Below are 72089 nucleotides of genomic sequence, written 5' to 3'. Positions count from 1 at the left end.
GGATATCGTCAGGGACCGATATTTGAGATATCGGTTATCACGGTGAGATATCGGTGGGATATGGTAATTTTAATATCATGTAAAATTTATATATATAGCAATTAACACTAATAATTCAGTATACTCTCCTACCACTAACAAATTAACCTTTTGCAACTTGCAAAACACTAACAATCGTAGCAAGTAGGAACTAATTAAGACTTAAAAACACCAAAATTGAACATTAAAACTTAACAGTTTTAATAGATTATGCATATTGCAGCTACAACAGAAGTCAACTCTGGCAGTCTGGCCTTATCCCAAAACTTAACAGGTTGCATACATCCCTACGTGTTTGTTCATATAACTAGATGGACAACAAGTTTTGCTCATGTTCGTTCACTTATTAAATAAACAAACGTTCATGAACATAACTAAACGAACGAGACATGTGTTCATGATCGTTCATTTAACTAAATGGACAAAAACCTATGTTCATGTTCATTCATTTATCATATAAACGAACAGCTCAGTTCACTAAACATTCAGCTCGTTAACAATCCTACCTGTATTCTTCGAGAAACCGATTGTCATCAAGATCGTCTTCAAGATCTTCAAGTTGTTCTTCGGTCTTGCTATCAATCCAGTTCGTGTCTTTCGGTTTGGGATCTTCATCTTCAGCGGGAGTAAACGGGTCGGGCTTGAACGCAGGCGGCTTTGGTGGCAAATTTCCAAGCTTTCTTTGAATATCGTCCCATTGAGTTGTTGATCCTTCAACATCTTTGTACACAAAGTGATAGTCTGCCATTATTGTGTACTATTGATCTTTGATTCACTATCAAAAGAGAAAATATGTATATAAGATATATACATTTTATTCATATTTTCATTCATGATATAAACCATTAAAATGCTTCCTTTAATAGTTTTACTAACACCCTACTTGCAGTGTGCGCATATAATGTATATATATAATATGTGTGGGCCCTCAGGGGCAAACGTGAAATTGCACTAGTTTTGATATTACTTTACTAATATCTTGAAAATAACGCTAAAAGTGGCGGAAGGTTAATCATGCATCATGTGATGCCGTTAATCGGCCAGTGTCCTTATGGTTGAGTGCCTTATGTCCAAAGCTTGATACAAAACTAATATCGAGGCCGGGAGGTCTCACCCGAAGCAGCATCTCTATTCCCCGTAGAGGTAAAAGGCTGTCTACATTTTACCCTCCTCAGACCCTACCATAGCTTCGCTATTGGTGTGATTTACTGAGTACGATGTCAATGATGAATTAATAGTTTTTCTACTAATTATTATGCTCAATTGCAAAAAAAAAAAACAAAATATAAAATAAAATAAACAAATAAATCTGATTTTATTTTTTTGTTTAAAAACCTTCCGGTTGCTATTTCTCAAAACGATTACAATAAAGTACCAGGCAAACAAGCAACAAGCTGAGCCGCGACCCCCTTTTGAATAGCAAAGCCAATCTGAATTGAACCCTAATATTAACCTCCAAGACAAAATAAAATCAAAAAGTACATGGATTAAGTGAAGATTTTAGATTTGATCGCAAACAATTGAATTAAACCTAAACCTAAAGCGTAGATAATATATCAATTTCAATTATGATGGATGTTGTCGCCTGAATCAGATCGAGTAAAATGAAACTTACCAGATCAAATCCGAATCGAGAGCTACAAATGGGAATCGGTAGGACAGGAAATATGTTTTGGGGCTTGGGCTCAAGGGTGGTATTTCGTTTTATTATGGGTTCGGTTCGTTTCGGTTCAGTTTGATTCGGTTCATTTTACCCTCGATTGAATCAATTTATCGGTTTCTGTTTAATCGGTTTTGTTAATCCGGTTAGTTTTTTTTATTTTAGGTTTAGTGATGTAAATTTCCATTAAATAACAAAATTAAGCAAGTGAGTTTAGGGTGAAGTGGTAAGGAAGGGACTTGATGTTTTACGTGACCCAGGTTCGATTGATTAACGCAGGAACTGAAATTTAGCTTCGGTGGCACCGGGTGATGATGAGAGACTAGGCGAGTAGGTGGCGTTCACTTGTTGGATCCTTGAACTGAACGGGTTTTATCTCACCGCATTGTTATGCCTTTGGGCGAGTGTTCACTAGCGTTGGTTTTAAGTGAGGGTTTTCACCTGATCAAAAGGTAAGTTTATCCTGGTGTTGTGAATTTAGTCATTTGAAGGATTCGTCGGCCGTTCAAAAATAATAATCAAAATCAAACTTGGGTTAAAAAAAATTTACTTAGAAGTACATGAATTTGATTATTAATACATGAAATAGATGCATAAATAAATGAAATTGAGGTATTAAACATGAAATACGTTAAATAGGGGTATAGAAGCTAGAAATATATGAAAATATGAATATTCTGGTTCAGTTAATATCGGAGAGAGTACAAAAAAAAAACGAATATTCAGTTAATTCAACTTTCGGTTAATCTCGTCAATTTTTGGTTCGATTATTGCTCACCCCTATTTCATGCTAATGGGCTTCAACCTTCAGGCTGGGGGGTTAAAATTGTCTAACCCTAACACCTGTCGTGTCAAAAACTACCATCCTATTCCCATATCATTCTAAATATACCACTTCTCATATCATATCCTCATATTTATTTAGGATAAGCTAAAGTAAATTCTTACATTCTTTTATCACCCCAAATTCAATCAATGCAATTTCCTCTATAAATGGCTACTTTCTTTTTGTATTTGGACTATCGTACTTTTCAAATTGTAGAGTCTTGTTGTCTCGCTCTGGTCAGACTATGTTATCTTATTCGGTCTCACACTCGCTTCAGAGTTTGGATTGGGCGTTCCTCCGGGAGACCATATCCCCGACTGCCACTTAACAAGCGTAGTGCTGCCACAAGAGCATAACTCTCTGCATAACACACGGTGGATGAAACAATCTATCAAGACGTAATTCAAATCCTTCATTACCGTAATCCACCAAAAATGACACAAATGATGATCAAATTTGTCTTTTCACTAAAGAATTCAACCCTTTTCACTACTAAGCCGTAACTGGTGGATTCAATCAATGCAATTACATGATAACACTTAAGTATCTGTATTACATATAAAAGATTTAAGACGGACAAAATTGTAATTTGTTAATTATAAGACCCCGTTAACCTTCAGTCTGTTTCTTCATGTATATCACAATTATTTTACATATTATTCAAGTAAACTGTTTACATGTAAATTTTATTGTGGTAATATGTTGAGATGTAGGGAATCATTTAACAAAGCTAATCTAGATAACAAGAAAGTTTCAGTGGTAATATTTTATTGCAAGTTGATTACTTTATATTTTCTTGATTTTGAATTTTGCTAATTATTATTACTATTATTTATTTATTTAGGTTGGAAGAGAGGGTGGTGAGAAATGAGGGGCTATGTCAGAGGAAATGAGTTTTAGATTTTTTTTTATTTTCATTTGTTTTTGTTTAATTTGAAAAAGAAAATTGTGAATATACTAATGGACACCAATTTCCCACATTTGGTTACAATTTACATTAAAAGAAACCTTACACTGAAAAGGCTACTAAGCAACAAGAAGCACATATAGAGTATTGGAGAATCCAACCAGATCAGTCACCGACAATAAGAAACAACATTGGTTGTTTTCTTATATCTAATTGGCAGGTTATGGCATTTAGTTTATACTAACTCTTGTGCTGCTTGTAAGAACTGGATATGCTGGTCAAACTCTTGCGACTTTGTTGTTATCGGTATACCTATTTTCCCTCTTGTGTATTGCATTAAAGGCCAAGGTTCTATCTTATATCGGACTCGGTTATGCACTTGAATAATTATAATCATTTTGCTTTTGTAGCATTGCCCAAGATTCTGTTTCTTGCAGCATTTATGATGATTTTATAAACGATGTCGAAGCTGGAGATATACTATTGGTTGATTTCTATGATGTTTCTTCTATGCTGTTTCGTTTGTGAAGAATGCTGAAGTGGTTCGTCACCTGAAAGATTATCTCAAAAGTAAGGCTGTTGTATTTTTTTTTCCCTTCTTTTGTGTTATTTCTCTTTTATTTGTTTAGAGTTGTTTGAGCTTAATCGCTTTTGTAGGCTGCAATGCTGATATCCATGTGATTGCCAAAATTGAAAGTTCATACTCAATAGTTAACCTTCCTTCTATACTTGCTGCATCTGATAGGGTTAGCTTATATCATATTTCCCTTCTAATTCTTAAAAATAATTATTATTATTATAGTTATAATAAGTTAATAACACTAATAATAACAATAAACATCCTCTCTTAAGTTTATTATCATTTTGTTAAGGCTATGGTTGCACGTGATGATGACCTTGGTACAGAGCTTCCAATTGAATAGGTCCCTTTATTGCAGGTAATTAAGTTAAACGCATCACACACAACACACATTATTATCTTGTTTGATATTTTTACATCTTTTAAATATGAATGAACTATAATCTCATAGTTGCCTACTGATTAATCAGGAAGACATTATTAGAAGATTGCATTTCCAATGTATTTGTAAGTTGTCAATATTATTCAAACAGTTAATATTCTTAATTTAGTCATTTTTTTTTCTCTTTTCTATTTTGCAATTATCATCTTTGAATTGATTTTCATATGTACTACAAAAAGATTATGTATTTGTCTCAAAAATGAGTAAAGTGTGATCAGCCGAGAGGACATCTACCAGAATGTGGAAGGTGATTTATTCATGCCTTGAATATGTATATTGATGACGTGGCGTATATTAGAATTCAATTTTTTTTGCAGGTTGCTGGAGTCGCCTCAGTTTCGATTATTTGTTTCACCTCAAGTTCGGTTGTTGCTTTTTTTCACAAATATACCAGTACATATTTTTTTTCTCACTGTATTGTACTTTGTCATTGAATTTATGTTTCTCAAGGTTTCCTTAACGGTCTGATACTTTCATTTTGTGTAGGTGTAGTATTATTGTGATTGGCGGAGCATTAGAGGGATCTATGTATCTCTACTGCTAATTGTATACTTTTTATAGGTAAACATTAACATATTCAAAAGTTAGATTTTAATTATTGTTATTGTAATAATTAGGGGTGTTAAATTGGTCGTGTTCGTGAGTCAAACCTGACAGGAACCCGAACACGACCGGACCCAAAAATCGTGTAAGACATGTGAACCCAAACACGGCGAGTTGACCCGAACACGACCCGTTTGAACTGAAAATTTTAATTTTAATTTTAATTTTAATTTTTATATTTTGATACTTTAAATTCAAACTTTTACAACAAAATAAATACAAATTTGTATAAAGTAATTACATTTTAATTTTAATCATAAAATATTTTGTCAATTTCAAGTTTTTAGATTTTGGCATAATTGATTTAATTTATTACATATAAACACATTTAAAAAAATAAAATAAAAACTAAATGGGCTAATGGGCCAGCCCCTGAACCCGCCAGGTTGACTCAAACCTGACCCGTTTAGCCCCTGAAATTGACCCAAACCCAAACCGCGAATTTGGTGTTAGGTTCGTGTCACATTTTTGTGTCGTTAGAAATTCACACCCCTATATTTAATGCATGTTTGTCCAGCTTCATCTATACCTTCAGCTTTGGTATTATGGATAATAAGATAACTGCCGCAATCGGTTGCAACTAATGTACCCGAAGAATCAAGAACACTTGCATTTGTCAGTGATTATCCACCCGCAACCGAACCGCAGCAGCAGTGACTACTATTGCCACTGCAGAAACTCAGGTTCTTCTAATGCTTCACTTTTGTTTATCCTATTTGTCTTTTCTTATTTATAGAATAATTTTCAAAACTTTTTTCGATTAATTGGCAATATATATATTTTATAACCACATGTATCAAGCGCAAGCCCTATATGACTGCACTTCAGCAAATACAATTAACAACTCAACTGTCTACATATATATTCAATTGCCATTTTATTAATATTCAAAATTTGTTACATGCGTCATAAAGCAATTGAGATTTATGAAGACACAAGAGACAAGCACTTAATACTAGATTTTATTTTATTAATTATGGAGTTATAACGGCATCTTATTCTGAATTGTGTATGTTTCTACAGGATTTAGATCCAACTTTTGCAGGATCATGTGAGTACAGATTGTTGATGGTATGTGTTATTAACGGGTGAAAATGTTTTATTACTTTATCAAACGAATCAATTTTCGTCTAAACCCACTTTTGTTGAAAAGTTTACCGGTGCAATCAAGGAATTTGATAGCATACCTAAGCTGGTAAGTTTTCAACTCCTATAAATTAATCTTTGGCTTTGGCTTTGGCTTTGGCTTTGGCTTTAACTTTAAGAGGGCGTATGCTATTTGGTGACTTAGGATGCATACAACACAACACTTTTGGTGAGAGTGGTAGAAATGCTGAAGGCAAAAGAGATGGGAGGAAGATGATAACTCTTTTGTTGAGTGGGGTAGAAACACTGATAACAAGACACGAAGGACAAGTTGGTGGGAATTAAAAGTAACAGAACGAGGTTCCAGCGACAACACTGCAAACCAATACGAGAAGATAACTTGCATGAACCCGTGGCAACGTGCGGGCACTTTTGCTAGTGGTTCTGAAATTGTTTTATATAATTTTTAGTTTAACGAATACTTATTTTTTCTATTCGTTATATTTAAAAGAAAAACGAAATTCCTAGTTTTACTTTCTTTTTAAACATTATGATATAAATTTTATTCGTATACACACCAAAAAAAAGCACATAACCTCTAAATTGTGAAATCCAACTTGCAAAACATGTATTAATTTATGATATATAAATAGTTTAATGCATGTCTTTTTTTATGTGAGTTGTATTATTTAACTTTTCGTAGAAGGAGAAGAAGATTCATCGAGAGCATTGTAAGCTAAAATTTTGAAATAAATAGCATAATAGATTCCTTTTAATTTATTTTGTAACAAATCTATCTATAAGGTCTCTAAAACATAAATTAGAGTAATCGTACTAGAGTTTCCAAAATACGTACCCTCATATGTTTTCTACATGAGGTGTTTTCCTATTAAATATAGACATATGTTAGATCTATTAAGTGTTACAAAACTGAAATCACATGTTAGGGGTTTGCATAGTTCAGTCTGGGTCGGTTTTTGAGCTAAAACCGAAAAAAATGTTGACAGAAAATAATGAATTTAGGTATAACTAATTGTATTAATTATTAACTAATTGATTATTATACATTTGGTCATATATACTTGAATTACATATTTATTAAGTATTTATAAATTACTTAAAATAAAATCTAGAAATTCGGTTTCGATTTTTTCCTAATTTTATTGCATGGAAAACCAAAACTGAGTGTTTCGGTTATTACAAAACAAAATACCAAACCATCAGTTTTTTTTTGGTATGATTTTTTATTTGGATTTTCCTGTTTCGAATCATTTTGTTTTTTTGCACACCCGTATCACATATTCTAAATTTGTTACTTTTTAAAGTTATACCCCAAAACCTATTAGTGTTGACAAACCATAAGGATTATCAGCGTAATTAGTATTATTTTTTAACTCTCGCAACTATGTGCTACAAACCTTGGGTTGATAATCTTAGAAAATTTTGTGGGAAGTTAAATAAAAGAATTGTCATATATTCGTGTGAGACGAAAATGGGGATTAATTTTCATTATAATCTCCATCAACATTCTAAAAATAACATTTCTTAAAAAAAGAAAAAAGATACTGATATTTCATACACCTTTTCTGTCTCTTATCCTTATATTATCATTTTCATTATTTCTTTCTCTGTTTTTAATGTTTAAGGTACAAACCAAAATGCTTATGATACAATCTTTAAATTTTGGAAATGTAAAAAGTGAATCTCCATATATAGAAATTCACTATAAGAAAATATCTAAAATATAGACGAATTAAGATATAGATTCGGATGGAATGGAGATATAAGATAAATCTTTTAAATTTTGAGATATACGAAGAAGTACGTAGGAATTTCAATGTGAGCGCTCTTACTTCATTGCTAAGTCAAGTCTCGTGTACGTAAGTTTGTTTAATTTTTTTTATGAAAAAAGGACTGGTGCCAATGGTATGTGGTTAGAAACCACGAGTTCACAAAATTGTTAAAGAGTCCACTTTAGGTCAAGAACCAGTGTTGTCACACACACATATATGACACATCATTTTATTCATATCTTTTTTTACTTTCAAAAAGGGGTAACGACGCAGCTTGTTGTCCACTTGCCTTCTGTTTCGATGTAATCCAATAAACAATTAATATGAGAATTAATTCTAATTATTTCAAAAAAAAATTATTTTTTCAAGAGAAATACGGCTTCACAAATGAGTGTAGCGTTATTCGTGGTCCAGTTAATACGTGGTTCTAACATGGACATCCGGATGGTAAAGAGTATTCAGAAAGGATGAAAGGTTTGAATGATAGTTCATATGGTTGATTAGCTGCAAGCATATAAAGTGTATCATATCATATTCTCTGTCATAGCAGAATAAATGATATAATCCATTAACGTTAAACGACATGATATATTTAAGATTTCAACAGTTTATCGGCTCAAATCCGATCCTAGATAAATGTAATGAACTACACACACCATACCGAACTTGACAGCGTAACTGGTTGTGGTTATCAGATGGCTGATTATTCTATATTAGCAATATATCCATTTCAAGAGATTGCGAAAACATAAAGGGGCATGCTTCTAGCTTATGGTTAATCCAAATTATGATAGGTTGTAGAGCTTCACTTCTATATATTAAGTATGCACTTATGTTTGTTTTGATTCTAGCAACTTCTTGTGGTTTACATTGAAATTTCATCATTGTTTAAAAAAACAAGAATCTATGAACTTTAATATGAAGCACAATGTTTTAAAAACATCTTATCGTCGGTTTTTCTAAAAATATGTAGAGCCTGGTATTTTTGACGGTTTTGCTAGAACATCGTACCGTCGGTTTTTCTAAAAATACCGGTTTAAAGCGGTAAACCGGTTTGAAACTCAAGAGATTTTTGATATTTTTTGTGACCCCATATTTTTTAAAAAATGACTTATAACCTAATGGATAAAATTGAAACGAGTAAACATAATAAACAACAATTCTCTAATCAACCGAATTTTGTATCCTGCAATTCTGCAAATCCAAAGTTTGTTTCCTTACATCTTTTGTAATTGATTAACTTCCTATAAAAAGCATAAACTTCCTATTTGACTTGATTATTATTCATGTGTGATGTTTATTAAGGTAGTGTTAGTTTTTTGTCTGAAGATCTTCCTGGCATTTTATGTCTGCGCCGCGCAGACCTTTAGGCTTGTAGACTGTTTGTTTTTCTGAAGACCTTTTATTAAAAAACGCCTTCGCGCCTTCTTATACTGGAAGACATGGACTTTCCTCTTTTCAGATCTTCTGCATCTTCTATCTTATTCCAAACCCTAGCCCCATTTCATTCTACCTTCTCATCCCCTTCATCCCCTCCCTTTCACCACTGCGACCTGCATTTCCGCACCGCACCACCGTGACCTCCACCACCGGCAACCTCCACCTCCGGCGCCACAATAGGCGTCGCCTCCGCTGCTCTTCCACCTAACCCAGCCGACCGCCACTGCTCCACTGCTCCTCCACCTACCCCAGCCGGCCGCCGCTGCCTTCCTTTCTCCCCACATCGCCGCCACCACACGCTGCTCCGCCACCTACAGCCCTAGCTGCCACCTCCACCACCATCTACCTCGGCGTGCTTATTTCTACAAGATTTGATAGTCTATTTACCATTATTGTAATTGTTCTATTGTTACTAGTTTGTTATTGAATAAAGTTTGTAGAAGGTTTAGATTTATGAATGTGTTGTTTGATTTTTTGTTAAAATTATACAATTATTACTAGTTTGTTGTTGATTAAAGTTTGTAGAAGGTTTATGAATGTTTGTTGTTTGATTATTGTTAAAATTGTACAATTATTACTAGTTTGTTGTTGAATAAAGTTTAAAAAAATTGGTTTATTTAATTTTCCGTTTATTATAGCAATTTGCAGACGTTAAAAAACAAACAGTCTTCTTGTTGCAGACCGCAGAAGTTTGGTCCACCTCTTCTGCTGCAGATGCTTGCAGATATGATCCGCAGATATGATCCGCAGACTGCAGACATTTTACCTCTTAAAAAACAAACAGCACATAAATAAAATTGATTTAATTCTTAAGTTGAACTTGCATTTATATAGAATTACGTGGTAAACTATTCAACCCATTTAAACCTCTTCCGTTATAACCAGTCGTACAATTTTTAAACCAAATCCGATACGAATAAAACATCGGTTTTTAAAACATTGATTAACCATCGTCATCTATTTGGTACCTTGAAAGGTCAAAGATGCCTATAAATGGTTACCAGAAACTATTAAATAACACCACCTTAATTAATATGGTATCATCGAAGATTAATTATACACGATACATATAAAACTCAAAAGAATATTCGTCTGTTTTTTCATGCCAAATATGTATATAATAAAATTTAAAAAAAATATTTACCAATTTTTAATTACCGCCCAGAGTGTCTAGACTCTACACATGATTCCTGTAAACTGATTGGTGCTCACAAACCCTAGCGGTCAATCTCACGTGCCCGTACACGCGCGTGACCAGATTCAAATACTTTACAATGGACACGCGTCTCAATAGCTGACAAACAACTGCTTCACCACTTTTATTTAAAATAAAATATTAAATAATAATCAAGTCTATTATAAAATAATAATAGTGATATGAGACTTGAATTCTCCGGTAGAGACTCGCGTTTTAATCTCACTTATGTTACTTTTAGTGGAATATTGACAATGAAGTATTTGAAATAGGTCTTGGGAGGTTGTCAGTTTGAGTCCCGAGCTCACTCAGCTTACGCCAAAGAGTTCTTATCTTGTGGCGGCATAACGATTGTTAAGTAGGTATCAACCGGTATTAATACCGAAAATCCTGAAAAATGCAAATTCTTGACACTGGTTCCTAAATTTTCGGTTGAATACACGGTACCGGTATTTAAGAGTAAATTCAGGAAATACCGGTACCGAAACTTAAAACTTTGGTACCGAATTGGTACCGGCTAGGGATGAGCAAATTCGGTACTGGTACTGTTGATACTGGTACGGCACCGGTACCAAATCGGTACCAAAGTTTTGAGTTTCAGTATCGGTTCTGGTACCGGTATTTCCCGAATTTTTTACCTTCGGTGGTACCGGTACCTAACAGAAGAAAAATTTGCGATACCAATCAGTACTGGTACCGAATTTGCTCATCCCTACTGTTAAGTGGCAGTTGACGGTATGGTTTTTTGAGGAACACTCAAACCAAACTCTAAAACTAACGTGGATCATGTTAAGACAACATAGTTTGAATAGAATAAATAACAAGATGCTTTCTAAACTTGAAGAGTGTGATAGGTCTAAAATATACAAAAATCACCGTTTAAAAAAATATAAAATAATATAATAATCACATACGTGTCCTCTTTATCTCGGAAGTGCTTCCGGAAATTATACGCTGCTTTATGTGTGGGCCCAGTCTAATCTTAAACAGCCAATCAGCATAAATGATACTTTCTACATTTAAATGAATTGTCCTGGACACGTGTCCCATTCACCGGCGACTAGCTTTCTCTCTATAAACCATCATGTTGTTCATCGGCGACTAGTTGGTGTTATAGAGAGAGAGACTGAAGCCGGTATGGGAGGCGGAAAGAGGCGCGATGAAACCGTGGTAGATCCGGAGAACAAGAATGTTATTGATCAGCTGATGCTGAGATTTCGGCCAATCGCTCCGCGGTCTGTGGCCGCGGAGAGCTCGGCCGGTTTGGTACCCGTGAAGGAGAAGAGGGTAAAGCGAAAATATGTTCGCGTGAAGAATAATAATAAGAATAAGAAAAAGAAGAAAATTAATGAAGAGTGTAATTATAATTATAGTAGTTATACTAATTATAATTATACTAGTTTGGATCGAACGGTTGAGATGCTTGAGTTTGTTATGAATCGGTTACGGAGAGTACCAGAGTGGATTAGTTTTGTCGTGTCTGGAAAATACAATAACAGTATCATGCCGTCGATAGGTCTGCATGACGCAGATCTATCGACGGTGTTGAAGCCACGTGGATCACAGTAGAGTCAGTTATCGGCTCGTGTGAGGACGGGTGGAGATGGACAGTTGTCCAGGTTTCATATCTGATGGTTTTGATGAGAATCTGGCTTACCGGAGGATGGTGGATCCGAATCCTGATGCTGGAGCACCACTGCCTGAGGTGTCGGTGTGGTTGGATGTAAAGGTTGAAAAAAATGATTTCGAGTGCTGGCCAGCTTTCTCATGCAGAGTGAGAGTGGTGTATGATCTGTATGAGAAGAAGAAGAAGAAGCAGCAGATGACGGTCCCGTGCGACGTTTGGAAGATGGATTCCGGCGGGTATGCATGGCGGCTTGATGTCAAGGCTGCTTTGAGCTTGGGGAGGTTGGATTAATGGATCAAAATCAGTTATCCAAACAGGTAAATATATTTGCTGTATAAGTATATATGTTTGTATAATTGTATGTATATTTGCATATGTTACTAGTAATTAAGTTGTTAATTACAACACTGATTATGCTTTAATTTGTAAAGTTGATGGATGAATTAGTATCAAAAGAAGTAATGTGTTGGTGGAACAGTAGCTAGAAATGATTTTAAAGATAATATTTGTTATTTAGTTATTTGTAATTTTTTTTTTTGTAGATTAATAATTTGTTTAATCCATTTGAAACTTTTGTTTTGCAGGTATTAAAGATGTGGAGTGAAAATCAAAATGAAGAAAATGATGGTTATTTGATGATGCCATATATAAGAAGAAATAATGCTCTTATTATCTCAATCTATATATTATCACATCAATATATTATAGTTAATACATCATATCAAAACTGTAGTATATAACAAGAAGAAAGCTATGTGAACTAAGCTACATTGTGTTATATGAACAGTTTGTGAATGGAAAATTTGATCGTGGGTAAAGACTTCACAAACGGATATCGATCATCACCAAGGCAAATTCTTGAACGAGCTGCCCACACAAATTTAAATTTCCGTTATTATTTTATGTACTGTTTGATTAAAAAGAAATGAAAGTTTAACTGTATAGACGTCATTCGAAGATCCGTTAGTGATCATGACCTATGTATTACTGTCTGTTTTGTCCTTCTAGTTTTGGGTAAGATGTTTGATAATTTGATGTTAATTCCTCGGTGGTCACCAACTTATCATTAACGATCTTAAAATGTTAGTTTTTCTTTTGAAATTCGTATGATCCATTTGTGATAAGTCGTTGCAATAGACTGATTATTCTACCGGTGACTTTTTATTAGTAAAAACCCTTGATTTAACATAACGTAAAAAAAACTTAAGGATTATGTGTGTGTAGAGAGAGAGAGAGAGGTTAGTGTACAAAGTGAAACAATCGTGTAAAGTGTACGAAACAAGAGAATAGAAAAACAAAGTGATAATTATGCTACACGTGTAACATAATTATAATAGAACCGGCAACCAGCAAAATTAAATTAGGCTACTTGTAAACTAGCAGCATGGTTACCAATTGTATTTTATAGAAACCATATATTATGATAATAAGAAAAGTATTTTTAAAACCATCAAATATATGTATTTTGAACATTTATCAAAATAGTTTCTAGTTATGGTTGAATGAAAGAAAGGCACGTGGAAGAGGAATGTAATTTACTATAAGTGGAGAATGCAGTCTAGTTAGGAACATATCCATGAGTAGAAATAACATACACATCAATAATATAGTTTTTTTTTTACTTTTTATTATATAATAATATTATAGAACTGGATTCTAATATCTAAATGGGCGAGTATCTCCCGTTCGATCGGCAACCTAATTTTTTAAATGAGTGGGCTCACTAGGGTGACACGTTTCCAACTAGAATTAGTGACGAGTGGGGCCCACTTATATATTAACGTTTTCATTCATATGTTTGCTGTCTAGCTACTTGGTTGGTTGGTAGGATGGTCTAAAACGTCATCGTCTTTTGTTGACTGTAATAGCTCACAAATTGGTTAAGACCATCTTAAAACTTGAAAATAAAGTTGGGTTAGGCTATGTGTTATTACTGAAGCCGACGTGTGAATTCATTCAATCATATTGTGTTACATAGTGATGACTGGACCCAATCCATGTCGGTAGCGCCACCGGTAAATTCACCCCGTTCATCTATTCGCGAGCCAATTCATCAATCTTCTTCCTTTAGCCCAAGCAACCACGCTCGCGGCGCCCGCTTGCGGCGAGTGATGAAGCGAGGTGCTGTGGTGTTCATGGCCGACGTGGCTCACACCACTCATTGAAGCCGGCGCTCACTTGGCCACAAGCATAGTCTTATGGCAGAGCTGGCAACCGGCTCAACAATATTTGAGACCTAAATCGAAATGAGATTTTATAGCCTTTTCAAAACCAATGTGAAAAAAAAATGCTTATAAGAAGCCTCAAACTCGTGACCTACAACTTAGCAACAACCAAGTTTACTATCACACCAGTACATAACTTCGAGTGTATTTTGCCTACTGTAATATATCAATATATAAGGCTTTTTAATTTTTTGGATTTGGAGGCCTTAATTAAGTGCTGGCCTGAAGCCCATGTCTGGTTTCGCTGGCCTGGGCTCTAGTATTATGGTTACATGTTCGAAACCTGATTTAAGAAGTTTCTTACAATTATTGGTTAAGTTTCTCCTTGATGGTATTCATGTGTGAGCTAGGCCTGAAGCGCAATAAGTATGCATAGATGATTGTCATCCCGTCTTAAGAAGATTCTCCGAAATATTAGAGGTAGTTCCAAACACTTTAAAAAACGTACAGTGGCTCGGATCTAAACTCAGGGAACACATTCTATGTAATATTTCAGTATAAGCATACGGTTAAAGAGCAAAAGGATTTATAAAAGCATGTTTGTTTCAATAAAAACTCATCATACTTTTTATATATAGTAATTGAAGAAAAAACACACAAATATAACTAACTATGACACAATAATATTATCACTATTTATTTGCGCATTCCACCATTATGTTGGGATGTAGAGGCTTCGCAAAAGGGTCGTCGACCCTGACATGGTTAAATGATAAGTTGGCATGTTTATGATTTATTTGTATGAAAATCTTGAAATCCTAATCCTGGTATTATATATAGATGTTTGTGATAGGTTAAGAGAAGCTAATTGAGAGAGAATTAAGGAAACCAATTTCTGAATACCCAGAAATTAGCGATCATATTGAATTAAACAAACCAATACTTCCAAAGTTACAAAAGACACCCTAACATACTAGAAAAGGCCATAATGGTCCTTCAATACATGCAACACATAAATGAACAAAACATAAAACATAAACGTAACCAGCTCGTTCGTATCAAGACTTCCCCCTCAGCACTTTTTGACCTCAAGAAGTGAGTTCTGCAAAATCAGGGAAACGCAGCCTTAACTCGTCCAAGAACTCCCATGTAGCATCTTGCGTTCCTTGATCCTTCCATTGAACTAAAACCTTCATCGCTGCCCGATTCTTCCTCTTGGCCAGCTTCCTATCCAACACAGCCTGGGGTTGAAGAGTGAATCTAGCTTCAGTAGGGAACGGAATGATCTTAGTTGGTGGCCCTCCAGCATCCTTCAACAACTATACATGAAAAACCGGATGGATTTGTGCCTCTTCCGGTAAGTCCAAACGATACGCCATGTTACCTACTTTCTCCACAATCATAAATGGCCCGAAATACTTAAGAGTGAGCTTCGAATGCTTGTTGACTCTCAACGAATTCTGCATGTATGGTTGTAATTTTAAATACACCCATGCCCCCGGTTCAAAAACCCTCTCCGATATATGTTTATCCACTTATTGCCTCATACGGTTTTGAGCCTTGAGTGGTGACTGCTTCGCTAACCTTATCGCTGTCTCTCGGTCTTGCATCATTTCGTCCACATCTCGATCACCCGTATCACGAGGAATATACGGTATATGCAAGGGTGGACGGTACCCGTATAAAGCTTCGAAAGGAGTTTTTTCCAACGACGAGTGGAATGTGGTGTTATACCACCATTCGGCTAGGGACACCCATTTGACCCATGTATGAGGTCTCTCCATTACCATGCATCTCAAAAAACCCTCTAAACAACGATTAACTACCTCTGTTTTGCCGTCCGACTGTGGATGGTATGCGGTAGACAAGTTCGCTTCTATTCCTTGGAGGTTTAGAAATTTTGTCCAAAAAGCACTCAAAAATATCGGGTCACGGTCCGAGACGATTGACTTTGGACACCCATGGAGTTTGAACACGTTATCGAGAAAGACTTGAGCCACCTCCTTAGCCGAGAACGGCTGTCCCAACGTCATAAAATGGCTATACTTCGTGAGTCGGTCAACCACCACGAATATAGTATCCTTACCCTTGACCTTCGGTAATCCACCTATGAAACCCATGGATATGTCCGTAAAAATAGTGTCGGGAATCGGTAGTGGTTGTAACAAACCCGGGGTGGCAATGTTTTCGTGTTTGGCTCTCATGCATACGTCACATGCACGTAGTATCCGGCGAACCACCTTCGATATCCCCTTCCAAAAAAACATACCCTTGACCCGTTGGACCGTTGCTCGTATTCCGAATGACCCCCCATGGCCTTCTCGTGGCACAACTTTACAATCTCCTCCCTTAACTTCGTATCCGCCCCTATCACCATACGTTCCTCTTTGGTTAGCCACTTTCCATTCCACATGAACCTTGGCACCTGTTCCCCTTTCTTTAACCTTTGCACTATATTTTGCACTTCAATATCCCCATTTTGACTATCCAAGATTCTTTGCAGCAAGAGTGGCTCAAGTTGAGAGATGGCCATCGTAAAAAGAGTACCCCCTTGAACCCGAGACAAGGCATCAGCCGCGATGTTCTCTCGACCCTGTTTATACTCGATACAATAGTCGTAACCCATTAACCTTGCTAACCATTTATGTTGCAGTGGGGTAGTAACCTTTTGAGTTAAGAGGTGCTTTAAGCTTCGTTGATCTGTACGGATAACGAATGGGCCGGTAATGAGGTAATAGTTCCACTGTTTTACAGCCACCATGATCGCTAACAATTCTTTTTCATAAACCGACAGTGCATCTTGTTTGGGTGAAAGCGCTCGACTTAGAAACGAGACCGGGTGATTCTCTTGCATGAGCACCGCCCCGACACCCCCCGTCGATGCGTCCGTCTCTACTAAAAACTGTTTCTTAGGATCCGGGAGAGCCAAGACCGGGGCCGACGACAAGGCCGTTTTGAGACGTTCGAACACGTCTTGAGCATCCTCACTCCATTTGAACGCATCCTTCTTGAGTAGATTAGTGAGAGGTTTTGCAATCATACCAATGGATCGTATAAAGCGTGGTAGTAACCTGCTAACCCCAAAAAACCTCGGAGTTGCTTAAGAGTTTTCGGTACGGGCCATTGTTGGATTGCCTCGATCTTCATCGGGTCCGTCTTCACCCTTCTCCGGAGATTATGTGGCCCAATTATTCTACCGCTCGGCCCCCGAACACGCATTTCGACTCTTTTGCAAACAACTTGTTTTCCTTCATAATGGACAGAACTTGTTTCAAATGTTGCACATGTTGCTGTTCGTCCCTACTATAAACCAATATGTCATCAAAAAATACCAAGACTCCCTTCCGTAACATGGGACAAATCACGTGATTCATAAGTGATTGGAACGTCGTCGGTGCATTTATGAGACCGAACGGCATAACGAGGAATTCGTAATGCCCTTTGTGGGTTCGAAACGCGTTTTTGTGGATGTCTTTGGGTGCCATGCGCACCTGATGATACCCGGAACGTAAGTCTAGCTTCGAAAAAAAATGTAGCGCCTCCCAACTCATCTAACAGCTCTTCGATCAATGGGATAGGGAATTTGTCTTTGACCGTTACCTCATTGAGACGACGATAGTCCATACACATGCGCCATCGGCCGTCTTTTTTCTTAACCAAGACCACCGGGGCGGCAAAAAAGCTTTGGCTATTCTGGATTACCCCCGCATCTAACAGTTCCCGAGTTGTTTTCTCTATGACATCTTTCTGTACGGACGGGTATCTATAAGGCCGCTGACTTATCGGGCCCATTCCTTATTGGAGTACGATTCGATGGTCAAACGGACGAGGAGGGGGCAGCCCTTTTGGCAGCTGAAACACCTTAGCGAATGCACGGACTAACAATTTCCATGGTAGGTTTTCGGAAGGCACATCAGAATCACATAGAAACTTCGACTGATACGTGGACTCGGCTCCCCGATTAGCTAACTGTAAACTAAAAAGTTGCAGATTACCCTCCTTCACATGCTTGTTCAATAGGTCGTCCATTTTCTCCACCGAACACACAAACACCTTGTTGTTTTGTAAGCCCTTCAACTCATACTGTTTGCCCTCCAACTCGAATCGCATGGTCATTTTTTGGAAGTTCCACAGAATATCTTGTAATGGAAGGAGCCATTGGACCCCTAAGATCATGTCATAATTTTCCAACGTTAGAAGTAACACCTCCGTTGTAAACCAGTGGCCTTGCATGGCCCATTGAAACTCTGGGCAAAACTGGGTACATTCGAGTTCCTTCCCGTCTGCCACCCCCACGTTGATAGGAGTGATGTACCGAACCTCGCACTGCAGTTTCTTTGCTACCCTGCTATCAATGAAGTTGTGAGTCGATCCAGAATCGATGAGGATATGCAACTGACGGTTCCCCATTGATCCTTGAACCCGCATAGTCGAGTATGACGGCATACCCGTGAGTGCATGGATAGAGATCTGGTGTTCTTTGTCATCTTCCTTAGTTCCCTCGACGTCTACATCCTCTTAGTCTTCCACTTCAATGATATAAACTTGGCCACGCGTTCGTGTACATTTGTGACCCGACACGAACTTTTCCGTGCACCAAAAACATTCTCCTTTTGCACTTTTTTGTTCCAATTCATTACTACTCAAACGGCGTTGATTGTTTGGGGGTCGAGACGTAGCAGGTGCGAGTCGGTTGGGTGTAGGTAGGATCGGTAGTTTAGCGTCATTGGTAGGTGGCGTGATTTTTGCATTGGTGTTCTTTGCAGTTCCGTTGTTCCATTTACCACCCGCAAATTTCTCCTCAAGGGTTTCGTTATTAAGGGCTTATGTTTTCGCCAACCCGTACTCCTTATGCAACGTACGTGGTTTGAACATTTTTATCGGCCCCCGGATATCCGGCTTGAGGGCCTTGATATATAAACTAACGGCTTGGGTTTCGCTTAGTGCAACCTTGTTCAACAACGAGTCAAAAGCTGTGTTCAGTTCCTGTAACGTACCCGTTTGTTGTAGAGATGCCATTTCTTCCATAGGGTCTTCGAACAACGCGTCTGAAAAACGCGCAGAAATGGAACGAACATAGTCTGGCCAGGGAACCTCAGTGACCATCGCGTTTCTGGTTTTCATATAAGCCCGGTGCCATTGTAGGGCGTCGCCTTCCAAATGAACCGTAGTGCACCTCAGTTTGGACTCGTCGGGTGTGTCGTCCATTGCGAAGAAATGTTCTCAACGGTAGACCCAGCCCTCCACATCATCTCCCGAGAACTTGGGAAATTCAATCTTACCGATACGAAAGGGTTTGGAACCCCGAGAATCGGCGTCAGGACCAGACCAAGAACCAAAAGAACTGCCAGACGATTGTACCGGTTTGTCGCGCACAGCCTTCAGAATCTCCTCCTGTTGTTTCGACGATTGTTCCTGCTGCTTCATCAGCGCCGATAACGCAGCCTGGATATCGTTGATGGCCTTATCATGAGACTTAAGGGTGTTGTCAATTTCGTTGTTACGGGTGTTGGTCATGGCGGCGGCGGCAGAGCTCCGATGAGGGATCGTGAGACTCTGATACCCTTGATAGGTTAAGAGAAGCTAATTGAGAGAGAATTAAGGAAACCAATTTCTGAATACCCAGAAATTAGCGATCATACTGAATTAAACAAACCAATACTTCCAAAGTTACAAAAGACACCTTAACATACTAGAAAAGGCCATAATGGTCCTTCAATACATGCAACACATAAATGAACAAAACATAAAACATAAACATAACCAACTCGTTCGTATCAGTTTGGGCATTTGCAAATCATTATCACATCATAAATAGTATTCTCTAGTTGCATCATGTGAAAGTTGGCCAGATTTAACCTAATCATGTTAAATTCTTGTATTATTATTTTGTTATTTGTGTGCCTTTCTAGCTCATCCAAAATCGCCGCCCCTAATCATCGTCGACATTATCGTCACCATCATATTTGTTGGTAGAAACCACGACCACTAGCCCACTGCTTCCAGCCATCGTTGAGGCGTTGTCGTTGGTAAACCAGCTCAAAGCCGGCTCCACCGTCGGTAGTGTTGTATTTGGCCATGATAACTGGTTCTTGGGACAATGGTAATCCGTTAACAACAAGTGTTTCCGGATTTGTTTTCGTTGTTTTGTGACATTTGTAATACGTAACATGATAACCTTGTCGAATTTCCTACGCAACAATATCGCTTCATGTATCACCTTGTTGTTAGTTAACGATCAAGTCTTTTAAAACCTTTATTGTGGGTACTTGTTTCTTCTTGTAACACCTTTCTTTGGTCTATAATAATTAAATCAATTTAATGCATAAGATATAAATAATAATGTATGTGACCAACTATTTGTTGTCTCGTGTATCACATTTTTTATTGCAAAGCTGCTTGTACGAGATAAGTAACTTTCACTATAAATATATGAATTTGTTGAAGATCTTTAATTCGAAGAGATGCCTATCAAGAAAACTAATAAAATTTGGTTTTTATGTATTCCAGAATGTTTGTCTGAGAACCTTATGGAAGACAACACGGAAAAGACTGAAGTAATATTGGCGATTTTGATATTATCACTACCAGAAAAATGAGTATCGCTAACTAAAGACTTTCATTCATAATTACCTAGGACTCACGAAATATATGATTCATAAAAAACTAAAAATAAATAACTGAGAACTAAGCAAACCACGGGTAATCCCTTAGTTATTAATGGCATATCATCAATAGATAAAGTAACCCATAAGATTGATACTACCATTAACGGATTACGAATGACTACCAAAACTGGTAAGCCCGACATCAGCTGTCGAGGCCCGAGGGAGGGCTTGAATTTCAACGGACAACCCTTAATAACTTGTCCGTGATAGTGATTAGTGAAGATAAAATTTCATCTAAGATTGATGCTTATTTTTTTCAGTCGTTTGTCGCGCGATAATATTTTCTTACTAACCATCCTTTAGTAATTCATCGGGATATTTAAGTTTTAAAGATAAGATTCTCAACCAATTTATTTTTTATCATGATTTTCAATAGATGCTTCAATTTTTAACAATTTCTAATTGTTTTCCGTTACTAAGACCAAGTGTATCACGAAGGGACAAATCCATCGGGAATCAGTTGGTGACACTCCATCATTATATTGGTCATAGGTGATACTTTCTTCTATTGAAAACCGATGAATTTTACCAACCATATCACCGATGGATTCTCATCCAACCCTTCCCCTAACCCTACATATATCTTTACGACAATTGAGATCTTTCTGGGTATATTTGTTGGTATTCAGTTTGACATGGATAAATAAGTTCAAGAAATTAAATGTATTATCACATAACACCATACACGATACACGTTCCAACTTGTAAGGTTGTTTTCTTATAACTAAACTTATGACTACATCAAGTTTCAAATATTTTAGTATTCAAAATTTCTGATCAATTTTAGTTCTTTTAGCAAAGGGCTTTTCACACAACAGTATCAAGAAGTTGAATGAAAAAAAATTATTTTCCAAAAAGTATGAGTTTAAGTCCCGTGTTTTCAAATAAACATATAATTCACGAGGCTATTAGAGTGCGCATGATCTGCTTCTTTACAAAAGAAAAAGAACGCCGTTCTTTGTTCCATCCATAAATGCTCATGATGAAACTACAAAACAAAATGACTTGTAGCCTACCGGTATCAACAAAACAAAATGACTTGTAGCCTACCGGTATCAACGCACGCAACCAAACCATTAATTCTCAAGTAGATGATGATTAGGGAAAATGATAAAAAAAAAAAACAAATTTACATTGTTAACAATGTTTACAATGAAATTTAGCATTAGCAAAAATATTAGTGTTTTCAAACTTTATCTTGTATACAAAATTAGGGTTGGATTAGGTTGGAGTTTTTAACCAGACTCGTTTATGATACAAAATTCACTAGAATTGGATATACCAAAGAAGGATAGTATAATTAACTCATTGATTTCGGACTGGAACAATTAAATAAATGATCTTAAATCTTTGTGTACCAACCCTTAATCGAATTGCTTGGCATTCAGAAGTGAAAGAAATTCTTTTATCTACTAATAGTGGACAAAAAGAAGGATAGTATAATTAACCCGTTGATTTCGGACTGAAACAATTATATAAATGATCTTAAATCTTTGTGTACTAACCCTTAATCGAATTGTTTGGGATTCAGAAGTGAAAGAAATCCTTTTATCTACTAATAGTGGACAAATTAGCGTATTACCAAATCACGCTCCAATTGCCATAGCAACTTTTTAGCCATGGAAACTCTCAAGGGGCCAAATTGGTATATCTAATTAGTTACACCCCTTAACTTACAAACATCCCATAACTAAAGGTCACAAACACAAAATAATCCCGTAGTTTCCGGAGCAAGCCACCGCCTTTACTGCACGTGATCTGCGTCACATGGCCTTAGATCTGTTTTCATCCATACCTTTGAGTCTAAAGACGGCGTAAATCAACGGTCATGATCATTCAGAGCCAGTCATACAAGGCTCCACTCATCACACACGATCAAACTATAAAACTCTCACTTACATTATTATTATTTCTTCTCATATTAATAATATTAATATCAGCCGTACGATCAAATCCCAAATCCTCTCGTTCAGATCCCTCTTTTCGCCTGCTTCGTATTATCTAGGGTTTTCAGTTTCACCTTCTTTCAGCTTCAATCAAGCTACAGATCTTCGATTCGTGAGGCTAATTCTCGTTACCGGTGAGCTATTGTTCGTGATTAGCGAGTTCCGTGGTTCAATTACGCTCAATTGGCCGGTTGATTTGGTCTCAAAGGACGAAATTGGCTGATTTAACGGCACGAAGAGGTGATTCGCGGTAAGATTAGGTTGTTTAGGTTATTTATTACGTTTTTTTGCTTGATTGATTTCAGAAGAACGTGTTTGAATGGTTGAATCGGTAAATTAGGGTTTGATTTGAGCTTTTGAATAATCTATATCGCATAGGAACGTATTAATTGCTTACGCTATTGAATCTGTACGTGATTGATTGATTGTGATCTATAAGGATTGAAATATGAACGTGAAATGATGAAAACCCTAGTTTTTAAGAGAGGGTAGAATTTAGGCGTATTTGGTGAATTGAGTCCATGCGATATTAATTGGTGAAAGGAATTGCAAGGAATAAAGGATTTGATTACGGATCTGTGGTTTAATTTGGCTAGGGTTTTGATAACAGTTTGTCAAAGAAGAACATGTTTCCGGATGCGTGTTCGGGTGGTTTAATTCCTCCGAATGATGAGTCGGAAGGATCTGGTTGCTCGGGATGGGATAACATGTATGCGTCTGGGTATGATGAGTCAAGTGGTCATAGGCAAAAATGGATCAAGTTAAGCTCGGCGTTGCATGATGGATTTGGTGTACCTGTACACGTTGTTCCTTTGTCGAAGCTGGCGCCTGTGGAGAAAAGGAAGTTGTTAATTAGGTTGAGGGATGAGCTTGATCAACTTAGGATGTTTCAGAAGAGAGTTGATGTGGATAAGGGTAACGTCGTTACGATGTCGGCTTCGAATGACGTTTTTATCTCGAATAATAATGTTCAACTGGCCCGCCAACCGAATGGGAAGAAATCTTCTGGTTCTGGGAAAAGATTTGATCAGAAGTCTAAGACTCTTAATCGAGGTTTTCTGGGAAGGTTTCAATCTGCCAATGAGTCAACTTCAACATCAACAGCGACTTTCAGTCCAATATTGAAGAAACAGTGTGAAAGTTTGTTGAAGAAGTTGATGACTCATCAACACGGATGGGTGTTCAATAAACCGGTTGATGTTGTTGCTTTGAAGATCCCTGATTACTTTAATGTTATTAAGAATCCAATGGACTTAGGGACGATTAAAGAAAAACTTAGCTCAGGAAAATATTCAAGTCCACTTGAGTTTCTTGCTGATGTCAGACTTACCTTCTCTAACGCCATGACATATAATCCACCTGGCAATGATGTTCATATCATGGCAGATGTTCTTAGTAAATTCTTTGAGCTAAGATGGAAATCGATTGAAAAGAAACTACCGGTTGACAATCCTCAACAGAATTTGCTTCATGAAGAGATTGATTTGGTTAAGCCAGTTCCTCCTTCAAAGAAAAGAAAGATTGCTTCAATACAACAAGCACAGCTGCCAGATCCTGTTAAGTTGGTTATGACCAGTGAAGAAAAGCATAATCTAAGCAGGGAATTGGAGGCTCATTTGGGTGATTTGCCAGATAATATCATTGAATTCTTGAGGCAACACAGCTCAAGTGGGAACGAAGGGGGTGAGGATGAAATAGAAATTGATATTGATGATCTTAACGATGAAACATTATTCAAATTACGCAAGATGTTAGATGATCATGTGCGTGAGCTACAAAACAATGCAAAAGCAGAACCTTGTGTTATTGAGGTAGTCTATTTTCCACACTGTAAATTTTAACAATAGGTGATCGTTTATTTGGTGATATACTAGTGAAGTCTAACTATGTTTCTTTATTGATTGCAGCTGCTACATGAATCAGGAATTAGCAATTCAACCATGCAACTATATAGAGGTTAATAACCCTTTTTTTACTGTCAAGTTCGTGTGTACTTAATAACTGTTGATCAACAGTTCAGCATGAATCTTGGTTGGTCAGTATGTGTTTTTTCTTACTTCAGGGAATGATCCTGTGGATGAGGATGCAGATATTGTGGGGAATGAGCCCCCTGTTTCAAGCGGTACTCCAGCTGGACAAGAAAATGGAACAAGCAAGAAAATTGATTTGGCGACTACATCAAGAACATCAAGTGGTATAGTTTTATTGGAAGTATAATGGCTAAATTAGAAGTATAGTGTATGCCAATGCGTCTGTATTCTCTTTTTAGAATTTTGACTTGCATCCAACTGTTTATATGCTTTTACGAAGTTTGAAAATAACGTACATCATGGTAACCATACGATTTTTGATTTACTAAGTAGACACATCTGCTTTTGTTTCTAAGGAGTTCTGAATGCATCAACTTTTGTTTCTATGGTTATACTCTATGATAAGTTGGTATTTATGGTTATACTCTATGATAAGTTGGTAATTATGATATCTGCAGGTACTAATTCTAGAAATGCTTCTGAAAACGGACAAACTGATGATGTTAAAACTTCTAGCGTATTAAAGTTGCCACAGGTACATATTGTGTATCTATCATAGTTATCAAATATCGTTAGGAGAGCCTGAGAAAAAAAAGTGCACAATGAAAAGGAGATTTTAAAATATATTATGTATATCCTAAAACTTGAATAAGATAGTTCAATTACCAAATATTAACCAATACCAAAAGTTTAATGCCCGTAAAACATGAATAACATAGTTTAAATACCGAAAATTAACCAATACCATGGGTACGAAACCCCAAATATCCAAAGCAAATTACTTTACAAATATTGCTAAATAGAATTACAATCAGAAAACAAAGTAAAATTATTTTATTGCAATCTTGCAAATTAAAATCGGTAAAGCAAAGCAAAAACATAATACAAGAAACACAATGTAATAGTAAAATCAGATAAAGCAATCAGAAACCAGAATAGTCGATAATCATATACAGAGATTAGAGTGAATTAATTAAATTCATTTTTAGGTCATTATCATCAGTCGGTTAATGATCGATCCAAAGAAATCAAATGTTACTTAAAAAAACATAAAATATTAGTTCTGTCTATTATATGATTGGTTATTTTGGGCATTTGATTCAATGTTTTTGATCTACATGGGACGGATTCATTTTTCATATGTATGTAAACATCAGTTTTGTTTATTATCTGCAGAATGATTCTGCTAGAGCAGAGTTGGAGGACAAGGCAGCCACAAGCGATTTAATCGATAATCGTGGGTTTCCACTTGCATGAATTAAATAATTTAGATGTTTCACAGGTTGCTTTTTTACTTATGGTTGGTTGTTTGTTATGCATGCTATTTAGAGTCAGTTAGCGGGTTGGACCAAGTTGAACATATGTCCCAACAGAAACCCAATTCTGTTGAATCTGATAGCCAGAAAGATGATGGTGAGAATCATATGTCATGTGTGTAAATACTGGTTTTAGTTCATGTCTCTCGTTCACGCCATTTGTTTGCATGATTTAGGGGATAGTGCTCCGGTTTCACCTGGATCGTACCGGGCTGCTGTTTTGAAAAATCGATTCGCTGATACAATTTTCAAGGCTCGAGAAAAGACGCTCAACCAGGTCGGTTACAAAATGTAATTTATAGTTAAGAGGTCGCAGTTTGACCTAAATGATTTGAACTTTTTACAGGGGGACCCTGAGAAGCTGCGTCGAGAGAAAGAGGAGCTAGAAAACCAGAAAAGAAAAGGTTAATATCGTTTGGACTCTTTTTTTGTTAAAATATTTATTTTAAGAGGCTGTGAACGTGTTGATTAAATTTATGAATCTGTTAATGTAAATCAGAAAAAGCTCGGCTGCAAGCAGCAGCAGAGGCTGCAGAAAACGCAAGAAGGCGAGCTGAAGCAGAAGCTGCTTTGGAGGCAAAGCGAAAGAGAGACCTCGAGAGGGAAGCAGCTCGCCAAGCGTTATTGAAGGTATCCTTTATTATGATCATATTAACAGAGTTGAATCGGTTATTAACAGATTGCTTGTTTATAGATTGAAAAGACAGTTGAACTTGATGAGACTTCACGGTTTATTGAGGATTTGGAAATGATGCGGTCCGAGCAACTGCCAATTTCAGCAGACGAAACAAGCCCTGATCATGGGTCACTGGATGCGTTAGGCAGTTTCAACTTTGGGTCCAGCAATCCGTTGGAACAACTCGGTCTGTACATGAAAAGAGACGACGAACACGAAGATGACGATGATGGTGAGCTTGAACCACCAACCGTTGTTCCAGGTCATGAGGTAAATGTTGATGTTGAAGAAGGCGAAATCGATTAGGTGCAGAATAATTAGTATTGTGTTATGTATAGAAATGATTTCTGGCTATTAAGCCTACTTAGGAACTGGGGTAAAAAATCAAAAAAGAAGTTAAAAAAATTAAAAAAGTAAAAAAAGAAGAAAAAGAAGTGAAGTTATAGAATGATGATAAACATTCATTATCATGTGGTTTTGATGTCTGCATATGTGAATGACTGTGTTTAGTAGATTCTATATTTTATTGTTGTAACGGTGAGAACTAAACTGTTTCTTTTTCTTGGTTGTGTTACTTGTGCCTGACAATAAGTGTTTTCGGTATGCTACTAATTGCTACTTTTGACTCTTTACATTTGTATGTAACTCGTTCCCAAGTGCAACTCAAATATAACATGGTACATTGCCTGAACACGGAAGGAAAATATAGGCTCTGGGTTGATGGTAGAGACGACTTGTTTTCTTGAAGTGGTAATCCTAAAATGACTCATTTAAAAAGCGTGTTTACTTGAACACGACCTGTTTCAAAAGTGGAGGGACAACCTGCTAAAAAGTGGATTGATATGGCCTGTTTTAAGAATTTAAAATTTGACTTACATAGTTACATAGAAACGTTGCTCCAAAAGACGACAACACGCTTCAATTCGGGTGTTTTAAACTTTCAATTAACAAAATCAAGTCGTATGAAGCACCGTTTCGAGGTAAGTTTTACATAATTCGACTTGTATCCTCATTTCGATTAAAAACCTAAAAGATAAATAAGTTTAAAATTCGAAAAAAATTTAGCGAAGCTAAGTTTTTCTTATTGGAGGTTCAATGAAAAATGTGAAAGGTAAGACCGGCGATAACCATTTTCTCAGATAAGATCATTATCAAACAAATGTAAAAATGTGGGATTATTAAATTCGAATTTGCTAAATGTTGAGTTTTTAATATTTTATATAATTTTATTAACTTTAAAAGTGAAATTCTTTATCTTTCAAACATTTTTATGTATTCTTTATTTTCAATGATCTTATTTCATTAGGTCTGTTCATTCTCTAATCAAACATTGTCAATAAATTTATACATTTATGTTGCAAATGACCAATAAAACACATTACAATCTCATGCACATGATTCAACTATGGGATTGATATGCGGTGAAAGTCAGTACGCTACTAGTATTCGCATTCACGATGCATTAATAACCGTAACAAATAATAATATTTAAACAAATTGCAAGAACTAAGACCTTTAATATTCTCTCTTATGTCGAATAGATTACAAGCAAAGCTGAGAAAAACCTGAGTTTTGTAGTAACTAAAAACGGATATAACTGTTATAACTTCCACGTAGAATCACATCTACAAACACGAGTGTAAACATGTACAAGGATATGCACACGATAGCTTCTTAAGTATATCCGAGCAGCCTTTTAGTATATCATCCAAAATGCAACTTGATGCTTATGAGAAAAACTTATAGGTTTTGGCTTGAACAATGATCGATCTTAGCCCGCCAATAGGTGACACCACCATTATCGCAACTCCAAGCACAATACAAATCTAAAATTTATAAATCAATGTCAATAAAACCGATCAAAATGTAGCTAGAAAGAATGCTTCGTTTAGCATGTTTCGTACGTACCCAATTGGTAATCCACGATAAGCTCCACCTTCTAGGTTTATAGATCGAAAGCCACATGATGCAAGGCAACTGACCATAAAAAAACAAGATTAAGAAACCAGTATCCGGTGTTTAAATGAAGAACACGAATTAGAAAAGTTAAAGTTGCTTACAAAGTATGTTGTTGGTGCGAATGCAAACCCTCCGAAGAATCCAAGTAGTCCACTAAAGAAAGGGAAGCAAATGCCGATGAACATTGTAATCGCTGCAAACCGAATCAACAAATTATTTAATCCTTATTAAAGTTCTTATACACTGTTGCAAAAATCGATAGTCGCTATTCGGGCGACAGGGTGGGGACTAGCGATTCATCGGGATTAATCGGATTGGACTTTAATGTATAATTTTCAGTTTTATACACACACACACACACACACATTTTTATATGTAATTTTCAGTTTTATTCATACACAAACACATTTTGACTGGAAATTGGCTGGTATCTCACTGGAAACCGCTGATTTTGGCCGGAACAGCATCTGAAAAGGCCAATTAAGTCTGATTAATCCTGATTTTGACTGAATTTTACCATTGATTGATTAATTGGCCAATTAGCCCAAAATTAATCAATGAAGTGGGAATTAGCGATTAATCAGAGATTAATCGGCTCCTAGTCGAGATTTTTTCAACATTGCTTATACCCGTAACCTAGCTGATTTGCTTGCTTACCAACATACAAATTCCTTGTGATAAACCGAAGCGTGAAACTAGGCGCGAAGTTCAACTTCTTTACCAACACGGTTTCAATCATATCAAACACCGGCATTGCATAGATCTACATAACAAAAATCAACAGTTTCAGATAATATCATAATATTAATAACGACTGTATAAACGACTACCTTAACGAATGTTAACAACTGCTAACCTGGTAACTACCGATAACGTGAACCACAACGAACAAATTAGCCATGCCAATCAACCAAGTTGGCTTATTCAAAGTGATAAGAATATTATCATCAACCCCATTTCCAAAAATATAGTATCCAATAAGTGCAACTGGTATGCAACAATAACACCCTTCCACATAGGACCTTTCGAAGGCTTCTCGGGTGTCGATGGGATTGTGGCTTGAATCTCCAACACCACATTGTGCCCCGCGTATGCAAATGCCACATCACCCAATGCGCTAAAGAAGTTAAACATGGTGCCAGATGCACTCTTGGCTTTGTAACCGTATTCCACGTTCGGTTGCACCCCCTTTCCTAGGGAAGCTGTCCAAGCAATAGTAGAGTAACTACATTGTACACAAAATAACAGAGTTAAACTTGTAGTTATTGAAAGTTAAGATGAACTAAACGTTCGGCAGGAACTTTGTTTATGTTCGTTCATTTAATAAATTAACAAACATTAACAAAGAATTTTGTTTGATTAACTAAATGAACCAATACGAACAAAGGGCATGTTCGTTCAACCGTGTCCGTGAACGTTCAATAATGTGTTCTTTTGCATTCATTTATTTTTGTTAATGCTTGTTCATTAAAGGTCATTTAGATTTTTGATGACTTTTCTAATCTTATCATATAGATTTAAGAAATTTATTAACAATAAAATGCAATGTTTTCAGACCTGGTTCGGACGTCTTACCGGGTCAAAGGTCGGACCGACCCGGGAGGGCGGATCGGTGTTTGACCCGGACGACGTCATAAATAATTTATATACATATAAAAAATAATAATAACCAAAAATAATAATAATAAAAAAACTTTAATGCTTATTTATGTTTTATACATTGTTTTTTAAATGTATATGATTTATGCTTGATCAATAAAGACATTAGTGAAGCCTGGTTGATTGGCTCACGAGGTAATTATTAAAAATTCTCTCTAAAATTCTAAAATGGCCCAAGTTCGAATCCTGGCATGCACATTTCATTTTGGATTTAATAAAAAAATGGGTTTTACCGGTTCACCCGCCTTGTCAACTGGGCCGGGCCGATCACCATCCGCAAAACCCCGCTGGGTTTTTAGAAACGGCCAAAATACACTGACCCGGCCCGGTTTTTTAGTTCGGGTCCCGGTTGGACCGGTGGTCCAGGTTTCAAAACAATGATAAAAAGTATATATATACGAGTATTATGCAATTACTCTGTAATCTGTATAACATATGAATATGGATGTTAAAAAAAAGGATATGCTACTCATACACCTTTTGGTTATCCACACATCCTACATACGATCGTATAGGGGCTATACTATCGTATGAAACCCCATGTTAAAGGGGGTGTGGATTGGTCAAGGGTGTGTGAATAACCATAGCCTAAAAAAAACACAAATAGAGCCAAATCAAATGAAACATTATTTGTCTCCATTTGTGTTTGTGAACCGTTCACAAACACGTTTATTTCCTTGATGAACAAACACAAACAAGAAATTTCATTCGGCCAGGTGTTCATGAACCGTCCGCTTACCCTATAAAACCTTAACAAACGAACACAAACAAGGCCTGGTTTTACCTGAGAGACATGACGGCTGCAGCCAACGAGACACCAGCGATGGAGTTAAAATTCGGTAGATGCGAAAGAACGAAATGAACCGAGGCGAAGATCATTATAAAATAAGTAAGTTTAATATCCTTGCACTGGTCTCCACAAACCAAACCATGAAACTTATGTAATGATTTTCCTCCAGTGACCATATAAACAATACACACACCGACTTCCACAATCAACTGCTGTGGAACCACAATATAAAGGCCTAACTTTTTACCAAAAGCATGTTGGCCAAGCTCATGATATCTGTCAAATCTTTTACCGGGAACCATTTCATGCATCTCGACCATTTGCCATAGCGTGTATAGAGTTACGATCCATGATATTACTAGAACGGCGACGCCGGGGCCCCTGAAATTTGTATACACTCACTTCATTCAGTGGTGTTCAAAAAAATCCACAGAATCCGTATCCAAATTATCAGAAATTTTGAATATATCCGAATTTTCAGGTTCGGATTTGGGTTCCTAAAGTGGTTTTGAAAATTTTCGGATATTCTGATATCCGAAATATCCAAATGTTTTTGAAATGTCCAAAATGTTTTTGAAATATTATTATATAATGAATATTTATGTTTTTTTGATAGTTCGGATAATTTTTGGATACATAGGATTAACTTTCGGATATTTCAGATAGTTTCGAATAAATTTTCGGATATTTAGGGTTTACTTTTTGGAGATTTCGGGTACATTTTAAGATATTTCGGATAAATTTTCGAAATTTGAAATATGTTTTTAAAACTTGTTAAATATTTTTTAAAAAGATATTACATACAGAGATAGAGATATGTTATTCATACACCCTACATACGAATCGTATGAAACCCCGGGTGTGGATTGGTCAAGGGTGTGTGAATAACCATAGCCTTACATAGTAAATATTTTTCTAGATTTTGAATAGCCGTTAGGATATTCGAATCCGAAATATTTGGATATCGGAAATTCGGAAGTGACTTACCAGCCTAGTTCTGACATGGCGTACGGGAGACTGAGGACGCCAGCGCCGACCATGGCGGTGACGTTGTGGAAGGCGGAGTACCACCATTTTGCATTTCGGGATGACGTGATTGGAAGCCAAGCATCGATTGCTTTCTCCTTCTCGGTTCTATTGTCGACCTGTTCATTTCGAATATTATTGTAAATATATGTTTTGGGTCAACTAAGTTTAAAAAGGATCGGGCTTGAGTTGACCAGTTTAAATGACATATTGGGTAGGTTCGTGTTAATCTGCTTTAGTATAAAAAGGGCTTTTTATAATTATATTTTTATTTATGTTTTTTTTTTTTTCATTTCACTTTTCTATATATACATTCGCAATTTCCAATTCACCTTAAAATTTTTTAGTAATTTTCAAACGAAAATATTCATATTACTCATTTACCCTAGTAACTTTGATAGTCTAATTATATCAATTTTGTTTTTAAATTATTTTTAATAAATAGGTTAAACAGGTCATGTTCGAGTTAACCCAAATTTATGTGTGTGTGGGTTATTGTCAAAATCTTTGACACAAATAATAATATAGGCCGGGTTTGGATTGCACATTTCAATTCGTCAACCCGTCACAATTGACATCTCTATCTTTTATTGCTTACATCTTTGTAGATGGAAAAGAAATGATTAAAATTCTAATACAAATTGACTTTGTTAGGGTAAAGCAGATGATTAGACTCGTGGAGCTATATAGGTCACATGGCCGTCTCCGAGAATTTAAATACCTTGGCCAAATCGAAACAAAAATACCGGTAGACTCTAGCGAGTAATAAAATATATAAGCTAAAAATTGTTTTGGACCCAATACTTATGAGATAATCAAGGTCCAATCCTATTATATAATGTTTATATTTTATTATATATACATAAAAATATAAATATAAAAAAATTTTGACCTTTAAAAATTACGGACCTTGACCAAATGTTCAGCTTGCACTACCCAATAACCTTATAATATACTTTTGTGTTGCTCTTACTGATCGTAATATAAAAGACAAGGGAAAGTATCTATATGGATTTTCATTTACTCAACATAAAAATAATTGCGTTTATTTAATAATCAAATTGCGGTGTGTATGTGTTGCCCGTGTGATTTAGTGTGTGGTGTTTGGAGTATTAAAGGACGTGTCCATCTAGGCATCTATCATATAAACAGGGTACGTTTATATTTATTTAATTAATTAAAAAAAATAAGAAAACAAGGAGATTATTAACCAATTAGTTTTAATTTTTTTTAAGTAATATTAAAATTTGAGTATTTTTTAAAGTGGAATAAAATTTTGAGGTGGTTCTAGTTATAATATATATATATATATATATATATATATATATATATATAAGAGAAACCTAATCTTACAGTAATTTTAGTGTAACTAGGTTTTTTTTTCTTTTTTTTTAATATTTCAAAATCTGTTTAACTATTAATTTATTTGAAAGTAGTAAAAGTAATAAAAAAGGAAACTGTTGTGGTGGTGTTGCTATATTGTTGTAACCCGTGTGTCCCAAGTTTGAACATTCTTGGTTATATTTAATAACTAAAAAAAATATTGTATCATAAGGTAGTATAAGTATCAAATAATACTTTTAGGATATGAGAAATAGATGGGTTATTAATTTATTATCTCCCATCAGTTACTTTTGTATTGACTCTCGATAGTGTATGGAGTCATTTAGCCCAGAAATTTGTGTCAAAGAATTAAGATAGTGACTTATATATGCATAAAAAGATTAGCATGTAAATAAAAGAGGCAACATATATGATATATGATAACTCAAACTTAAAAGAACATTAACGAAAACGAAAACTATGTTTTTAAAGAGGACGAGATACCTTGTCGACGGCATATTGTTGATTTTGTGTGCTTGTCAAGGTGCCATCACTAACCATTGTGACATGAAAACTTGAATAATCAACTAGCAAAACAAAAACCAATATAAAGGAGTGAGATTTGAAGTTTTGGTGATTGTATATAACTATATATCAGATAGGTGTGTATATTTATAGAGAAAGAGAGATGTTCCTTGTATTTGTGGTTAGCTGTATCCAGGAAGCCCTGGAATCATGGGATCCATGTGGTTGATTTAGTCAACGATCAGTATCCAATAACTGGCTAGCTTCAATGTCATAAATACAATTAATTTATAATTTTTTGAACGGAAATTATTTTTTAAATACAATTAACTTATACCAAGTGAAACTCATTTTAATTAAGTCTTCATTGATGTTATGACTCCAAATTATTGAACTTGTTTGGTTTTTATGTTTCAAAACTTAACTGTTTTGATTATATTTACACGCGTTAGGATCAGATACAAACACTGTTTAATTTTATTTGAACCGTATCTCATTTTATAAAAAAACATTGTTTTACATAATTCTATTTCATCTAATTATTAAAGCTTGTTGGCTGGTTGTTTAACCCGCACAAATGGGGATTAAACTAAAATATCAATGTAGAAGTTTGACTTATTTTGTTGCTGTATAGATTTCATTTCTTTATAATGTGACAGGCGCTTGAAAATTGAAATTGAATGGCTTTCTTTTGTAATTTCTAACTGTTCATATTTATTCAAGGAGAAAAATGAGGCTACTCAACCCAATTGGGGGGGGGGGGGGACCAATGCTTTAAAACTGGTACATACTGGCCGGTTGAACCGGTTATACCATATTTTCATAAGAAAACTGATATTTAGAGCTCTGTATTTTTGGATGGTTTACTAGAACGAACATCATACCGTCTGTATTTTTAAAAATACCGATTTAAACCGGCAAACTGACTTTAAATCCAAAAGATTTTTGATTTTTTTTGTGGCCCGTATTTTTTAAACCAGACCGAACCAACCTGGACCAGGCGGCCTATCTTGCTTCTAAACTGGTTTATAAACCGAATTGGTGAGTCAAACCGGTTTTGACCAGCCGTTGATCAAACCGGTTCGGTTTGGATTTAAACCAGTTTTATGCACCTCTAGCTAGGAGTTCCTGGTTTTTCTTTCTATAAAAGTTGGCCTTTAAAAAAAACATGGTTTTAAACTTTCAATAGCAAACCATATGTTAATATCTTATTTTGTTTCATTTTTTGTTCAGCCAAGTTTCCTAAATGATAATTTCTTAAATTAAAAAAAATATTAAATATAAATCTACCTCTACCTATTCTAATAAAGCAAAATAAATGTGAACACTTGTCATATTTTGGTTAATTCTCACAATTTTTTCCCTTCAAAACTAATTTACCCTAATATATGTAATAAATCAATAATTATTCACTTTTCTTTTACACTATATTTATATAATATCTATATATTTTTATAAATATAAATATTAACATATTATTTTACTAAATTTTTCAAAATACTTAAATGAATTTCAAAAATCAACAACAAATCATGTTTTTCTCAAATGAAAATTGTTTCGGGTTTTTTTTATGGAACTTAAATTTGATATTATGGGTCAAAAGTTGGTAAATGAGTATTTGATAAAAATTAACTACATTTAGGTCAAAATTTGTACGGGTCAAAACTGAAAATTTTGAGTATTTTTAAAAGTTTGAGAATGCAAAATAGATTTATCGTCAAATTTGTTATGGGTTCAAAGTGTTGACTTTTGTTGGTGCATTTTGTGACCGTCGCTATGCAATTCTGATCAGCGGAAATGAAGTACGAAGTTAGAACAACTTCACCATAGGCGAAGTTATAACAACTTCGCCATAGGCGAAGTTGTAACAACTTCTGCCATAGGCGAAGTTAGAACAACTTCGCCATAGGCGAAGTTATAACAACTTCGCCTACTGGCCCAAGCCCAAGCCCGCGAAGCTGTTTTGTCTATATATATATGTGTCTTGTTTAGGTTTGAGTATCTAGAAAGTCAGAGTGTTTTGTGATCAGTTTAATTGTCTAGAGAGAAATCGAGAGGGAGAGTCGTGTGGGACGGCCCGAGGTAGAGCTCACCTCGGGTCGGCCGTGTCTTTGTTTTCGTGTTTGGTATGTAACGAGTTATGATTATTATATGAAAGGATCTGCAGATTCGTTTATCCCGTTCCTGTGTTTATTCGTGTGTTTGTTCGTGTATGTGTTTGTGTGTAATTGTGTTCTTCGTCTTCTACACCAATAAACGAGTCTAGGAGGATTCCGCACTCCTAGACATCGTGCGGATATTGTATCGATCGGTGACGCCCCGGGGGGACCTACAAGTGGTATCAGAGCCTTAGGCTCTTATGCTATGGTTCGAGATCTGCGTTTTGGTGTTTCTGGCACGTTTCTGATGCGTTTTTGGCCGAACAGCCGCCGCAGGCGAAGTTATGGGGTTCAGGCGAAGTTGTCGCTTAAATTTTAGGGTTTAGGCGAAGTTATGGACAGGCGAAGTTATGGACAGACGAAGTTATGGACATGCGAAGTTGTGAGACGATTATTGTGAGACCGAAGACGTTGTTCCGTCAACGAGTGAATCTTGTTATCTCTTGGTCTTACGTGTGAACAAATACGTGTCAACTCTGGATATGGAGTTGAGGTTGTGAATGGGATATTGATTGAAACTGGATATTGACACATATTTGGGTGTTTGTGGGCAATGAAATTGTTGTTGTTCGAGGTTGACCAGCTGAAGAAAGTCAAATTGAACTGAAGGTTTTCGTCATTACTGGATTGCGGTTAGAGCATATTATTTATGTTATTTTCAAGGAGTTCGAGAATTGGATCCTGAAACCTGATGCTTATTTATTAAAGTGAAAATTCTGGAACAAGTTGGATTTAATCGGGAATTAAAGTGTTTATGTTCTTGATCATTATCCCTGGTGATTGAAGATGCTTCGGATTAATTAATGGTCATGTGTGTTAGATTCTGTCAAGGTGGTTTTGTGATGAAATTGATCACTTGATGTTGAGTAGTTGAAGATTAAACCTTATCGTATGCCGACGTGCTGGTGAAGTTGTGGAGGGAGCCCAACTTCACGTGTTGGTGAAGTCAGAAGGACTTCACGTGATTGGTTGAGATGATCAATTAGGCACGGGGATGCATGCATTTCAAAGACCTCAATCTATATAGTCGGAGAAGCTTACACTGAACGGGAGATCTGATATGGAAGACGCTGGGTGATTGGTAGATTTGTGAAGCGACAAGACAGTTTCAGACACGGCTGGTTGAAGAGCAAACATAAGATCATCAGTTAAGAGGGAGTCTGTTGGTGCATGTTTTGTAACAGATGATCTTTTGTGTTTGTTAGAATTGAGAGCAACGGTCAAAGGGGAGTCTGTTGGTGCATTTTGTGACCGTCGCTATGCAATTCTGATCAGCGGAAACGAAGTACGAAGTTAGAACAACTTCGCCTACTGGCCCAAGCCCAAGCCCGCGAAGTTGTTTTGTCTATATATATGTGTGTCTTGTTTAGGTTTGAGTATCTAGAAAGTCAGAGTGTTTTGTGATCAGTTTAATTGTCTAGAGAGAAATCGAGAGGGGGAGTCGTGTGGGACGGCCCGAGGTAGAGCTCACCTCGGGTCGGCCATGTCTTTGTTTTCGTGTTTGGTATGTAACGAGTTATGATTATTATAAGAAAGGATCTGCAGATTCGTTTATCCCGTTCTTGTGTTTATTCGTGTGTTTGTTCGTGTATGTGTTTGTGTGTAATTGTGTTCTTCGTCTTCTACACCAATAAACGAGTCTAGGAGGATTCTGCACTCTTAGACATCGTGCGGATCTTGTATCGATCGGCGACGCCTCGGGGGGACCTACAACTTTGAAATGCCAAAAGTATGACAGTTAGAATTTTAAACATGATTCGGGTTTAAAATTTATTTTTAAGGGCATTTTTTAAAATAATCAAAAGGTTCGAGATTTGGCAAACTGACTATTTTTCCCTAAACTATTAAAATGTAAGAAAAGACTGCGAACACTTTCGACATACCACCCCCATGCCTATTAATGCTTTTAACTTTTATCAATTTTGAAATATTTATTGTTAACATTAATTTTTCCTTCAATGATGATCAGAACGTTGTATGGGAAGCATGTCATGGAAAACTATGCTTAAATGAAACAAGATATTCACAAAATTGGATGGTTAACATGTTATTTTTTATGTTGTCATTATGACAAAGTCGATAAGCCCTCTGAAACTTATCAAAATCTTTTTCATGGTGTAGCTCAGAAAAACATAGCTCTTGAAGAACATCCATTGTTACAATTTAATGTAATTTAATGTTCTACTTTCCTTTAATTAGTGGTAAGTTGATAAATATATCAATAAATGTAATGCTCCTTTTGTATTTAGACTGAATGGTTAGAACTACTATCGTATGAGAAGCTTTATTTCCGAAATTGGTTCATAACCAAAAGTCTTTCAATTAAACATATATGGCACCGATAATGAATTTTTCAATAGAAAGAAATATTCTCGGGTACGATTTTGCACGAGCATTTTTTTATTAAGTTCATTTAAAAAATAATTTTGTGATATAAATAAAAACAATTTATGTACACACTACATAGATACAAGTATAACTATAATACATTTTTTTTTCATATACACTATGTAATTATTTGTTTTACTTATAATTTTATAATTTGAATTATCTCGTGTGTGACACGTGCTCTAAAACTAGTATAAATATATTTAATGAGTAAAATATGAATTTGGAGATGCAAGTACACACACACTTTAGAATTTAGTATAGTGGGGTAGTATCATGAATTAATGATACAAGTATAAAAGGAAGCCGGCTCGAAATTAAGGGGGTGTTTGGTACAGAGAATGGAAAAGGAGAGAAAATAGAAATGGAAATGGAATTGTAGAGAAAGAGAATTGGTATGGAGAATGAGAATCATTTCTCTTGTTTGGTACACGAGAAAATAAACAGAGAACTCTACCATACCCAACCCCACCTCCACCCAACCTGACACCACTCACCACCGCAGCCCCACCACCACCAGCACCACCACCACAGCCCCACCACCACAGCCAGCCCCACCACCACAGCCCCACACCACCAGCACCACCACCACAGCCCTTTCTTCAACCATAGCCCACCACCACCGGCTGCCGCTACAAATCCCCTTCTTCAACCACAGTACACAAGAAATTAAAAAGATTCAAATTTTTGGAACATAAGATATAGAAAAAGGAGGCTCAGATCTGTCATCACTGCCTCTTTGGAGATTTTGTGGTGGTGGTTTGTGGTGGCGATGATGATGATGATAATCAGAAGCCACCTGCAACCACCGCCGATTTCCACCACCACTGTCACCCACCTGCGACCACAATCACCCGACCATCTGAAAACCCTAACCTACCACGAACCACCACTTGAAACCCTAATCTCCGTTCACCCGTACCACCTGCAACCTACAACCGGTTACCATCTCTGTGTTCACCACTGCGAACGGCGGAGACGGGGTGGTGGTTGCAGACTTGGAGACAAGGTGGCGGTTGCAGACTTGGAGACGAGGTGGCGGCCGGAGACGAGGTGGTGGCCGGAGACGAGGTGGTGGTCGGAGACGAGGTGGTGACATGCTATGAGGAGGCTGCTGAGAAATGGATTTCTCTTTGTTTTAAAGAGAAATGGAATTCTCTAGTTTTAGAGAAATAGAAATGAAAAGTGGAAAACAAACAAAAGAAATATTTCTAATTCCATTTCCCCCCAATCAAATCCCTCTATCAAACACCCCCTAAGGGAAATCCGAGAGACGACTTTGACTTTTAAATATATAGTTGTTGTCATGTTTTTGTTTGCGTTACCTTTTTAAACTCTAATATTTGTCGACATTCAATTTTTTAAATTTAAGATAACTTGCCAAACCAACTAAGAATGTTTTAATTCGGTTGTTTTATATTATACGCTAATGGAATTTTAGGGTACCGTAAACTTGTGATATACACATATAGCTAAAATTAAAGAATCCGTTAAGAAAATGAAGGGTGCAAAAGAGTTGAGTCGAATTTGATTTAGAGCGATTTTAACTCGGTTTAATTTAACATATGCTAATGCAATTCCCGAGTAAATTAAAAGTTTGAATTCGACTTTTAATTACTCGTTTTATTATTATTATTATTTATTATATACTTATATATTTGTATATTATTTTAAATAATATACTATTTGTACAAATAATATGTTATTCTCAGCTTACAAGGTGTAAATGTGTAATCAAGATCATTTTTAAAGCAAAGGTACTCGATTTTAAATGAATCAAATTTAGACTAGAGTGTGGCTTTGATCGAGCTTTTAGTGAGCTGTTATTGAATAATACACGAACAAGCAAGCTTGTTTATGCCGCTAATTAAATTACGCATGTGACAAGTTAGTTGAGAAAGTATAACGTGTTACTGGTTCAATGTTCAAAAAGTTAAAATAATTACAAACTAACCATAATTATTAGGGCCGTAAACGAACACGAACAAGGCCTTGTTCATGTTCGTTCGTTAAGTAAATAATATGTTCACAAACGGTTCATGAACACTTACCGAACAAGATTTTATGTTCGTGTTCGTTCATTAAGGAAATTAATGTGTTCACGAACGGTTCACGAACACAAATGAACATAAATAAATCGGCAGAGCCTAGAGATTGAGACCGATGTATTCATCAAGGTGAATAATGAAAGCCTGTAAACGAATCGAATGAACACGAACAAGGGCATGTTCGTGTTCGTTCATTTAACTTTAAAAGAACACGGACACTTAATCGAACAAATAGTTATGTTCATGTTCGTTTATTTAAAAATAGACATTTGTGTTCGTTTGTTTAAAATCTAAACTAACATAACTGAACAAAGATAAACGAACATGTATGAACAAACGTAAATGAACACAGATATAAACGAACTTAAATGAAAACACTTAAATGAACATAATACAAATATAAAACCTTTAAGCAGATGACATTTCCAGGTAATATTTAATTATTTTCTATTAATATTAATACATAAATGAACATAAATAAACAAACATAAACGAACGTTCATGAACATAAATGAACGAACGGAACATGTGTTCATGTTCGTTCGTTTAATTAAACGAACACAAATTTTTTGTTAATGTTCGTTCGTTTATTAAATAAACGAACTTCCCGCCGAACGGTTCACGATAGTTCACCGAACGTTCGGTTCGTTTACAGGCCTAATAATTATATTGTATTGGGGTGGCGTCCCTAGCCACCTCAGCCTCTTTTGTAGATAAATCCTCCGCCAAACCACTGTTGTCAAGGGCAATGAAACTTTCGGGCGATGATCAGGTAACGACGTGAACGGCAGGGGTTGTAGGGCCAACTCATCTAACCAATCAAAGCATATTTTTTTGGTAATTTCTATATAAAAAGAATATTAAATATCACTGGAGTGTTAGTTAAACTATTACGCGTTTTTTATGAAAAAGTAATAAAAATCCTCATGCCTACATGACAATGACGCGCTATGTTATTCCCTTTAGTTAATTAACCCACCATATATATATTCTAAATCACAAATAAATATCATTACTCATTAGTGTGAATGGAAGAAAATCTTGTTTATAGTTTGAAAGAAGTAATGAAAAGGTGATTACGTTGTCAACTATATGATGTAAGGCCAATGACTTTAAAAGGCAAGTCAGCCGCTTTTGGGTTTTTCCTCTCCCAACCCTATTTTATTAATGTATACTATAATAGATTTAATCACGTATATTAAAACTCATGACTATGCTGTAGTTTTAATTCACGAGAGCTTGTTATCTTCACAAGTTCATGATATAGAGATTCTTAGACTATCTATAAGGACCCTAACGCTCTTATTTGGATGATCGATATTCTAAGAATCTTTGATAATCAGTGAGGGACACCCAACTGTTTCTCGCCTAAGAATGCTTATATTTTTAAAAATTTTCTTTATAAATTATCAATTTATATTACCATTTTCAAACGATAAAAAAAATAAAATTATTGTTTCCCCCCTATAAGCTAATCTCTTCTACATAAACCAACTTTTATAAAAAAAATATCCTATCATCTCTAGACCCTTTAATCTCATCCAATTCCTTTAAAAATATTCTTTTCCCAACTACTTGATAATCAGTGATCACAAACGAATCTGAACCTGATGAGCAAATCTAAGACATTTCGGTATGATCTTAGGTGATACTTAGATCGATTATCCTAGACAAACATACCTGGTTTACCCGTAAAAATTTCCCTTTTTCTTATATTTTGTTTTACTTTTGGTTATAGAGCAAGTTGAAGACCCTGTGCATTGAAACAACTTGACTTAACTCGAGAAGGAATACCAACGCTTAAGTTGAAATCCGAAAAGATTCAAACCCTCTCTTTGTAGATGCTTTAAACAAACATGTTGTGGCGGGGCGGGTGCTAATTTGGTCGTTATCGGTTCGGTTTGGTTTGTTACAGTATTGTCAATAAAAATGTTGTGGCTAAAGTTGAGAAGTGCTAAATGCCTTGTGCCAAAAGTGTATATGCGTGAAAGTTTGATGGCTAAAATTTAAAGAACTAATAAATAACTTTGGTGGTTAAATTTGAAAGTTTTTAAACTTTTCAAGTTGTATTTTAAACTTTTGGTGGCGATATTTGAAAGTTTTTCAAACTTTCCAACTTGGCTTTTAATATACATTTAATAGTTTACTAATTTACTTTTTTTTTTTTTAACAACCAACAAATAATCTTATTAATTTAAAAACGAGTCCAACAATAAACTAAACTTGCACCACCCATACAACCACCCAAGCAAGAACAGATAACGGCAACAAAGAATAAAGCATATTCTGAAGCCTTGCCAATCCTACCAAGCCATCATGAGCAATTGAGCATCCTCAGTCTATTCAACACTAAGAAAACCCACCACTTTTATCTCGTCAAACATACTTTCTAAACTGGTCGATTTCCAGTCGAACACCAACGTATTCATTCTTTCAAATACACCAAATTGCCACCATCATAAATAACTAATTCAGTAACTTTTAATCTTTATATATTTATATTTCTAATTTCTCTGATTAATATATTATATAAATACTAAATACTAAGAAAATTTATTTGGAATCTCAATAAATACCTATATCCAATGTATAATTACCCAACCCATATGACCATATACAACAGGTGCCAAAACTCTAAAGTCGTTCCATTGGGCTTAGAATCATACTTGGGCTTATTTGTTTATTATGCTTAGAGATGAAAAAAAACCCGAATCCGAAACCATACTCGAAAAAATAATTATATACCCGGATTTTACTTCCCGAACTCGTACCCGACCCAACCCGTAGGGTACAAATACTTAGGGCATGCATTTTAATACCAAATCCCGTACCCTGAACCGGACCCGATTTGTACCCGAAAACCGGAACCAGGATTTTCAAATACCTGAAAAATACTCTAAAAATACCCCAAAAAGTGTAGCTCCATAAAAAAAAACTCAATCTATACCTGAAAAATGCACGGAAAAAACCCCAGAAAACCCCAAAATAAGGTTTTTCAATACCAGGAAATAAGGTATTTAAACCGGTTTTAAAATACCCAGTTCTGTACCCGAACTGAACCCGATGCATAGGATATGATTTTTAGAGACAATTCCTGACCCGAACCAGGTATAACCAATACCCGATCATATCCGAACCCAGCTCCATAACCAAAACCAGGTATTCGAAAAACCCGATTTGTGCACCATTAATTATGCTTTCACTAAACTGGGCCTCTATGAACACAATAAGCCCAACACATCTCTATCGCTCTATAACATCCTTCAATCAATCAACCTTACTATTTTATTATATCTAACCACCACTCCACTCTCTCCGTCCACCTGTAACCGTTTCCTGCAAACTCAACCGTAAAAAATGGGAGCCAAACAAGCCGCTGTAAAGCTCCTAACCAACCTAACACGCGCCGCCTTAGGTCTCGGAGCCGCCGCCGCCGCCGAGTCCGCCTTCTACACCGTCGACGGCGGCGAACGCGCCGTCCTATTCGACCGCTTTCGTGGTGTTCTTGACGATACCGTAGGTGAAGGTTCCCATTTCCTCATTCCGTGGATCCAAACGCCGTATATATTCGATATACGTACCAGACATCACACGTTCTCGTCGGTATCTGGCACCAAAGACCTTCAGATGGTTAATCTGACGCTACGTGTTTTATCTCGACCGGATGTTGGCCAGTTGCCGTATATTTTTAAAACACTGGGTGTTGAGTACGACGAGAAGGTTCTCCCGTCCATCGGTAATGTTATTAGAGATTATATATTATATATGTGCATGAACTTTGTTCGTTCATTTATATCCGTTTAAATTTTAATAAATACGTAATTAGTTATACAGGTGAAAGTTAACATATAAATTGCTAATCGTGAGAATTAATACAAACCCTAGTTATATTTATATAAATATAAACAAAAAAGGTGTTCTTTTAAATTATATGAATATATACACTTGATTATGTTTGGTAACTTGTGCTCATTTGCGCTAGTTTATGTTTGTCTACCGTGTTAGTTTTAAGTTTATATGTTTTTGTCGTGAATTGCTCGTTTAGGTTTCAAACGAATGAACATGAACACATGTTTTGTTCGTTCATACATGTTCATGTTCATGATCGTCTGTTTATGGCGCACATTTATGTTCGTTTATTTTCGTTCGTTTACATTTTAATAAAAGCGTAAGTAGTTATAGTTATATACATGTATACATAAAAAGGCTCGTTTAAACTTGGTCAGTTATGTTCGTTTATGTTTGCTCTATCATGTTTGTTTGAGTTTATATGTTTTTGTTTGTTTGTTTGTGTTTATTTACGTTCACGAACTGTTCATTTAGGTTTTAAACGAATGACATGAAATTAGAATTATATATATATAGGGATAGGTTATTGTAAAAGGACAATGTTCTAGTTTTCTAGAATTACTCTTTCACTATTATAACCGACATAGTTTCCTAAAATTATTCTTTTACCATAGGTTTTAATGCCAAATGTCAAAAATATATTGGTTCTTACCATTCTTAGGAAATACTTTATTCTTATTTGAACCATTTTCTATATATATATATATAAACATAAAAAGGGCTCGTTTTTAACTAAATGCATGTATAGATATACTTGGTTATGTTTATGTTTGATCAGTTATTTTCGTTTGTGTTCATATTTGTTTCTTCTATCATGTTCGTTTAAGTTTACATGTTTTTGTTTGTTTGTGTTTATTTACATTCGTGAACTGTTCGTTTAGGTTTTAAACGAATGACTTAAAAGAATTATATATATATAAACATAAAAAACGGCTCGTTTAAACTAAATGCATGTATGTATATACTTGGTTATGTTTATGTTTGGTTAGTTATTTTCGTCTGTGTTCATATTTGTTTCTTCTATCATGTTCGTTTGAGTTTATATGTTTTTGTTTGTTTGTGTTTATTTACGTTCGTGAACTGTTCGTTTAGGTTTTAAATGAATGACATGAAAGAATTATCTATACTATATATAATACATAAGTTATGGGCAAATTAAGACACCTCTTTTTTAAGTAATTTACAACTTATAATGTATAACGCACACATTATATAGCATGTAAGATAAGAACAAACTTGTCCGTTAAAAAATATGCCTATAAATAGTTATAACATTACCCCATCAACTTTATTCAGCTTTTGTAAATTTAAGAAATAGTTACAAAATTGGACCTTCATCTTTACCAATGTATTTCTTTTAAATTTAATTGTTAACCAACTTCCCACCTACGATTTTCCAGCAGCCGTAATTTTCATATGTTAATATTCTTTTAAGAAAATTACACTATAAAAATGAGCATTTTATTGTCTTTAATTTGGGTATGGTATTGTTATAGTTTATTCCAATTAAAATTAGGATGTTACGTATGGGTGTTCACAATGTGGTTTTAACAGCTTCTAAGTTAAGCAATAAGTCTAACCGTCGGTTCATATTTTTTTCATTGAAAACCGAAACTGAATTGTTGAAAATTCAAACTGAATCGTTACTAATGGTTTGGTTTCACACATTGTGCTTCAATAATAAGTTTACCGACCGGCCCGGTTTTATAAGGCCAATTTTCAGTATGAAGCATAAACCAAACCGTTTGCTATGGTTTGAACATTCTGAAACCAGTTGACCAAAATTGAAGATCGGTTTAAACGTTTTTAAGGTTTCAAACGAACTTGAACATCCATAATTTTTACATAATTACTAGAATTTTCGTTCCCCGTCGCATCGCACGACCATCTGTCTATACTATATATAATGTAGCATCCATGGGCAAATTAAGACACTAGGTTTTTAAGTAATTTACAATATTCAAAGCTTTATGTATACCCTATAAAGCATGTTGCTTAGGGGAAAAGTTGTCCGCTACAAAATATGTTTTACGTAAATTCAATTTGTTAGAAAATAGTTACAAAATTGGCTCTTAAACTTTACTAACCTTTTGTAAATTTAAGAAATTTAACTTTTATCCCTCATCTTTAGTCATGTATTTGGCAGGTTTATATATTTTCTTATTTTTCTTCTATATCTCTAAATATATTATGTTTTAAGTAAAAAACAGAGCTTGCCGATGCATCGTACTTATTTTTGTCGACATTTGCATATAAAATTTATTCTATAATGAGGTACGGTTTATAATGTACAGGTCACTAAAGCATTATTGTACAATTCAAATATGTAACTATAAATCAATAAAATGTTTAAACACATAAATATGCATTAAAGTATAACCCATGTTATGTTTTAGTTTATAAATTCTGAAATTATAAATTTAGTCATCCATTTATACAACTCACATTACAAAAACAAAGCAATAAAATCAACTCAAATTAATGTTGTACGAATTTGTAACGGCTTCACAAAACGTATGAAGGCCAAACTTAAACCGTGGGCATAACCGTTAGCAACGGGTTTTCGTCGAAAACCAAAAACGACTAGCCAGAATTTAATGGAAAAAATTAACCATGAAATCAAGCCACTGACCAGCTTGAACGGTTTTACGGTTTTAAATCAAACAACGAATACTCATAAACTTGTTGCATTTCCCGTTGCATCGCGCGGGCACCCGCCTAGTAATTATATAAATATAAACATAAAGGGCTCATTTAAACTATATGCATGCGTATATATACTTGGTTATGTTTATGTTTGGCCAGTTATGTTCATTTGTGTTCATTTTTGTTTATTATATCATGTTAGTTTAAGTTTATTTGTTTTTGTTTGTTTGTGTTCGTTTACGTTTGTGAACTGCTCATTTTGGTTTTAAACGAACGAACATGAATGAACGCAAACATGCTCGTTTTCTTAATGAACGGACATGACAAAAATTTGTTTAATTATATGTTCGTTTTGTGTTAGTATTTGTATTCGTAATCAGTTAAAGTTATAAATGAATGAACATAACATGCCCCCGTTCGTCTTCCTTCGGTTTATCTACATGCTTTCAAATAGAGTCATTATTATAAATTATCATTTATATATATGATGATGATATTAACAAACCTTAACACATAACATTAATAAACCTGCCTAATAACATTTTCTAACAGGTAACAAGATACTGAAGACTGTCACACTAACAAATCCTAACACATACTAATAAAAAGTAGTGTTCACATCGTAATTATAAAAATTACACATTTATAGGGGATCTTTTCGTCATATCATTACTATAAATATTACTATAAATGTCATAGTATTTCGTCATAACATTACTATAAATGTCATACTAACAAACCGTAACACAACAATAATAATTTCTAACAGGTAACGAGGTACTGAAGGCCGTCGTTGCTCAATTCAACGCCGAGCAACTTCTCACCGAGCGTCATCAAGTTTCAGCCCTAATTCGCGAGAGCTTGATCCGCAGGGCTCGTGATTTCAACATTGTGCTTGACGACGTTGCGATCACTCACTTAGGGTACGGCGCAGAGTTCTCCAAGGCCGTGGAGCAGAAGCAGGTGGCTCAGCAGGAGGCTGAGAGGTCCAAGTATGTGGTGGCTAAGGCTGAGCAGGAACAACGAGCGGCGGTTATTAGGGCGCAAGGAGAGAGTGAGTCCGCTAAGCTGATATCTGAGGCGACTGCGGCTGCAGGCAACGGGTTGATTGAACTTAGGAGGATTGAGGCTTCTAGGGAGATATCTGCAACATTGGGAAAGAGTAATAGTGTGACTTATCTTCCGGGCAGCGATAGCCGAATGCTTCTCGGGCTTAATCCTACTCGTTAATAAGCCGGTGATGGGTGATCATGAACACAAAAGATTTGAATAAGCCTGCTAGTGATTGTACTGGTTTAATAAGTTAATACTTCTTAAAGAGTATGAAATATGAAACTTGTTTATAGTTTGTGTTAGGGTAGGTTTTGAATGAATCATGGGTCCTATTAGGGACACCCAGACACCCTTTATACGCCCCGTATCCTTTACTGGGGGATATGAGACCCTATACGGCCTAAACGGGACGTATTGATTGTTTTATTTTAGCAAAATGAGGCGGTGTCCCTAGAATTCCTCATGAATCATTTAGTTGTTAGAATCTGAAACTGATAAATAATGTATTTTTATTATTGATTTTATATTCTAATATTCATTTTCACATTTAATTTTGATATTTGTTATGTGATCATGCTTGTGATTTTTAACTTAAACATAAGGCTTTTGGAGAATGGAGATTATAAGTTCACGTGGTTACGCATGGCATGTTCACATCATCACGTGCATGAGTCCACATAATCACATGTGTTTGATAGTTTTTGTAGTGTGTAGATGTTTTCTTAGATCACATCTAATGGATGACATTATGTGGTGTTTTGAAGCCATAAATATAATGCCTGGGAACACCGCTCGTCAGACATTATGAATGACATTATAGTGAGGAGCGTTCTGCATGTATATGACGTTGTGTTGATTCGAATTTTGAGGGTTTTGTGAGATAGAGGTAAAGAGGGGGAGCAGAGAGACATTTTGGAGGTGTGTTTAGTTTTAAGTACGCATAATTTTAGTAAGTGCATTTCATTAAATGAATGTTGATTGATTTGGTGGAGAAATTATGGTAAGTTGTGTATATAATTGGAAATGTAAACTTTACTAATTTTTTTTTTTGGAACAACCAACTAAGTAACGTCGGGTACTCCATACGCGACCCCCATTGGCTAAAGGTAGCCCGAGCCGGCCATGAGTCCGGACGGACAGAGCCCCCTAGCGGTCCACCTATTGAGGGATTTCCCGGATAAAACCCAACCCCCCACGTCCGCCAAACGGCACGATAGCGAGGAGCCGGTAAAATCGGGTGAGATCAAGACTCGAACCCTGGCAAGCCAGGATCATCCCTCATATCTCCCATATAAATTGGTGATAGTGAGGTTTGAACCTCATACCTCTCACTAGTAAAGTGAGTGCTCTACTATTGAGCCACATCCTATTTATCTTTCAAAAGTTTTAATTCATATAAACTATAATTCATTTTTTTTCCAAGAATAGGTGGGTTTGAAAATAAAAAAATGTTTTTAGATGGATGATTTTATTTTAACTGATTATTATTATTATTATTTAGTAAGATCTTTTATAGAATTTATAACAAATAACCCTTTGCTTGAGGTTGAGGCATCTGACACTTTGGATGAAATGGATGAGGTGTCACCCTCATAGAATTTACCTAAAATTATTTAAAATAAAGTCAATCACCAAAAGACACCTTTTTATTTACAAACCAACTATACCAGCCCAAAAAAAAAAGGTATTTTAGAGTTAGGCTAAACGTATTCTGATAAATATGTTTAAATCCTTGTTGATTAAGTATTATAACATGCGAATGTGTTAGAAACATTTACATGATACATCGATAAAAGGCATGATTCGATACAACTCTTTGCATCCCGAAACTTAAGCGACATGCAAAGCACATGTTTATAACATCATGTTAAAAACATTGAGAGACTATAAGTTTGATAAACTATACGTAATGATGTTGGTGTGTCCAACTTCTAAATGGAAATTACACTTTAGAAACGTAAAATCAGTGTATCTAAGTCCAACGTTGTAAGTTTTGAGCAAATATTGTAATGAGTACACACATGTGTATTAGCGTATATATAAAGCAATAGCGTACGGCCGTATGCATACGTGCACACAATTACAACAGTGTGTTCAACTTTTTAATGTTTAAATCACTCTTGTGGTCATGAGTTTTGATACAACTTTATATTACCCCAAGTATAATATAATGACGTGAAAAACCTCATAAGAGTGCATCATGATATATCTCATTAACAACGTGACAATACATATCTTCAACTAAAAGAGGGGAGGTACACAATACGAAATCAATCTTAATTTATTTTCACACTTATCTTATATATCCAATCTTTAGTCTTTTAACTCATTATGTTGATATATTATCAAATACATTTAGGCTTTAGTATCAAGAAGTGACTACTGGTACAAAATTTTGATTAAAAACATGAGTATTGATACAAAATTTTAATTAAAAACGTTATTATCGCTACATTAAGGGCCTGGTTGGATGGTGATATGATTTGGAGGGAGAATTGAATTGACGAGATAATAGAATGGATAGGAAATTGAAATGAATCATTAATATTATTTTGTTTAAAAAAATAAAAAATAAAAATAAAATATAATAAAAAACTTGCAAGATTAAAATACAATTGACAAAAAGGCCCTGCCTCAAAATAAAGAAAATTTACAAAAATAAAATTGACAATGGCAAAAACGATGATGGTGGTGGTCAGGTGGCGACGATGGTGGTCATGTTGCAGCAGTGGCGTGGTTTTTGAATGCTAATCAACTTGGTGCATTAATAGATATGGACTTTTAGCCAATTATCAAAATGAACATACAAAGCATATTAACATGATTAGCCTATCGTATGAGTGTTTGATTACAAGCATAATTTAAAAACACTTGTAATTGAGGAAGAGTCTCCATGACTCACCATCAGATTTTCTTATTATTCATCAATCATCATTCATAAAAGTATACATAAGTAAATAAACCATTGCATTTAATCAAAATTGTGAACAAGAGTGTTTGTTCCAAAACATAAAAACCAAACTATACAACTCTTAATTATTCCCCAAACAACTCCATAACCATAGCCATGAAGATGAATAATCAATCGGCACGCAATTGTTGCAACTTGAACATCACCAACAGCTCAAGACTTGGCCATATGACGGATCAAGTCAACCACACGGTTACTGTATCCCCATTCGTTGTCGTACCAAGACACAAGTTTCACAAAGTTGTTGCTCAAAGCAATACCCGCCTTTGCATCAAATATGCTAGACCTCGCGTCGCCCACAAAATCCGTAGACACAACATCATCCTCGGTGTATCCTAGGATTCCCTTCAAACTTCCCTCTGCCTCAGCCCTACACAACATAACATTAATCATTAATCCCAACACCAATATGACATGTTTGGATCAAATACAGATGAGTTTATCGTGAGAAGTGTACAAACAACTAGTGCAATTATGCAAACACTAATGTAATTATTATTGCTTGATAACTTTTAAACTAGAGTAATTATTATTACACTATATTACTTTTTATAACATAATTATCCTAGTTTAAAACTATAATTACTCTAGTTATTTTATGTTTAGTATGTTAATATTATTTGTACTGAGCATTATGGAGAACTGATTTTCTTACTTGATAGCAGCCTTAATATCATCATATGAAGCAGGCTTCTCGAGCCGAGCAGTCAAGTCAACCACAGATACATCAACCGTGGGGACACGGAACGACATCCCGGTCAGTTTCCCGTTAAGGGCAGGAAGGACTTTTCCAACAGCCTTCAGAAATAAAAGAAAAAAAGTTATGATAAATATGTTCATATAACATATGCAAATAAAACTTCATAATCGTGCACGCTAGTACCTTAGCAGCGCCAGTGCTACTCGGAATAATATTAAAAGAAGCAGCTCTTCCGCCTCTCCAATCCTTCATTGATGGACCATCAACAGTTTTTTGAGTTGCTAAACATTTAAAAAAATAGTTAGTATGAATTATAAGTTTACATTATAGGGTATGAAAATGAATAAAAGTTATGTTAACCTGTGATGGAGTGAACAGTGGTCATAAGGCCTTCAACAATGCCAAATTTATCATGTATGACCTATACTATTAACAAAATGTGACAAGTATGCTACAAATCAAGGTTACAAAAGTCGTGAGGCGGACCCTAGGCTGCCGACTGGGAAGTTGGGAGCGCTCGGAGGTACTCGGAAATGGTAAATATAAAGAAAATTAATTTTTTGATATTTATATATGTCAAATATCATAAGTATACTAATATTTATAACAAAAGAAGTGGATATCAATATAAATAAGAGAAATACATTTTTAAATACTACATTATTCTAAAATTTGCTAATCTTTAGCTAAAAAAAGTGATATTCTTTTTTTAATATTATAGAAATATGAATTATGTTTTATTTTTTGAAGTCAAAATCGGCCCAAGTTGGTTGACGAAATGCGATTATGGCTAAGGTTGACCACATTTGATTGATTCTTAGTAACTAGACGGAGTTAAAGAAACTTTTCTCGGCGCCATACCTTGTAGCGAGAAGGGAAGTACTCGGCTTTGGATACCTACTTTTATAGCATTGCTACAAATAATGTATTACCTTTGCCAATGGAGCAAGGCAGTTGGTGGTACAGCTTGCATTAGAGACAATGGTGATATCAGATTTGTACTCTTTTTCATTTACACCCATGACAAACATTGGAGCATTTGCACTTGGAGCTGAGATCACAACCTTCTTTGCACCTCCCTAATTAACAATTAAACATTAATAATAATATTCTTTAGTTACACGATTTACATCAAACTTGCAATAAGCCAATAATTTAACACTAATAACCTTCAAATGTGCAGCAGCTTTCTCTTTATCGGTGAACACACCAGTTGATTCGACAACATATTCAGCTCCGGCTTCACCCCATGGGATTTCCTCAGGGTTCCTGAAAATTAGTTGAATATTATTAATAATTTAATACTATGCAGTCGATATCGTGGATATATCACTAACATATTGGTGGTATATCAGTTATCGGTCCCTTGGTAAAATATCGGTTATAATATTGGTCCTGATATTATCGGCGATATTGATTGATATTTAACCGATGCTGGACTGATAGTTGACTGGCATATCACCGATATTTCCGATATCAGTGTTTTAAGTCTTAATTCTCAATTTTTAGTGTTTAATGCTAGTATTTTAAGTCTTAATAAGTTGCTACGTGCTACAGTTGTTAGTGTTTTGCAAGTTTCAAAAGGTTAATTTGTTAATGGTATGATAGTATATTGAATTGTTAGTGTTTTAAATTGTAATGTATATAAATTCTCGACTGATATCTGATATTTTTCTGCATTAACTGCTTAGATTTAATATGACTTGTTTCATGTTTGGTAAGCTGCAAAGATGGAGAACCAAACCGAATCGAATCAAGCTTACCTCATGCCGAAAACGCTAACAGGTTTGTCACCAAAGAGAAGAGACTTTGAATCCTTAACTTTGATTTCATCCTTTTTGTATTGGCCATGAACACTGTCGTATTTGAACATGTAAATCTGAAAAAAAAAATTACACATTAACAAGCAATCATCATCTTTTCATAAAAAAATGTTTGAAATGGTTAAAATCTACAACATAACATAATATCGTATCTATATATACTACATAACAAAAGCGTAACTGTTTTTTGTCACGTGATAGTTCTAAATAACAAATTCTATAACTCTTTTTATAAAAAAATTATTCGTAAAGCGTTTTTATAAATTGAACATTTATTTCATTATTAACATGTTCGTTTTTTTATAATAAGCATTTACAGACTTATGAATTTTATCGTTTTTATTATCATAAAGAGCGAGAAATGCACCATGTAGTCCGTGGTGATGAACGGATCATTAACAGCAACGAGTTCAATATCATCGCTTTGTAGAGCAACTCTGGCGACTAATCGGCCGATTCTTCCAAATCCTGTGTTTCACAAATTAAAACAAATCGAATCAAACAAAATTATTGATCAGAAATCACAGTCAAGGATTATATTAACCGTTGATTCCGATCTTGATCTTTGCCATGCTTATGCTTAGTGTAAAGAAAGAAAGAGATTGTAGGTTGTAGTGATATGAAAATTGGACAAATGAATGCATACATATAGTGAAAGCTTCAAAGGTGGACAGTGAAAGACGGATATATAGTTTGAATTGAACGTAGACCGTGAGCTTCGGTCGGTCTACATGAAAACATCATGCATGGGACAGTACTTCACATAAGTCCCCCAAGTTATGTCCTTATTGCACATGACCCCCTCAAAGTTATAGATATTTTCTTGTCCGTATTCGTTAATCGTTGTTAGGAGTGTTTGGGATTCCTTATTTTTACCTCCTTATTGAAAGATGAATGATTTCAATGTATCGATTCTATTCACAAAACTTGATATAAATACAAATACATGCCTAACTAACTTTCATGCATATAAGAAAAGGAAATAAACATAATAAATACAATATTATTTACATCAATATGTGTGTGTTGACTAAGACACCCACCTTAGTCTTAGAGGTAGGACTACGAACGCAAAGACTGGCTTTAAACTTGGAGAAGAGGGAACGCGATAATCCTTTTGTGAAAATGTCTGCATACTGATAATCCGCCGGAATGTGAAGTACTCGAATATCACCAACTCCTACTTTGTCTCGAACAAAATGAACGTCGATCTCAACGTGCTTTGTCCGTTGGTGTTGAACTGGATTCTCGGATAAGTATACGGCAGACAGATTATCACGGTAAACTATTGTTGCTTGGCGAGTAGGCACAGATAATTCTAGAAGTAGGTTCCGAAGCTAGCTTGTTTCAGCAACTGTATCCCAACCCCACGGTATCCTGCTTCGGCACTGGACCTCGAAATGGTATGTTGAAGTTTTGACGACCATGAGACCAAGTTAGTGCCCAAAAAAATGCAATACCCTGAAGTAGATCGTCTCGTGTCTGGGCATCCACCCCAGTCGGCATCAGAGTAGGTGCTGAGGGTCGTGGACTGGGAAGGCGTTATGTGAAGGCCGTGAGAGGCATATTTGTTGTACCGCATAAGATATATCGGGTCGGGTTATGGTGAGTTACTATAGAGCGCCTGCCAAGCTTCGATATAAAGTAGCGTCTTCAACAGGAGGGCCAGAGGTGGCACTTAATTTGGATGAAGTATCAATCGGAGTTGCAGCCAGTTTGCAAGTTGTCATATTTGCTCGTGCCAAAATGTCCTCGGCATTGAGATAAAAGTACACCCCCATTTTGATGTCTAACTGATATTCCCAGGAAATGATGAAGCATACCGAGATTAGACATGACGAACTCCTTTGAGATTGAGTTAATAATATTCTGTAAAAGGCTCGAGTGAGAGGCGGTTAATATTATGTCATCGACTAAAGTAATAGATATGCCATTTAGTCGCCTTTCTTGTAAATGAAAAGTGAGGAGTCTGAGACCGCGCTTTTAAAACCACATTTCATTAAATATGTTGCAAAGCGTTGGAACCATGCGCGAGGTGCTTGTTTGAGACCGTATAATGATTTGTGTAGTTTGCAAATATGTGTCGGTCGTTGGGGATCTTTGAACCTGGGTGGTTGAAACATGTGTACCGTTTCTTTGAGATCACCATGTAAAAAAGCATTATTGACATCTAATTGATGAATAGGCCAAGCGCGAGACGTTGCCAGGCTTAATACGGTTAGGATAGTGGTGGGTTTAACAACCGGACTAAATGTTTCCTCACAGTCAATACCCACTTGTTGAGATTTCCCATTGACCACAAGTCTTGCTTTGTATCGTTGTAATTGACCGATGGCATTAAACTTGTGGCGAAACAACCACATACATCATATGACATGAGCATCGGGTGGCCGGGAACTAATTCCCAAGTGTTATTGTTCAGTAACGCACCATACTCGTCATCCAAGGCAGCTTTCCAGTTTGGATTGGATAAAGCGGTGATGTGGGATGTTGGCAGTGGAGATATGGTGTTTGTGTGGAGAGTGAATTGTGTCTTTTGGTTTGGAAATACCCGCTGGAAGGCGTGTTGTCATGTGGTGAGTATTGATAGATGGAGCAGTTTGGTTGAGGTTGTTTGCGGTTACAAGTGGATTGGTAATGGGAGGTGGCTGGTTAATTGTTGTGGAGTGTGAGTTGTTGGTTTTAGTGGGTGAAGTAGGTGTATAAGGGGGGGGGGGGGGGGGGGTTGGTGTGTATTGTGGGAATATATTATGATTCGTGGGAGTGGAAATGTGGAATGGGATATTGGTGAGGTGGGTTGGGCTGTGACATTGGAAGTAGGCATGTATTTGTATTTATATCAAGTTATGTGTTGACATTGTTGATGTGGGTTGGGGTGTTTGTTTCCATTCAGATGTACATGTCTGATTCGCTCAGATTTGAGGTTATTTGGTTTGCTAAATTATACATCTGAATGATTTCATTTACCTCTTATTGGGTTAGCTTGAAATTGAAGCTGAATGGTTCAGAGGACAATGTTACCCTTTGCCCCGATAAACCATAGCTGCTGCTTACTCCACTCGACCAATCTGCCTCTCATGCTTCATTGACGTCCATCTCGAGCCGGCTAAGTCGCCGCTGCAGGAAGAAGAACCTTCCGCCACCGGAAAAAGAACCCTCCGTCGCTGCCGTCGAGACCCAGCGAACTCGGGGGGGGGGGGGGGGAGGAATCGGTACAGGTACAGCCGACCAAGAATATTTGATTCCGTCGTCGGTTTTCTTGGACTACCGGGGTTAGATTGAGCTAGGAAGGTTTGGGATTGGATTTTGCTCTACAAAGGAGAAAGAACTGTTGGACTTGTTTTTAATATATAAATGGAAATAACGTGCTCGTCGAAGTGCATAGTTGACCTCTTTTGGATGTAATTGACTTCTATGGTTTGTTCCAATTCAAGAATCAAGAAGAACAAATAAACCTGTTCAATTTTCAGTTTGTTATTTTACAATATGTATTTTGTTGTTTGTTGTTTTGTTCAATTTGGTTTAATATATTCGGTAGATTGCTTGTTTAAATAGATTGTTTGTTCAAGGGAGCAAAATAGTCATTCTGTACAATCATTTAGATGTCCAAACAAACAACACTTGAATGGTTCAACACTTAATGGTTCAGATTCTCTTAACCATTCAGACATCTTTATGATTCAGCACTTAATGGTTCAGCAATTGCCAAACAGCCCCTAAGACATATAACTTATAGCAATAAGTTATAACTTTGTAGCTTGTCAACTTATAATAAGTAATCCGAAACACTTCTTTTTTAAAACTTTTCGTTAGTCATAAATCTTAGAGCATTATTAGCATATTCCCTATATTTTTGTGAGGGAAATTTGTAAATTATAAATTTATATGGTATGATTATAAGTGGTTGTGAGTAGAAGAGAGAGAAAATGTTATATGGGAAAGTAAATTTTGAGGTTCCACTGTTCACACTGTATAATTTTTTAATACTTTTTGAAACTGATAGTGAGTGAAGGAGAAAAAAAAGATTATAATAAATATATAAAAAATATTATTTAATTGAACATGAGAAAGAAAATAAATTGATTTTTAGTGTAATTATATGATATATATGGATATATGGTAAGGAATCCCAAACACCCCTTTAATGTTTGTTGTCATTTAGGATTTGTTTAAGGGGCTGTTTGGTTCATTCAGATCTGAATGAGCCAGATCTGAATAAACCTCTGTCCCATCCAGCAACAACATGAGTCTGATTGATTCAGACCCAATTTTAACTATTCAGATGTCTTTTTGTCTGGAACCAAACAGTCTGAAGTTTGAATGAAACAGATGTTTTCATCTGAATGGTTCCATTCAAATGTAAACAAACAGCCCCTAAGTTTCTTTCCTCCATTTATTGACATGCTTAAAGTCAGCGCATAGTTGTACCCTTGTACGTGATCATGGGTCTCCAACCGAAGCTATCATCAAAAGTAGGGTGGCAAAACAAACCCAAATGGGTTTTTTTGAGGCAATTTATATAACTTTTAAAATTGGAATGAGTCAGAATAGATCAAAACAATTTTACAAGAAGATCAGGATGGGTTGGGAATACGCTAGTGAGTTTTGGTTTTCGGTTAGAATGTGTTTGTTTATAGGTTAGAATGGACTAAAACAAGCTTCATCCAATTTTATTTCAAACAAAACCCACGAAACCGAATAGAAACCGAGAAACCGAAACCGACCGAAATGAAAAAAAAATAAAATCGAACTGAAAAAAACCCCGAAAAAATCAAATCTCAACCAAGACAAAACTGGGTTTTTTTAATGAACGTGGATGACGGGAGGAATATTTTAGTTATTTTACAGTTTGCGTTTCTGAATTATATTTTGAGTTATTATCTTTTTATTAATTTTTTGATTGGTTTTTGAAACCCTTTGTATATTAACCTTTACTTGGGTCAAGATGGGTTAACTTTACCCATGTTGACCCATACCCACCCTAACCGTCTATTTTAAAAATTCATCTGACTCATACCCATCCTAACCTAAACCCATTCTAGCCCATCACCCAAATCCAACTCAACCTTTTCATATTGCCATTGGCGGACCTTTTAATGGGCCAAAGCGGGCCGCAGCCCCATCATGTTTTTCGTTCGATAATATATTTTTCTTGAAAAAATCAAAAATATATATAGATGTATTGAGTTCGGCCCATCTTTAAGTTTGGCCCATCCAAGTTATTTGAGTCCGGGCCAACCTTGAATCTTTTTAAAAAATAAAGTTTGTCTAAAGCTGATAAATGTAAAGATAAAAAAAAGGCTAAGAAACAAAGCTCCATAAGACCAAGCCCACGCCTAAATAAATTTTAAACCAAAAAGAAAAAAAAATCGAGCATTAAGTCTAAAACTAACCCTACCACCTGGTTGATGTTCAAACACAACAACAAACAGAGTATCCCTTGTGCGCTGGCCGCTGTGTGACTTACTGACTTGTGAGGTTCAGAATAGAAGCTAAGAAACAAGCAGGTGGATTGGTGAAATAGTTTGGGTGTGAATCGATTAATTGATTGATTGGGTGTCGCCGCTGTTTGTTGAGACATGAGGTTCGGAACTAACTCGTGTGGATATGAAATCAATTACTCAAAACAGATAATAGAAGCAAGTAGAGTCCAGGTTCAGCAATTCGCATTTCACCATTTTGTATTTTTTTTCAATTTAGTAGGTTAGGGTTTGAAATTATTGTTTGACCCGACCCGAACTAGACTACCGACCCAAAACTTAGAAGTGGAAAAAGAAATTTTGGGTCTCTGTGACTTTCGACCCATCCATACTGGATGTTCAAGATCCACCACTGCATATTACCACCTCTAATCACAAGAATACGTGTCAGGGCAATTTGAAAGACGTTCTCCTCAAGATCTAAAATGAATGGCACGAGACGACTATCTTATCAACCACCACTAGTCGGTTAGCCATGTTCCTCCCTTATGGGACTCTGCTTCTACCAATGGCGTCATGGGCACAAAAGACCAATCTCCCTCCCAATCCAACGTTGCGTGGCACCCATGCTTGTGTTCGTGTTTGCTCATATAACTAAATGACTAAAAAGCTTTCCCATTTCAGTCTCTTATTGAAAGAAAATCTTGTTGTCAAACAGGTTTGTAAACGTTTAGTTCTATTACAACCTTACAACCTTGACCCCAAGCTTTGTATACCACACTTGAATAGGTTCATTAGCCTAAACAAACCTTTATTTACATCAAACATATAGGTTTTTATTATGTATGACAAATATATAGTAAAAACTTTATATATAAAACTATGATGAAATAACTAAGTAATATATATTTTTTCACATAAAAATATAATTGTACATGTATAACAAATTAACAATCATATATCTACATAAATCAGAATATAAATATTTAATAAACAATAAATAAGCCTAAATAGAGTTCGAGTTTGACAAATTATCAACTCAAAACTCGAGTTTTAGTATAGAGCTTGAAACAAGTTGAACTCGATCTCGAGGTTAAACAATCTCAGGAAGCCATTACTTGTAAGCTAAGCAGTTAATGAATAAAATATCGGATATTGGTTATCGCAGTGAGATGTTGGTGGGATATCAGTAATTTTAATATCATGTAAAATTCATAAATATAGCAATTTAACACTAATAACTCTGTATAATCTCCTACCATTAGCAGATTAACCTTTTGCAACTTGCAAAACACTAGCAATCATAGCAAGTAAGAACTGATTAAGACTTAAAAAACTAACATTAGACACTAAAGTTGATAATTAAGACTTAAAACACTGATATCAAGAATATCGGTGATATATCGGTCAAAAATCTGTCAAATATCGATCAAATATCGGTCAATGGCGCTAATATTATCGGTACCGATATTTTGACTGATATTTCACCAAAGGATCGATAACCGACATATCACTGGTATATCGGTGATATATCAGCGATATCGAATGCATAGCATGTAAGATCATACACACATTAACATTATCTTCTATCAACATGGACATGTATGAGAAAAAAGGTAAAGAGCAGCACCCACAACTACAACCAACCAAAGTTTATTTAAAACATATATATAAGTCTTCTTTTCAAGAATATCCCAGTTTCTTAACAACCTTTTAAGCATCAACCCATTCCCATATATGGTCTGCCAACTTATTTGTTTTCATCAAATTTCAACTGACAGTATAACATATGTGTCTAGTTTTCACTTTCTATCCATAAAGATAAAAATGATAACTTGCTTGTTGATGAAACCCGCGGATACTAATATCCTCGTCTTCACAGTCCGGAAACCTCAAAAACCGAGCCAAGCAATCCAAACAAAGTAAATCCAAACAAAACGTCTCGATGTAATCCCGCTCGTTAAAACAGCACCCGCAACTAGTACACCGAGGTATGCAGAAAGTACACGCCCTGCAGTTATTATGCTTCCCGCCACAACCAGCCGCTGGACAATCATAAACTTGTCTGATTTGTTGGCATTTTGGGCATGATTCTATGTCAAGCAGGCGGTTATCGTCTAATGAAAGATATAACTGGCCGCCATTAAAGAACCGCGGTTTAGGTGGACCGACCTTGTTTCGGTTGTTTAAGGATAATAGTTCAGATAGTTCTTGAAATTGTTCTGTTGTTATACTATGCAGCCCGCCTATTCTTAACCGCTTGATCTGACTTCCACCGAAAGACTTCATGTTGGTTAACAGACCTTCCATACTTAGCCCGTTACACCCCACCACGCTTAGCTGCATCAAAAATTGTTTAAAAGATATCAAAAAAATGAATATAGATTTTTTTACGAGTGTTCATTGATGCGGTTGTGAATTTTGTTCAGTTGTAACCGAAAACTGAGTCTAACTGAATGAGAAAAAATGTTTAAGTGAACTGAATAACCGAATTAGATTAGGTTCGGTTACGGTTAAATAACCGATTTTGAGTGAATAAAATTTTTGGCCAGCTTTCGTTAACATATCCTAAGACCTAATGAGAAAAATGTATATGTTCCAAGAATGACAAATTCAAACAACGCTTTCGTTAACATATCCTAAGACCTAAAACTAAGAGTTTAAAATCAAAACAAGAATAAAATGTATAAAAGTCATAAACAGTCACAAGCATATAAAACTTAAAAACTATAAAAATGAGTATTTGGTTATTCGGTTAAACCGAATAAAGAAAATTTAATATATTGCATAACTGAATAAGAATTCGGATTCAGTTACAACCCGAACCAAATAGCTGAATAAAAACTCAGTTCGGTTCGGTTTTGATCGGTTCCTATAACCTAACAATGAACAACCCTAGATTTATTTATTAAAAAACGGTAACATTCATCAAAAACCAGTTATAAATGCATAAAGTAACAGATTATATGGGCATAGGCATATAAGGAAATTTAATCTACATTTTGATGATAACGTTTCGTGCTTGCTAAATGAAGCGAATTACGCCCTAAATAATTAAAACAACCCAAACAAACTTTAAATGCAAATGTAAACATATAAACATGATCCAAAATACTAACCTTCATCAACCCTAAATTTTTCTGGAAAACATCCTTGAGGCCCGTATCCGTAATCTTTAAACACTTGAACAGACTCAAAGACTGCAGACTACCATTTGCCCTATTTGTAATCCTTAAAAGCGAGTCATCATCAAACGATTCACCAACCGGTTGATCAATGCTTATATTCCTCCATAGCAACGGATCGTCACGAACACCATCACGAAACGATTTACAAACACGCTCAACTGATAGCAAATCCCTTATTCCCAGATGACCTAGAGCTAAAAACAAAGCGTCATGAGGCGCACAAACATCACCACCATCTTCATCATCATGTTTCTTGATTGGTTGCAAGACGTTTCCCGACAACTCATCTAACAAAAAGAAACCATTTTTATCACCAAAATATTTATTCCCAATAGATCTTTCACTAATATTAACATACCCAATATCATCATCATCAACATCATCTTCATCATCAAGTTTCTTGATCGGACGCAAGATTTTTTTCGACATTTCATCGAACAAAAAGAACCCATTTTTATCATCAAACTTTTCATCCCCAAATGATCTTTCACTAATATTAATATACCCAATATCATCATCAAGTTTCTTGATCAGATGCAAGGCTTTTTTCGACATTTCATCGAACAAAAAGAACCCATTTTTGTCATCAAACTTTTCATCCCCAAAAGATCTTTCACTAATGTTAATATACCCAATATCATCATCAAGTTTCTTGATCGGATGCAACGCTTTTTTCGACAACTCGTCGAACAAAAAGAACCCATTTTTATCATCAAACTTTTCACCCCCAATAGATCTTTCACTAATATTAATATAACCAATATCATCATCAAGTTTCTTGATCGGATGCAAGGCTTTTTTCGACAACTCATCGAACAAAAAGAACCCATTTTTATCATCAAACTTGTCATCATCAAGCTCTTGAATCCAGCCTCTAATCATTGTACAGCCACCAGTAATATTATTATTAATATTATTATTATTATTCATCTCAAATGGATCAATAGGAAGCTTATTAACCACATCAAGATTCAACCAATCATCAAAAGATTGAAAACCCATATCACCAATCTTGATTACCAAATCATCAGCCATGAGTTGATACATCAATCAATCAATAAAACCCCCAAATTATTATTAATTTCTAGGGATGAGGAAATAATAATAATAATATAATAATAATAATAAGGCTAATTACCAACCAAGTTGATAGCAAAAAACAAACCAATAATTGGATGGAAATAGCTCAGAATTTATAGGAATAATAATAATAACAAAAGTGGGTTTGTGTTTGATTAATTTCAAGAAAATTGTAAATTGAATTGGGGGTTAATTAGATTATGGGAAGAATGAAGAAGAAAGAAACAGATCTGACCTCATTGAAGTTTTATTATTAATAATAATAATATTATTATTCATGTATGTATATGTATGTATATGTATCAACGAGCACAGAGAAGAAAGGAAGCCATGAGCAGAAGACAAAGTCAAAGCTCAATGGCGATATCTCCATTCACCATGGAGATTACTATTACCATTATTATTATTATTAAAAGTAGATTATTATTCTTGCTGGATTTGAATGAGTAAATGACAACTTGATTATATTATATGGGTTAAGTTATTTTATAAAAGGTATAAAAGATGTGAATTTGTATCTATCTATAAAAACTTTTTTAAAATTTTAATAAGAAAATAATAATTCAAATTTTAATAAAAAATAAAAAAAGTAAAAACACAAATATGTGTTCACCGTATTTCTTGTTCTAAAAAAACCACAATGTTGAGTGAAAAACATCATTGTGTCTTTTTATTTATCATTATGTTTTGTGTTTAATTTCGCAATTTATTACGTCTTTTTTCCTTGACTTATGCCATTTTTACTTGATATTATGTCATATTACTTAACATTGTGTTATCATTTTGTTCGACATTGTGTTATATTTTACGATCTATTGTGTCTTCTTTTAGTTATAATTGTGTCTTTTGTTCTTTTTCGCCATCGTGTCTTTTTTTCGGGATTGTGTCTTTTCAGTGTTGTTTTTTTTGTTTTTTTTTAAACGGGAATAACGAGGGAAACATTTTAGTTTTTTAAATTTTTTTCGTTTTCTATTTATATGTGACTTAGAGATTTTTTTATGTGTGGGTTACAACCACTTGAAGCATGTTTTTTTTTGCCAGTTCATTGTATTTCTTTAGCAACGTGTCGTGTCTTTTACTCCTTTGCTTTCTGACATACCCAATATCACTTTAAGTTTTGTATGTTGGCTATGGTGATACTTTTGGAGATATCTGAGCCTCCTTAGCCATAATAACTCTGTGATGATGAGCCTAGGTTCGTCGGAGAGATGATGGATTTCGTAAACAATAATATGTTTCTGCTGATTTTATATAATTTATTGATCATTCAGCGTCCTGTATTGATTGTGAAGATTGTGAAGTTCATGACCACCGACAAAGATCTACTGCTCCCACTTTTTATGTATGGGTTACAACCATTTGAAGCGTGTTGCGGGAGGCTTCGACTATCCGTGGTGAGGTGAAATGTGTGGTCCCTTATGTTCTCAGTTTAGTTTGCTTTGAACCATTTGCGTTGACCCGGAATTTTTTTTTTTGAAATGGTGTGAATTAGGAAAAAAATTAGGCTAACAGGGAAGTAAATAAAAAAAGGATTTTGGTGTATCCGCTATTGAGAAAATAGCGGATTAGGAGTTAGAAATTTGTAGGAGCCGCCATTACCAACGACGGATTACGAAAAGATTCTGTTCACACTTAATCCGCTATTGGCAATAGCGGATTACATTATACAAACTAACTAACCCCACTAACCACTAACTTAACTATAAACAACCAAACTAACCCCACTAATCAAACTAACCTAACTAACCTAACTTTGGATACTAACCTAACCACAATACTCTCTTTCTCTCTCTTAAATGCAAGTTATTAAATTCTTTCTCTCTCTTAAATGCATTAGTTGCAGTGAGAGAAACCCATCGTCGATTCCCACTGTCATACAAGACTGTCCATTTTTTTATCTATTTGACGGAGGTACCGCCATGCTTCTTTGTTTGTTGCCTTAAGGTCATCCATGAGGCGATCATATTTTCTTTGTTGTGTTGTGCTTCCGATCTCCCAACACATCCTTTTGAGGCTCACACTCTTGAACTTTGCCATGAAATTGCTTCTTACATGCCTTAGACAAAATCGATGGTAGGCATGGGGTTTCTCTCACTGCAACTAATGCATTTAAGAGAGAGAGAATTTAATAACTTGCATTTAAGAGAGAGAAAGAGAGGATTGTGGTTAGGTTAGTATCCAAAGTTAGGTTAGTTTGGTTAGTGGGGTTAGTTTGGTTGTTTATAGTTAGGTTAGTTTGGTTAGTGGGGTTAGTTAGTTTGTTAACTGGGTTGGGAACGTGTATAATGTAATCCGCTATTGTCAATAGCGGATTAAGTGTGAACAGAATCTTTTCGTAATCCGTCATTGGTAATGGCGGCTCCTACAAATTTTTAACTCCTAATCCGCTATTCTCAATAGCGGATACACCAAAATCCTTTTTTTTTACTTCCCTGTTAACCTAATTTTTTTCCTAATTCACACCATTTCAAAAAAAAATTCGTTGACCCAATGATGATTAGAATCTGTTGTTACTGGCAACTCCGAACGTCTATGGCAGCAGTTGCCATCTTTCTATGTTGATGATTATAAGTTTTGTGTGTTGGCTATGATGATAGTTTTGAAGATATCTGAGCCTCCTTGGACACGGTAACTAGGTGAAGATGAGATGAGCATAAGTTTATCATATAGGTGGTGGATTTCTTAAGTAATAACAATAACTAATTTCTTGCTTTACATTGGTTCATTGTTTGTTTTCAAATTGATTTTAATTTCCAATACCTAGATTGTTACCTTGGTTGAAATTTGTAACTGTATTTGTGTTATTAAGATTTCATTCTAACCTAACAATTTGGAAACATAACAATAGCAAGAGCACCAAGGCTTAGGCCTTAAACTAGCTGTGGTTGCATCCATTTCCACTATGAAATGTGACCGCCAAGCCTTCATTTCCATGGAGGATGCCCAATAGTACATTTTACATGTTTGTGAAAACAAATAAATATATTTGTTTGACAAAAATTAGAGTTTTGAAAGGGATACGAAGCTACCAGTACTACAGTTACAGACGATTCATACACCGGAGCATACGTTGTTAACATAGCGAGATCCATACGGGTTCTTGCTGCAGCGCGCGAGAGGCAATATTCTAGTTTTTCTTTATTATACAATGTTTGTCCAAAATGGGATTTTATTTTATTTTTTGTTAATAAAGTTCAAAATTTTAAATTTTATCATATTTAATTAAGATAAGATTCTTTGAAGCTGGCTTGAAAACTTGTTATGTGTTTGACCCAAATTTCTTCAAAATAGGTGTAGAAAAAAGGAAAAGAAAAGAAGAAATAAGTACCACTAGAAACTAAATTAGTTGGGGCAGAAATTCATGCAAAAATGAGTTGACGCTTCCCTTATTATGACATGTGTCTCAATTAAGCTATATAGACGCCTAAACGTGAATACATGGTCTAAGAGGTTACCTTGTCTGACAAGACTCCAGAGGTGCCCGACAGATGCTGCCATGTTGCCTTTTTAACCTATCTAGAAAAAAAAGAAGAAAAAAGGCTAGGGAGGTATCGTCGCAAGGCACGTCCCGTATCTCTGGAGCCTTGGCTGACAAGATACTTATTTAGCCTTTTTATTCATGTTTAGGCGTTTGTATAAACTATAGATCAATTGAATCACTTGCTATTATATGATTATATGGTGTTGTAAACACTCCTTTGCATGAGTAGTGGTGCTCAAGTCGGTTATATGACAACTACCAACATCTTATTTGTTATGCCTGTATTGGTTAGCAAATATTACTTTGCTTATCTTAGAGAAATTTATATCAAACATGTCTATTGTAGTTTTTCCTTCTTAAAACACTCCATAACAAACATAGTAATGAATTCTTTAACAAGCAACTAAAAATAGCTTAATCTTGTATAAGTGTCTTTATAACCCAGGTCATGTAGTTCTTTTATGGTATAAAAGAATTCTTGTGACACCATGGTTTGTAGGCCAGTGGCTCTAATCCTCCACTTATTGTTTAGTGGTAGGAGGGCTTGGGTTCTTCAATGAAGACTCAAGTTCGAATTCCACTCGTGCCACTTTTGGATGGATATTAGCAATGAAGGATTTGAGCTAGGCCTTGTGCAAAGATTGTCAGTTCAAACCCTGAGCCCACTCGGGTTTTCGTCCCATCCTGTGTTATGCGAGAGAATTATGCTCTTGTGGTGGCACAATAATTGTCAAGTGGCAGTCGGCTGTATGGTTTCCCGAAGGAATAGCCAAACATGAGCCCGATTAAGACAATATAGTCTACGAAAGTGGGCCCAAATTTGAAAAGTGCAATGGCCTAAATGCAAGAAATTCGTTGTTCTAGAAAAACAATAGCGCCCTCCAATATAAATTTTTATATTGAATGGACAACCACACCGATACTTTTATATATATTAAAAATTCATGATATTATATAATATTCACTATTCATAAATTAATCTCAAAGCATGCATCTTGAATTATAAAATAATCTTTTAATATTTGAACTTGAACAAATTAAATATAGTGAAATGGCACGTGATTTTTTACAAAAATGTGATCATCACGTTGGATTAGCGATCAATATTTCGTGCCGTTAAAGTAATGTATTTCGTGCCTCAAACCTTTTCGTGTGAATATATTTTGTAGGTTATTTTTGTAAATACTCATCCAACTAAAGAAAATATTTTGTTTACAAACAATCAAAGAGGTCAAAATAATCTTTTTGATTAGCCTTTTTTAATTGGAATATATTATTTTTTTAAGACATTACCAATTATAAATCGAGTCAGTTATAATATTTAAGGTAAACGATTAATGGCTAACCATAAGTAAAAAGATAATAAATTGATGTATATAACAGTAAATATTTGAATTTAATCCAGAATTATGAATTTTTTAATGGACACTTGTTGAATGTAAACTTATCATGTCATCAATAAACTAATCCCTTTTTAACTGTATTTTGTTCTTTGTTAATCAAAATTTTTATTTCTTTTTGGTTTGTTTTATATGAATAGGGACGTTGAGCGAATCATGAAGCTTTAATTATAGCCGTCGATGATTACTTAATATTTAAATGCCTATGTGTTATCAATTTCAAGCGGAATTGGACAAGATTGACAAATACAACTACGAACGAACTGTTATTAATACTCAGAATTAGAAAAGATTACAAGAGCACCGATAATCAATTATTAGGGCTTTCTGAAAACAAGAAGAAACGAAACTAACGAACTAACAATTACAGAGAATGATCTACTATTGCGAGAGAATTGATTCAAAGAACTACTACAAATGAAACCCTAACTTCTGGTTATAACGAACACCAAAACCATTAACAAACTATTTCCATCTTTTACACTTTACCCCCTTAATGTTCACAAGTAGTGACAATCTTTCCCCTGAACTTATAACCGACATTTATCATAATTGACATTAGTTGACCATCACATAACACCTCCAACAATCTCCACCTTTATGTCATGATCAACTAACAAGCTGTTAATCACCAATATTCAGCAACTTCAAACACAAATCAAATTTTGCACTTGAAACTACTTTGGTTAACATATCAGATGCATTCCAATCAGTGTTAACATATTCAACTTCAATCTCCTTACCACTGATTACTTCCCTTATAAAATGCAACTTGACATTGATATGTTTTGTCCTTTCATGGAACATTGGATTTTTAGACAAGTGCAATGTACCTTGATTATCACACAACACCAACGCTCTATCAACCTTATAACCAAGTTCTGTGACAAAACCTTTTAACCAGATTGCTTCTTCTATTGCTTCAGTTAAGACAATATATTCACTTTCAGTTGTTGACAAAGCTACTACCTTTTGAAAAGTAGACTTCCAGCTAACAACACTTCCACATACTTTAAACACAACCTGTAACTGATCTGCCTTTGTCTAAATCCTTTCCAAAATCAGCATCAATTTAACCTTGCACCATAGGACTTGAACTTGTGTCTTCACCAAATAATAAACCAAAATTTCTAGTTCCATTTAAGTACCTCAAGATCCATTTCAATGCCTCCCAATGCTGTTGACCAGGATTTGACAAAAATCTGCTAACAAGACTTACTGCATACCCAAGATCTGGCCTTGCGCACACCATTAGATACATCAGACTACCTACTGCATTTGCATATGGCACCCCTTCTAACTGCAACTTCTCCTCATCAGTTTTAGGAGAATCCCTGTTTGACAACTTAAATTGTTGACCTATAGGAGTCAAAACTGGTGTACTTTGATCCATACTAAATTTACTTAAAACTTTCTTTATGTATGAACCTTGTAACAACTTAAGGACCCTTTTACCCCAGGCCCTTTCAAGTTTCATACCAAGGATCTTTTTGGCAGCACCTAGATCCTTCATTTCAAACTCTTTCATTAATATATTTTTTGTAGCCTTGATCTCATCACTGCTTTTACATGCCACCAACATATCATCCACATAAAGTAGAAGACACACCATATTCCCATCATCACATTCTCTATAATACACACAATTATCATAATTGCTCCTTGAGAAACCTTGTGACAGCATATACTCATCAAACCTAAGATACCACTGCCTAGGTGACTGTTTTAACCCATACATTGACCTTTTTTAGCAAACATACTTTATACTTTGTCCTTCTTCTACAAAACCTAGAGGTTGTTTCATATAGATCTTTTCATCTAAACTACCATGTAAGAATGTTGTCTTAACATATAACTGATGTAGCTCATAATCATGACTAGCAACAAAAGACAAAATTACCCTTATAGATGTATGTTTCACTACTGGCCTTATATCTTGGTGCTTCTATCTCTAAAATCCCTTCTTTCACCTTGTAAATCCATTACAATCAACTAGTTTTTGATCTTCAGGTTTATCAACCAATTGCCAAGTTTCATTCTTTAAGAGAGAATCCATCTCTTCTTCCATTGCTTTCATCCACAATCTTTTATCCTTAGAATGAATTGCTTCATAATAAGTAATTGGTTCATTTATATCTTCACTTTCTGCTACCATAAACACAAAAGCTGATATATCTCCTTCATCTCCCCTGTATCTTAATGGTTTCACTATTGTTCTTCTAGTTCTGTCTCTAACCAGATTATAATCACTAGACTCCCCAACATCTGTTGTGTGTGAACTACCATTTACAATACACTTATCTTTATCAGGTGTCAACTCCACCTCAATTTGACCATTTTGCCCCTGATCACAATTATCCTTTCCTTTAGCCATTATTTCTTTATACATCACCCCTTCACTGAATGCAACATCTCTGCTAACAATAATCCCAGGACTGGCTTCATCTAATCTCCATAACCTATATGCTTTAACTCCCTCAGTATAACCCAAAAAAACACACTTCAATGCTCTAGGTTCTAGCTTTCCCTGGTTTACATGAGCATATGCAAGAGCACCAAATACTCTTAAATTTTCATAGTTAGCAGGCTTACCAGACCATCTCTCCATGGGAGTCATCATATCAATAGCAGCAGATGGTGATCTGTTGACTAAATAAGCTGCAGTTGACACAGCTTCAGCCCAAAACACCTTAGGTAAACCAGATTTAGACAACATGCATCTTACTTTATCTAACAACGCTCTGTTCATTCTTTCAACAGTACCATTTTGTTGAGGGGTTCCAGGTACTGTTAAGTGTCTGGCTATCCCTTGATCTTTACAAAACTTATTGAACCAACCACTACAAAACTCCAAACCATTATCAGTTCTAAGTTTCTTAATCTTCTTTTCTGATTGGTTCTCAACCAAAGATTTCCATTCTTTAAATTTCTCAAAAGCTTCATTTTTTGCTTTTAAGGATATACACCCAAACTCTTTTTTGAGTAATCATCCATAATACTCAAAAAATACTTGGCTCTACCTAGTGATGTAACTCTTGCAGGTCCCCATAGATCATGTACATAATCCAAAATGGCCTTAGTACTATGCTTTCCTTTAGAAAAACTTACCCTCTTTGCTTTACCCAGAATACAGTGTTCACATTGCTCAAGATCACAATTTCCCAAATTCTCTATCACCTGCTGTTTCTTCAACTCAGATAAACCCTGGTTGCTAATATGACCTAACCTGTTGTGCCATATATCTGCTGAAATTACACTATTACCCTCAGCAACCAAAACATTTTCTTGCAATACATCACCATCTAACACATAGATTGTTACCACTCCTTGATCCAAATAACACTACCAGTGAGCCATTAATCACCTTGGCCTTCCCATTTCTCAAAGCCTTCTCTTTCAAAAGTTTCTAATGACACTAAATTCCTTTATAAATCAGGAATATACCTTACATTCTTTAGATCAAACTTAGTGCCATTATCTAATTTTAAAGTAACTGTTCCAATACCCATGATCTTAGAAGGCCTGTTATCACCTAACTGAACTACACCAAGATCTTTCATATCAATCTCCTTAAAACAACTTTTATTAGGAGACATATGATA

The 72089-nt window shown here is 35.5% G+C and overlaps 5 protein-coding genes and 1 pseudogene across 6 annotated transcripts in view; 2 read left to right on the top strand and 4 right to left on the bottom strand.

Annotated features, from left to right (window-relative positions):
- The window catches only part of LOC143549561 (uncharacterized), a 2868-nt gene extending 2081 nt beyond the window's left edge, over window positions 1-787 (bottom strand). The window contains exon 1 of the mRNA XM_077040446.1: window positions 546-787. Within this exon, the coding sequence (XP_076896561.1) occupies window positions 546-787 (242 nt within the window). The remainder of the gene's footprint in view (window positions 1-545) is intronic.
- Window positions 788-23563: 22776 nt separating this feature from the next.
- LOC143549557 (transcription factor GTE8-like) lies at window positions 23564-27327 on the top strand. The gene is made up of 10 exons (XM_077040442.1): window positions 23564-24788; window positions 24885-24933; window positions 25040-25171; window positions 25466-25542; window positions 26184-26244; window positions 26337-26420; window positions 26500-26600; window positions 26670-26727; window positions 26823-26953; window positions 27018-27327. Exons 1-10 carry the CDS (start codon window positions 23604-23606, stop codon window positions 27303-27305), a joined length of 2166 nt encoding a protein of 721 aa, XP_076896557.1. The 5' UTR covers window positions 23564-23603; the 3' UTR covers window positions 27306-27327.
- Window positions 27328-28692: 1365 nt separating this feature from the next.
- LOC143549524 (lysine histidine transporter 1-like) lies at window positions 28693-34325 on the bottom strand (annotated as a pseudogene). The gene is made up of 8 exons (XR_013138150.1): window positions 34261-34325; window positions 32395-32552; window positions 31402-31788; window positions 29815-30183; window positions 29616-29721; window positions 29060-29151; window positions 28908-28976; window positions 28693-28825 (listed from the first exon to the last, which is right to left on the bottom strand). The product of XR_013138150.1 is annotated as a lysine histidine transporter 1-like (transcript).
- A 9908-nt stretch (window positions 34326-44233) lies between these two features.
- On the top strand, window positions 44234-48601 carry LOC143549523 (prohibitin-3, mitochondrial-like). The gene is made up of 2 exons (XM_077040419.1): window positions 44234-44612; window positions 48141-48601. Exons 1-2 carry the CDS (start codon window positions 44234-44236, stop codon window positions 48599-48601), a joined length of 840 nt encoding a protein of 279 aa, XP_076896534.1.
- A 2775-nt stretch (window positions 48602-51376) lies between these two features.
- Window positions 51377-54496, bottom strand: LOC143549522 (glyceraldehyde-3-phosphate dehydrogenase, cytosolic). Its single transcript, XM_077040418.1, has 9 exons — window positions 54463-54496; window positions 54286-54386; window positions 53859-53974; window positions 53265-53364; window positions 53028-53174; window positions 52456-52516; window positions 52279-52376; window positions 52051-52193; window positions 51377-51765 (listed from the first exon to the last, which is right to left on the bottom strand). The coding sequence occupies exons 1-9, from the start codon at window positions 54488-54490 to the stop codon at window positions 51549-51551; spliced, it is 1011 nt and encodes a 336-aa protein (XP_076896533.1). The 5' UTR covers window positions 54491-54496; the 3' UTR covers window positions 51377-51548.
- Window positions 54497-61147: 6651 nt separating this feature from the next.
- LOC143549543 (uncharacterized) lies at window positions 61148-63561 on the bottom strand. The gene is made up of 2 exons (XM_077040431.1): window positions 62458-63561; window positions 61148-61678 (listed from the first exon to the last, which is right to left on the bottom strand). Exons 1-2 carry the CDS (start codon window positions 63559-63561, stop codon window positions 61148-61150), a joined length of 1635 nt encoding a protein of 544 aa, XP_076896546.1.
- Window positions 63562-72089: the final 8528 nt, after the last annotated feature.

The sequence above is a fragment of the Bidens hawaiensis genome, unplaced genomic scaffold (assembly GCF_021521415.1).
Source record: "Bidens hawaiensis isolate Kalapana, Puna unplaced genomic scaffold, B.hawaiensis_p1.1 tig00015640_1, whole genome shotgun sequence".
Classification (NCBI taxonomy): Eukaryota; Viridiplantae; Streptophyta; class Magnoliopsida; order Asterales; family Asteraceae; genus Bidens; species Bidens hawaiensis.
The sequence above is the reverse complement of the archived record's forward strand: the minus strand, read 5'-3'. Positions and strand labels throughout refer to the sequence as shown.

Bases quoted from the DNA above. Each gene is read 5' to 3' on its own strand.
- LOC143549557 (XM_077040442.1), top strand. From the start codon at position 23,604: ATGTTTCCGGATGCGTGTTCGGGTGGTTTAATTCCTCCGAATGATGAG. The intron at 25,543-26,183 runs GTACATATTGTG...TATTATCTGCAG, and splicing joins GCGTATTAAAGTTGCCACAG to AATGATTCTGCTAGAGCAGA. The intron at 26,601-26,669 runs GTCGGTTACAAA...AACTTTTTACAG, and splicing joins GAGAAAAGACGCTCAACCAG to GGGGACCCTGAGAAGCTGCG.
- LOC143549523 (XM_077040419.1), top strand. From the start codon at position 44,234: ATGGGAGCCAAACAAGCCGCTGTAAAGCTCCTAACCAACCTAACACGC. The intron at 44,613-48,140 runs GTAATGTTATTA...AATTTCTAACAG, and splicing joins GAAGGTTCTCCCGTCCATCG to GTAACGAGGTACTGAAGGCC.
- LOC143549522 (XM_077040418.1), bottom strand. From the start codon at position 54,490: ATGGCAAAGATCAAGATCGGAATCAACG. The intron at 54,387-54,462 runs GTTAATATAATC...TGTGAAACACAG, and splicing joins GATCAAGATCGGAATCAACG to GATTTGGAAGAATCGGCCGA. The intron at 53,975-54,285 runs GTGCATTTCTCG...TTTTTTTTTCAG, and splicing joins TCATCACCACGGACTACATG to ATTTACATGTTCAAATACGA.
- LOC143549543 (XM_077040431.1), bottom strand. From the start codon at position 63,561: ATGGCTGATGATTTGGTAATCAAGATTGGTGATATGGGTTTTCAATCT. The intron at 61,679-62,457 runs GTTAGTATTTTG...TTTTTGATGCAG, and splicing joins AAAATTTAGGGTTGATGAAG to CTAAGCGTGGTGGGGTGTAA.